Raw genomic sequence first — 72,089 nt, 5'->3', positions numbered from 1 at the left:
AAAAAGATGACTTTTCATTTGAAAAAGCTTATGAACAATATTACAAACCGCAAAGTTGTCAAAACTGGGGATGTGGGAAATGATCAAAAGGTTGAGTGGCTTAAAATACAGTGGATTAATTTTAAGCATTCAGAGCCTCTGCTCTTACATTACAAAATACTCTAACAACGAAGAGGTCCCCTTTTCCATTGTCAACATCAAAAAAAGGACAACAACGGAAGTAATGCAGTTAGATGTTCTCTACCCCAATGGAAGAAAAATAGATGAGCCGAAAAAGAAGGACTTGAGGTCTCTTTTAGAATATATACCACCAATCAAACACTCATTTTACACATCAATTTTAAGTTCTGGAGATATTCCGTCAACCGTTCCAGTCGATGAGGAAGAAGATGAACTTGTTTTGAATTTTGTATCTTTGTATTAATGTTTAATTTTTTACTATATCCTGTTTTAAAGTAGTGTACAATTTGTTTCATATCAAGTACAAGCTTATGGTATCATTAAGTGATGTAATAAAATGTTAATTGACAGTAAAGTTGTACAGTACTTTTATTAATATATTGGCCCAACCCACATAAATTTACTTAATGTATAAAATATGCCAATTTTCAAGTGGCCCAACCCACTTTTATTTTTAAAATTAATGAAAATAATTAAATAAAAAGGTTACCATGCATACAAGGGGGTTATGTTCTTATATAAACTGTAACAATTACAACTAGAAAGCTTGAGTTTTTTAATGTGTTTAAAAAATGTTAAAAAAAGTGACAAATCTTTAAACGCTAATAAACTCAATACAGCTGTTTTGGGGTTAGGCCACTTGTCCGCTTAGCGCCTCAAATATGCATTAGCGTTTTGTACCAAAAACCAGTTGAAAATAGTTTTAATCAGTGAATAGTACCTACGTGACTGCAAATAAAAATACGTATAAGTTTTGTTAAACTAAAAGAATAGACAAACATATCCTTAATAATAATGCATATATCAAATTTTTATCATGATTGTAGGTTATCTTAAGATTTTTGGGATTATTAACAACAAATCAGATCTGCGAAAATAACGAAGCAAAATGCATCATACACAAGTAGATTAAGGTCTGTTAACTACTTCAAAAGCTAGACTATGTAGTATCAAATGTTCAAGCAATTAAAGAGATGGAATGTAGTAATTGTGGGAAGGGTTGATTCAGTGCGAACGTTCAGCTCTATTTTACCTTCTGTGCAACGAATCGTCTGAAATCTGACACCGTCACAGATTTGACACCTGGAATCTGGAGTCCACGTCCACCTGAAAAATTGGTGACGAAGAAGGTCAAAACACTGCATCGTTTTGGCATCAGAAACACCCAGACTACAAAAGAGATCTGTGTGATGATTTACCCAGCAGCCAGCCAGTTAAAGAGGTAGGAGATGACTGATGAGGATGGAGAGCTCTTTTGTAATCTATAGGTGTCTCTGATTTCGAAACGATGCAAACAGTTCGTTTTGAACGTCTTCGTTGTCGACTTTTTTTATCTCTCCAGATGGACGTGGACTGTAGGATTACAGGAGTCATTCTGTAACAGCGTCTGGTTTCAGTCCCTCACAAATCAGAAGGTTAAATGGAGCTGAACTCAACATTTTCAACGAGTCAATGACTTATTTAGATCTAAAATTTTCACGTTGTTTGCTTAATTACCACTTCTCTCTCAGTTGTTGTACCTATTAGAACATTATTGAGAACAAGTGATATTATGTATAACAACGTTGTTAATTTGTCACGTACTTCAAATCTTTAGGCTATTACTAGAAGATTAAGTTATTAGTTTCCATCTGGATGTTAGTTTTCCAGAGTTAAAAGCGTGGCTGTAACTGACAATTATCAAAAATTGTGTTTTACATTCTGTTTAAACTGTCAATATTTCCATAATATGTGTTTATTATTGATTTACTTAATCTAGGCGTTAATGTTGTTATCACAGGGATATCTGATGGGGAGGAATATACAAATAGAAGTACCACGATCATTTTCTAGAAGAATGTTTAAAATTAATAAGCAAAATTGTGAGTTTGAATGGTGAGTGAGAATGGTTATTCTGCTCACTTCATATTTTCTTATGCTCAAGAAAAACTGCTTGTTAGAAATTAATTTTGCTGTTATAAAGTTGGGTTTGAAAACAAACATTTCATAAACATTTACAGTATTTAATTTTTATGTTTCTCAATCGGTGGTGCAACTCACCCATCTGAAAATCTGGCCACTTTCCTTTTTCCAGATGGTTAACCTCTGAATTAGAGTTTGGTGATCTCAGACTCAGCAATGCTAAATAAAGCCTCAAGTATGGCTGTAGCTTGTAGGGACTTGAGCCTTCACACTGGAAGAGTTGAACAGGGTGCACCAAAAATTATTTTTGTTGGAGTTATGTATCAGCGGAAAAAATTGTTTTCAATATAGATTTGAATTACTGTTCGTAAGTGTTAGAATTAACCTACTGAAATGTATGAATTATTCAAAACATTCTTTTCTTCAGTGTTCATTCTTAATATGTCTTTCTCCTTGACCACTTGTTTTAGATGATATGCACCAAAGAAAGTGTGTTGCAAAAATTGAGGCAACCTAATGATTCGGAATGATGAGGGTACCAGATAAATATTAAGTCTTTAGTGTCTTAAAATACAGCAGGGGTATACTCAGTAGAGTATAATAGGAGCTCTCTAACTTTGTGTGCTTTTGAATGCCTTACTAGACTTTAGTACTTTCATTGAGATGTTAGAGGTGATGTTTGTTGTTCCAACTATACACCTGTTTTAATTCTTTTCATCCTATCACAGGGTTTTGAATATCAGAGCAAAGAAGACTCTACCACTGAGTTATCTAGGGTTCCACAGGATTGTATTCTTCATACCTTATATTTTTCTCTTTTGTTTTAAGCAATAAAAATGTCTTAATGTTTACAAACTATGTCGCAGTTTTCTCCCTTTTTCTATAGAAGATGACCATTTTAAACTTAAAAATAATCTTGATAACTTGAAAATCAGGTATTTGGAAATGTAACACTAAGAAATGTCAATATTGATCCATCTATCAATACTTATTAACGATAGTCTTTAATTATAATGTTCTTTATGAGTGAGGGTAAAAGTGAGAGATGTTTTTGACAATCACTGAATTCACACTTATAGCAAACATCGAAAAAAAAAAAAACAAAATGCTGTTTTATTCCTCATAATACAAAACACAACAAAAACATACCTATTATGATAATGTTATACTGCATTAGGTTCTGGAATATGGCTCTTCAATTTAGATCACAAATCAAAAGTGCTTGTGTGAACTTGCCTGAGTGTGTTAAACACTGTTTTGTCGAGTAGTGACTGGTTGCTGATTGGTTTTCTGTATTACGAAGTTCCCTTTGGGAATTTGTGTTATGAGTTGGGTCCGTAACTTTCTGAAATGGGCAGGCATATGGCTGACACTATCTTCCTTCACAAACTTGTAAATAACACTTTTTTCCAGTTCTGAAAAACTGTTGCTAGAAACACTACCGAACATCATAAGAACAAACAGTGTAATGGCGCGTCTTCACAGAGCACAAAATTACATATCAGCCATAGCCCTAATTAGCTGTATTTTCCCCATATTTTTTAGGCAGAAGAGCGCAACATTTTTGTTTTCATTGCCATAATAAAAGTAAACACATTTATACTAACTAGTGATTCAGAAAAAAACAATCTGGACACTAGCTGACGTTGGACCGACGGACAGTTGCAGAGACGCCTTCAGAACCCTAAAGATACTGACTGTGATTGGATTGTGCACCTTGGAAGTAATAATGTATGCTGTTGGAGAGATCAAAATTAGGAATTATAACATCCACTCCTAAAATACCAGAAATGCAGGGCTGTACACCCTCCCAGCTAATCACCTGACGCTGTAGAGAAGAAACCATCTACATTAGATGCAAGATTTTCAACCAACTACCAAGATATCTGAAAATCAAGAGGGGCAGGGAACTGATGTCTGCACTGCACACATGGCTGTTGGACAGACCACTCTACTCCATCAAAGAACTGACATCATGAATACATCACAACAGCACCGACAAACACAATGTTCTATTAAATAGTAATTATTTTGATACTGTTTGAAATCTCATTGATTATAAATAAAGATAATTCTGATTTTTATTTTCAATCAGACAACATTTTTGATCAAATATTACATATTTCAAGCACATACAAACTCTTATTATCCCCACTTCAAATGCTAAGCAAGATATTTAAATTATGTGCAACCAATTGTTGTTTTTATAAACATTTCCTTCCTTAACATTTTGAATTGGTTCATTACATTTTATTTCATTTGATATGTTTTTATACTGATGTATATTCTAAACTTAAGTGCTTCTTTCCCTATCAGCTGGCCAGCACAGTAAATAAACCCCTGCAATATATTAAAAAAAAATATGTACTTTGGATTGAAAGGCGAAGACAACCCTTTGAAAAACTATTAAATCCATTCAAATTAAAATTGTTATAACCCTGTATGTTTTTCTTATATAAACTACACATAATCACAGTTATGGTGGTAAGGGTTTATTAAATGAGCTCCATTTTAGTTTTTGCTTAGTACAGCATCTGAATTGTCACAAATTTCACCCCAAGAATCAGGAGTCCATGTCCGTCTGGACAGTCAAAAATTAGCCAGTAACAGTGATGTTCAATATGAACTCTTTACATTGTTTTGACATCAGATATATCTACACTAAAAATAACTGTCTGGTTTACCCAACAGTCATCCAGTGTAGTATTCTAGTTGAATAGGTAGGTTACGAGAATGGAGAGCTCTTTTTTAATCTAGGTGTCTTAATGTCAAAATGATGCAAAATTCGTTTTGAATGTATTCATCACCAACTGTTATTGGAACTCTCCAGGTAGTCCTGGACTCTAAATTCCAAGAGGTATGTCTGTGACAGTGTCAGATGTTGCACTAAGTGGAAGTTGAAATGGAGTTAAACTCAACATTTGAGTTGTAATTTTAGTATTAACAACTTTCTGTAACTATAACAAATAAGATAAAGGATTAACGACTGTATTAAAATTTGATTATTAATTTGACTTAACCTCACTCAAATCTTAAGAATGAACAAATAATTTTCTTTTAAACAAAACATGTTAAAATTTGGTTACCAAGCATTTAAAAATCAGCCAAACACTGTTGCTGCCATATGGCAGCGGCCCCAACCGACAAACTGGATAAAATGTTTCACACATGTGTTAGTTATTTCTGAAAATAAAACTTTAAACCAACAAAATGGAACACCATTATGTTACTGACACAAGATTTCAAAAGACACGTGTTGCAAATACTGGGCCAAAAGTCCGTTTACTGTGAACAAGTGATGTTGGCATGTGGGGTGAACTTAGATGACACATTTAAGAGACGTGTTGTAGTTTGTCCACAACCTGGCTGTAATAATGAATTACATCTTAACAGAAAAAATATAGGATGTAAGGATGGCAAAATACAAGGCAAGCAACATGCCAAATAAATTACAACAACAGCCATTTCAAATAACATATATTCACCAGAAGAATAAACAGTACAACAGAACATTTTAGTTTTTAATATAATTTAAAGGCACAGTTTCGGACGGAAATTGTTCATTTGTGAATCATGAGCAATATTCTGAGAACCAATAGATTTATAGCTTAAATCTATAAACAATTCAAAAGTTAACTAGGCATCATACTGGGATTATATGTTAGTTACTCTTTCTCTCAAATAGCATTAATATTTTAATTTCAACACCTTTTAAGCTCAAGGCTTAATTTAATTCATAATTTAATTATTTAGTAAAATTAACATAGTATTTACATTAACTAATTTGAATCACAGTACTGTCATATAACTTAAAAATTGGAAATGTTACAGCATTTTTATACAATCACATAACAATATGAATATTCCACACTGAACAATTACAGGGTGCAGTAGCATCTGCTAATAAAAACAGGAGACAGTTATACTTTAAATAAATACATTGTACTTTTTTCCTACAATTGAAATTTTAGACTTTAATATGGAGATTTATTCCATAGTTTCCAGTACATCACAGGCTATTTATATATTGTATTTTTATACATTCAAATATACAGATTCAATTTTCTATGACGCACAGAACAAAACATATATATTTTTGTGTAATGAAAAATCACGAATAAACTTTAGACACACATTTTTATTAATTGATGTACAAAGAGTGTTTTTAAAAATAGAGGTGAATAATTTAGGATGCACACATTACAACAAAAAATTCCATATGAACCCCACCATATTTTATGCTACTTGGCATAAGAGGCATACTTTTCTACAGAACACAGGTCATGGAAATTAGAAAAATAGTAAATTTAAATAGCTGACATTTTGAAACCATTTAGAAATTGTCCTTTTCTCCCAGGTTAAGTGAATAAGACAAATAACCATAAAAAGTACAATGCTGTGTCAGAGTTTATGAGTTATGAATTATTAAGTAAAAATACATGACAGATGGGTAAATTCCAAATATGGGTTTTAAAGAATATATTTACACATTACAATTTTTTTTATGTGTACAACTATCTCCTGAATTCTTAAAGAATCCTTTTTTAATACAATGTATAAATTGATAATTCAAAAATATGAATGAACAAAATGGGCATTATTGAATTGAATATTGAAGAAATGGTTCAACATAGATAAATATTCCTCAGTTCACATCAATTTAGAATTTTGTTAAAAAGTTATGGGTAGATAAATATACAATACAGAATTGCATAACTACTGAAAACAAATCTACATTGAAGTATTAATTATGGAGAGTATTTAAATAAAAGATGTTTGTTTAATACAAATCAGGAAGACTAAAAACTGAATTTATTTAACCCCTTAACGGTTTTTGACGCAATATTATGTTCATATAGACTGTGTAAAAGTGTGCTATTGACGCACTGCTGTATTGTTCCTGTTTAATTCTGATGTTTACTGTCATTTTGAAAAAAAAAAGAATTCTTTTTACAACCAGGCATTTTGTAAATAGACTGGTGTTTTCTACTAAATGAGTGTTTGCACCTTGGTGAGTTCGCTGTAGTCACACTGTGCATACAGCCCTGCATGTTTTTGTTGCATATCACACATCCTGGAGTATTTTATGGTTTTATTTCTAGTGTTTATTGTACCATGGAAATGTCTGATACACAAATGGACAATTGACTTTGGCTTTGTTTGCATGATGATGACATGAAATATTTTATATATATATAAAATATAAACAAAAGAATTTGAAACAAGACGCAAAGACAACTTTAAAAAAATTATATATCTACACTCTACAAACCTGTCTCTATAAAAACAGTGAAAAAATGAGTGAAAAACATAATTTTAGGTAAAAAACCTGTTAAGGGGTTAAACAAAGCAATACCATAAATGAAGTTAATATGTTAAATTAACTAAATAAATCACATATATAAATAAATATTACAAGATGAAATGATACAACTTAACAAAACAGTATTATTTCACTAATTTTGATTAAAATTTGATATTTTTTACTTAAAACTAAATAAAGAGAGAGTTAATTTTATTGGAATTTTCAAACATACCAGTAATTATTTATAATAGTAGGGAATGCATTAATTGAATAGTGATAAAAGTTAGTTTAATCTTATAAAAACAAAATAATGCATTACAACTACATATAAGATTACAGCTTAGATACATTTTTACAGTGAAATAAAACTTGAAATGGTTTAACTACAATAAAACAATAATTTTGTGACAATAGACTCTCAGAATGCTGAAGCTGAATTCCAAAGACTTTTGTGAAAAACATAATTATATGGGTTAATTATTTACGTAAAATATTCATAAGTATAATGTTCTTACAGCTCAAATGTACTACAATGTTGACTAATATAAATTTTTATAGTTCTTGTAGAAAATGCTACACTTTACTTGCAACTGTACAACCATGTCTCACCACTACAGCTCGAAAGACTCAATTTTGGACATACTACATTGTAGCAATTTTATTTAGTGTGTATTTAACCCTTCATACGCTGAAAGCAAGTTGTATAAAATTGCTCTAATGCTCAATAAAAAAAAAATAATAATTTTTAATTTTTTTAAAGTTATATATTTTTTTTAGGTTTATTGGTCTTGCAACTGCTGAAAACACATGATAGTTTTTATATTGCTTTTATTTTATTTACATATGAGTACATCATATAAATGTAAATATACACGCAGTATATAAAGTCCAATAAACTTTTCTGAAAGTAGCAAAAGTTAGCCCAACAGTAATTCATATTATTTATACAAAATTAGTAGATAATGAAGGGAACAAATCCCTGACAAATATAAAATATATAAAGAACACAAAATGGTATAAAATTAAAAAAGGCACACTAATATTGGACTTGTGTGTGGTAAATCTCAAAACACTCATCTGGGTGGAGGGCAGGCTTGGCCTCACATAGATGTATAGTTTATCACATTATCAATATGGATAACCTCGCATAACAGACAGCTAAAGCAGTATAGCAGGTTACAAACAATAAACAACAGTACATAGCGGCCGCCGGCAGCTGACCGTCACGCGCGAGTATTTCCGCATAGAGCGTACAGCTTGCTCACTGGCGATGGCGCGGACTGACAAAGCAAACAAAAGCTTCCGTTGTGATTTGTCCCAGCTGTTTTAATGAGTGACGCTTCACATTGCGCCATATTAGATCACCAAATATTCACTCTCAAGCATTCTGGCGGCAATTTGTAGAACTAACGTAAATATATATTGCGTTGTCAGGGGATTCCGCAATCTATTCCGCTTAGAATGTTTCAAGTTAGATTTACTCTGTGGAATATTCCGCTTACAGTGTACGAAGGGTTAAGTCAAGCACCTGATTGTGCACTGGCTCTACAACAAACTGTTTCTGCTGAATTACTCAAACTGTAATAAACAGTATTGAATTTATTGGATGAGTTGGCATAAAACTATACGGTTTATGCTTATGCATTTCATTATATATTTTGTTCATTAGTGTATCAATGTTAATTCTATCATCTAACACAGTTATAGAAATTCTCTGTTCGAAAGTAACCAGGAGACAATCCTTCAACAGAACAAAATTTGAGACAAAAAAGATTCTTTCAAAAATATAAATATTAAATCTAATGTTTTTATAGGTCATATATTAAACACAAAGGAAAATTATAGAGAGAAACAGTTGACTGAACTGTAAAGAATACACACTAGTGAGTTTTTAAATAAAAATCAAATATATGTCAGCTTATTCTGACAATTTCAGTGCTGTTTCAACACACATGGTGAGGCTGTCATTCAATACAGGAAGAGCAAGAAACAAGTAAAATTCCTAAAAATAGGTAGCTTAAAACCTTTTTTGACTGAAATCTTCTTTTTTGTGACCAGTTACATATGCATGGTTTACAATAGATGGCAATACGGACACACACTGCAGTAATTAACACTAAGCTCACATGCTCAACGTGTTTTTAACTAAATGTACTGTTTTAGTAAGGAGGATCAATATGAACATTATTTACAATTTTTCTCCTGTTAATCACGATGACAAGTGTGTGTAAAATAAAATTGGACTACATTGAATAATTTTAACTTCCACCAAAACCATGCTTCTTAGAAATGCCAGACTACCATTCATAAGGAGAGTCTACTGTACTTATTTTTACAAGGGATTTCCAGAAAGTGACAGACGTTCTGGCCCATCGCAATGATTCTAGAACTTACATCTTAGTGTCAAATGTTCCAACATTAAGTATGCATCCAGCTGTGTTAGCATGTGGACTGTGTCCCTCGTATTTTGCTTTCTGTGACACATTACAATGTGCACTGCTATAGAAAATTCTGCCACTGCCAGGTGCATGTTGCCATTATGGTTTTATTGGCAAGAAATCATAGACCATTCGGAATTTACTATCAATTTGTGATGTAGAAAGGAATAATGAGTTAAAGCTGAGAAGTGTATTTTAAAACGGCCATACAAATATTCACAATGAGGACCACAGTCGTAGGCCTAACTTTAATCTGCTACTTTCCGGATAATCCTTGTACATCGAAAGGTGATCTAAAACAGTGATGGAAAAATGAATGGATCATACAATATACAGTACAAATAATTATTCATATATTTCTACAAAATGTCATGGTTACTTGAGATTGCCAAAATGAAAAACTAACTTAATTAGCTTATATGATAAATATTACAATTATTACATTTAATGATGTTTAATATATATTATCAGTACATGTTCTAAAAGGAAAACAATTATATCATGCATATTTTGTGATGAATTATTATAGTTGAGCTACTACCCAGGCCGTGCAACTTGCTTGTCGGCTAGATGGCACAAAACTTGAGACATTACAGAATTCTCACATTCACAACAATAAGAAGGCACTAATATTAACTAATTTGTGACAATACTAAGGAAGAAATTAATTAAGTGTTTTAAGGAGGAATAACAACTTTTGCATAACAAGCTTCAGAAACATTTGGAGACAAGAAGTAAATCAATATATGTATGTGTACATATATATATGTGCACCCGTGTATATATATACACGGGTGCAGATTTTGAAAATTGTACTAACATAAAAAAAATTCAAAACTCCGTTATTTATTAAAACTTGGCATATTTGTTTTTATTTATATAGGGAACAATAAAAATGTCATATAAAGGCTTAAAAACAAATTAAGGTCAACAAAATTAAAGTGTAAAAATTAATATAAAAAATTGTGTATTTAAAAACGTAACAAGTTCCCTCCAACATAAAACTACTCCAACATAAAACTACAAAAAATCTTCTTATTATGTTCTTTTTTTTTTAAATTATGTATTATTTGGTGGAATGAGTGCTTGGCACTGAGAGAGGTGACTTGTCATAAATGCTTGGCACTGATAGAGCCATCCCCTCAAAAGAGCTTGGCACTCAAAGGGAAGTAATTTTTTACTGACTGCTTTGACATATGTTAGAGAATAGCTTATTCTCTTGTTTTAACTGAATCCTAACAGGAAGGCATACAAAAATAAAATATGCTTATACAACACATACATAAGAAAGATAAACAATGTAATTTATTTATGGCTGTAACAAAATATTTTATTTATGTTATTGCTATTACAGTTTGTCGACATTTGGTAATCCTTTATAGCTGCACCCCCATTTTTACAATAATGAAATTACAATACAATGTTTGCATTAAGCTATGTTTTGGAATATTCAATTTATTACAATTCTATTTGATTTTCTTTTCTTCAATTAAGGCCGTTTTAAATTTGAATATTATAGAATAATATTATCAACTGTACAAGTGAAAATGGCAACATTGAAATTCTTAACTAACTTTAAAATGATGAATGTAACAAAATTTTAAAACTAATGAGCATTTTACATTAATGCAGTTTTTATCTTATTAATGACAACAAATGGAGTAAAAATGAAGTATTTTAAAATCCTTATCAATATTTAAAACAACCTTTTAATTACCAAAAGAGTATTTAAAAGTAGGTTGGATGTTTTCCAACATTTCATGATGGTGTGAATGTTCAAATTTATGAATTAATAATAATAAGTTAACATATGAACCATTAAGGTATCGTCTGTACTGGTACCCATCTTGATTATAGACCCATAACAACAATATTAAATCTCAAACATTTTTACATACTAAGTTTGTGCCAAAAATTACGGGAGATTAGCAGTTACCTGTGACTTTGCACACAATTTCGTAGGTTTTGCACCTGAATGACCACTTCTGGTTTGAGTGAATTATATTTTTGCAATGTTGAGTATGTCATCTTTCAACAATCAAGGAAATACGTTAAAAAGTGTATATTTTGTGGTCTTTGTAATTTACTACGATTTTAGTATTTTTTGTACATGGCTGATTTTGCCTTGTTTCACGATTAAGAATATATAAAAGATTAAAGAATATATACTTCTGTCAAAAGAGAACTAAGTTGGGTTTTATATCAGTCTTTGATTTATAGTAAAAGTTAGATAGTAACTTTGTCTTTTTAAAATACATTAACAATGATACTTTGTGTTTGTTTCTTTATAAACTGAAAAATATTTTAAATATTTTAGAACATTTAGAGCTAGGATTGGTATTGGTATAGTTCAATAGCACAATCCAGCGAACTTTCAATGGGAGTCTTCTGAGTCAAATTCTGACCTTCTGATTTTGTGATTTAGGTTATTTTCTATGCTATATGAGTATTTATCTAATTGCTGAAATCTAAAACGGGGTAAGAAATAACAGTTACTCAGTAGAGAATACTCACTGTGAATGTAAACAAATTGAAAATAAAACACAATGGTTACCCATAACAGTTTATTACATTTTAGATGCTCTTTCAATTAATATTTGATAATTTTAGAGACCAAGATGGGGTTATTCTCTACTACAAAGACCAGTGGGGTGTAGCCCGGAGGGATTTTCGAATCAAGTTATATTCATACCAGGAACCGTAAGAATGAATGTCCATGTTAAATTTCAGTACAATCAGTTGAATAGTTTACGAGTAGAAAAAAAACCAAAGGCACTTTTGACATTTGTAATATTATGGGAGATATATCAGTTTAATGATAATTTACATACATCAAAACCCTCTTTAGTTTTTTATACTGCTATCAGTTGTTAAACAAATATTAAACTTTATTACTTCATTTAAAAAATAAATATTCCACAAAAAAAGTCAAAAGTATATCAGTGGAAAATATTTAAAATGTGACATCCGATGATTCTTCAACCAGAATGCAGGTATAAATGTGTTTGAGATTCAATGTTGTTCCTATGGAGTAAAACTGAAAGTTGTTTCAATACAGCGAGTTTTGAAAATCATTTCATAACCCACTAATTGGTCTATAAGATTTATTGTACAGGCAATAGAAGCAAAATTGCAAGTTTTACAGTGCTTTAAAATACAATTATGTTAATTTGTATAAACAATGCAAAATTATTTAAAGCCAATAAAAGTTAAAGCTATTTTAAATTTTAATAACAAGAATAACAATAATGAAGACCAACATAATGCATAATGTGGACAAAGCTCACAACAATAACTGTGTTATAGTGTTGTCTGTGGGAATTATTAACTACCTTAGGAGGGGATACAATACCACATTAAAGGGGCTCTCCTCTCAAATTTCAGATGGAAGATTTTAGTGATTGTCATCCAACTGACTTCTAATACTGGCATAATCCTCACATTCCACAATAATGTTGAGTTTTAGTATGTAAAAAACAAAATGTGAAAATGTAAAAAACCACGTCAACAAAAAAATCAGAATCTTTAAGAGGAGCCTTCCTGTACCCAATGTTGTGTTAACTAGGGAGTATTGTGTAACATAAGTGCAACTATCTCAGAAACCAATCTTTATAAATTAATGCTATGAAGCAAACTTGTATACAACACTCATAAATAACTGTGCCAGATCTGAAGCATGCAGGTTTCTCAGATTGTTACATTTATGACACAATTTACATCTGGAATTCAGGAAACATTATTTTGGAAAATCAAGATTAATGTATGGCACAATTTCACTATACAATCTGATCACTGGCATACATATTTTATCATAAAATAACTATTTGAGAACTTAAATAAAAATAAAAGTGGAATGTTAAAAAAAATGTTTAACACGAAAAGGGTACATGCCCAACATACGCATTTATGAATAGTAACATTTTGTATAAAATCATTATTAACAATCACAGACGATATACATGTTGCAACAATACACATGTACATGAATAAAAAAAAAACTTTCACTAAAAGATTGTACCCACTAATCTAAAGGAACAAAGTTAGTTAATACACTCATTTCATGTGCAGTGAATCACATAAGCTATTTTTTATGTTGAGTACTCCCTCCATAATGTACGTTCAGCTTGAGGAAAACCAAATAATAAATGGTAATTAAACATAGACATTTTTATGTTAAATAACAATTAAAGGAAAATAAATCTCTCAAAATTGAGCTTAATGAAAAAATAAATTATTGAATAAACTCCCTTAAAAACAAAAAATAAAAGATTTTATTACATTGTTATCTCTCTTATAACAGATTCAAATCCACAGTTCTGAAAACCCACAAGGTTGACAGTAGGTATGAGAGATTAATTTACATAACAGTCCTATACAGCTAGCTATAAACACAACAAAACATATTTCTCTTCTTAGACGTTTTTACAGGAATAAACTTTAAATACAAATCTGCTGGTGAGCCATATTATTGATGACCTTTACTAAGACTAAGTACTTCTACACCAGATTTTCTGTCTCAGATCACAAATCACACAAAAAATGCTCTTAACTGAAAATGGTCAACTTTCGGTGATAATAACATAGAGGATATAAATTATCACAAGATTATTGGTAGACACAGTTTTACAAGTGTCTAGGTAGAATAAGGAAACCTTGTTTGTAATATAGAAGGTTGACCAAACAATGGCTTAGGACAAAATTTCAAATCTTAATCTGCTTCTTAATATTTTAAATTGATGTAAAGATCACACTATCTTAAAATATATAACTAAAATTGTAAATACTTTACTTTCTTGTGTAGTTGACATTAAAATATTTACTTTTGACTGAGTAATTGTAATAAAAGCTATTGAAGACCAAACCAAAGTTACTCTGAGAGGAGGGTGAGGTATGTCTCTACTTAGCAACCAAGAGCCAAGCGACACAGAGCACAAGTCAAGAGGCACAGAGGAGGGCAGTGAGATGGTGTCAAAGGTCAGTGACGGGACCGGACATGGTCACTTGTGGCGAGTGGAGAGACCCTGAGCCCAGGCTGCTAGTAAGAGATTCACTTGTATCGAGAGAGACTGCAGGGGCTGCACTTATAGGGATTTTCTCCTCCAGCACCAAGCCGTTTGGCAGCCTCTTCGTTATCGAGTTGAATAACCGCTCGTATCTGCAATGCACAAATAATTTGTAAATATTCTATAGCAATTCAAACAATATGTCAGAAACAGAATTAAACCGATATGGGAATATGTAATAAGCCTGTATGAGCTGTCTCCTAGCAGCATTTGACGTCTGGCAGTCATCTTGTTCCTCTACTTAAGCAGCTGAAATGAAAGATATATACTTGCCAAAACTCCAAGTTCTGAAATAACCAGATAATGTTCACAGTGAAAAAACAATATAACTGGCCTAAAATTGTACTTTTTAAATATCTTTGGCCAGATTATTTACCTATATAGAGGTCATATTTGAGTTACAGAATTCTATATCAGCTTCAAGTTTGCTCCTGTTAAACAAAACCAACCTGCCCTTGTTGGATCTGTTAAAAAATCACAATATTGCTACATGACACTTGACTCAACACAATGGCGTTTTGTTTTTTCCCTTAGGACAAGAAGCTGAGAATTGAACTTAGTCCTAAAAAGGACTTTGCGCTGCTTCTGGAGTGACAGGATATCTAGATGGATCAAGTTGGGGGTAGGAGCCGCCTCCTGTCGAGATTCATAAGGAAGGATTTTGGCCCTTAAAATCAGTCATGTCTCCCTGGAAGAAGAGGAGGCCAGCTCTGTACCAGCTTCTCTAGTCAAAGTGGGCAGGAGTGGCACACTCTTATTGTCTAGGCTAGCAACTGCCTTTAGCATTTAGACCTATAGACACCTTGCACCCCAATATCACGTCATTAGCGATTAGTGAAGTACTGCTCCTGGACATCTAAAGAGTTATCCACGTTTAAGAGACACATCGGTTTTTACTGTACCCAGTTTAGTTCAACTGGAAGGTATAAACAACCAGCTAGAGTGAAGGTATAAACCAGCCATCGATAAAATTTCTCATTGAAAATGTGGTTAATAGTGAAATTCCATTTCTTGATATTTTGATGACAAAAACAAAAGAAATTTAGAGGAAGACTCTTTCAGTGGACAAAACCTTAATTAGAATTCAGATCGTCCTGATTTAAAAATTGGATTAGTACAAAGTTTGTTTCAGAAGATCGATAATTTGATGACTGATGACAATGACATTTTAAAGGAAAAACATACTACAGAATTTTTTATTTAAAATAACTATCTTCCGTCAATTATTGAATGAGCTAAGACTAAAAACAAAAGTTGTAAACAAACTAACAAAAAGGCAATCCTAAATTATCTCACTACTGTAACTATTCCTTATGTAAAAGGGACATCAGAACAAATTCGTAAAATAAATTCTAAATTTAAAATCCATACTGTTTTTAACCCATTAAATCATCTAAGAAGTATCTTAACAAAATAAAAAATAAAAAACAAACAATAGGAAACCAAGAATGTAATATATAAACTTGACTGTAGATGCAAAAAGATTTTATTGGACAGACATCAAGACCTGTGGAAACGAGACTAAAGGAATATATAATTACAACAAAGAAAACATTGAAAAATCTAAATTAGTGCAACATGCTATAAAGGAAAATCACCATTTCAATTTTGAATCATCGAGTGTAGTTTTTAAAGAATCTTCCTGGAGTAAAAGAAACAAAATTGAATTGCATGTACGACGGTTTTGAACAATGAATGTATTTCCTAACCTTCTGCAAATTTCAGTGAAATTTTTCTACCATTAGAGTAAAAAAAGAAATCCGTTCAAAAATTATGAATTGCAAACCATATTTTTGCACATAATACTACTATAATTAATTTTTTCTTTACAATTAGTTTTAAATTTTATTCCAACTATTTAACATATGTTTTGTTTCTATTTGATATATATGTTTTTGGTTACAATAACTGGATGATGCCTTAACTGGCAAAAAGCCTTATAATATTAAATTGAATTGAGGAAGAAATAAAAATGTCTTCTATATTAGAAGTGATCCCTCTTGGGGAAACACGCTGGGTCTAGTGCAACAGGAGGCTCAATTCTTAGCAAGCTGATTATGTAGGGTAACTGAATGTTTTTCAACGCCATGAGATTAAACCATCAGGAGGCTCAGGATAGCATACATATATAATGCAGCATGAAAAATGCAGTACTGAGTGTTTGCTTACAATATGTTTGTTAAAAAGGTGGATCTGCCATCACATCCAACAGACTTTTTAATCCTACTTAAAATTAGCCAAACAGTGAAAAGATACAAATTAATCCTTTAATATAGAAACTAAGAAAAATAAGCAGAAGACAAAACTGCAAAAATGAAATGATACCTGAAAACCCATTAAGAAAGAGGCGTGTTTTATGAACCATTAGCTGTTAACCCATTGAGGAAGTATTCATTGAGGTCTTTGAGGAAGACCGGTAGCAGCAATTAAATTGGGCAAAACATTTTAAATATTTTTTAGTTACTTTTTATCTAACTTTAATTTACTTACCTAAACAACAGTTTTCATGCATACACCTATATAATAAGGTCAAATATAAAATAAAGGAAAATATTATGAGTAGTTTTTTATAATTTTGCTGGATATTTACTTAAACTTCTTGTTTCATAGGAAACACATATTTTTATTCACTGTATACAAAATTACTCTAAAAATAATAAAATATACTGTACAAGTGTATAATCCAAATAACCTTCATCATGACGTTCAAGTTATTCATCCTTGCACAAACCGTGAATCGGCAATTATTTTTTTGAGCATGGGAAATATTTATGTTTTCCGTGCTTCTATCACTATCACTGATATCAAAATTGCACTCGTAATCACTGTCTAATAACAAAATAACAGAGTTCCGCAGGTTTTTTACAACCATTACAATCACTCTCATATCTAAATAAAAACCAACAACACACCTAACCTCGCATGCAGTAAGCTGACAATCGAAAATTATGACAAAGCACTCAAACAAACAGGTGATTAATTCAGTGCTGCCAGCAACAAAACAAAATGAAATGCATTTTCCTCTTCATAATATAACCAGTGAAGATCATACCAACAATACCTAGCAGGTAATTTCAGAATGAGAACAGCCCATAACAATAAAGAATGGCTAAATATAGACGAAGAGCCCAGGTTGTCGCTCGGCATTCATCCTAGAGCGCTCAGTACAAAACCGGCTCATCTGTCTTCCCCATTGGAAACCTTAACCTAGAAGTACAGATGTTAAATATTACACTTAATGTTAGATTTCCACTATACTTCCTTGAATTAGATCCTTGATATTCTAGAATAATTGTGTGTTACCCAAATAAACTTTTAACTCTCCTGCCATGAGTACTTTATTCATAGTTCACCCTATTTTTCCAGCTCAGCTGTTAAATATCAATATTTAATTTTTATTTTATATTGCACAAAATGTCTGGGTAAATGTGAAGTATTAAATACGATTACAATGCTAAATTTTTACTATAGTAAATTTTAAATCTGTTAACACACTAGTGACTTGTAATGTTACAATATTTTATTATTTTAATAATCTTGAATTCTTAGAAGTAATATTGAACATTGAGATTAGACACTGTTGAGTTTACAAAATACATAAACAATATTTAAAATGAAACAGCTGATACCAATTCACAGTTTGGTATTTAAGTATTAAATATCACAGTACAGTAAGAAAGTTTGTCCAGAAGTTGTTGAGCTTGAAATCTCTACATGGTATAAAGGTGTTGCTTGGTTTATTATTGATTTCCGAACTGGAAAACTCAAAGTAATAGGGGCTACCACAGATCTGGGTACAGATATACTGTAGACACTATCTGACTCTGTCACTCCCCTCCATGATTGTGAAGACACCAGATCAAAAACAGCAATCTTTTAGCTAATGTTATGTAATATTTGTAGGATATTTTAAATGTTTTTACTGTCACATATAAAAAATGTAGTTTACCTTAGTAGCATTAAAAATTACCAAATATTAATGTATTGACTCAATATATATTTTCTGTAAAAAAGTATAAAATCCATACTCTTAATAAACTATAATCAAATCCAATCTTAGTTTATCTATGTGAGACCTACTTGTGCCGTGAGCACTGATGGATAACTAATCAACTGGCCTGAACCTGTGACCCAGTTTACAATAATATGACAGCTGAGGGGTTCTAACAGTAATAGGATTATTTGGCAAGGTTTCAACTATCTCACTTTTAATGTCTCCACGAGGAGAGCAAGTACTTCATAAAAAATAATTCACTTTTATGAATTTAACTTTACCTCACTTTTGAATATACTTAAAATCAAGTCTTATTAATATATTCAAGTCCTACCGTTTCAAAATATGTTCTAGAGAAAACATGTAGTAACCAATAAAACAAATTTATAACCGAAAAACCTTAATGCCTAATCCTCTGTTAGGCACATATCAGATTTGTAAGTAAAGAACATATCCTAGTTCTAGAACTTGGTAGAGCATAAAATATCAACCAATTTTTACACGGTCTGGTAATATTGTACATTCCAATTGCATGTTTACTATATACAATTTTTTCTTCCTTGTCAATGATGGCATAAAATCATCCGCTACTAGAAATAGGGTTATTTTGTACATTTTGTAAAATGATCCACTTGTTTGATTAACATCAATGGATGTATTCTGTTGTAATTATTTTATTTTTCAATGTTTTGAGAGCATAATTTCCTTGTTTTGTATATAAGAGTTGGCCTGAAATAAGTTCCTTTTGCTCATTAACAAAGATTACTCAACACCCAGAGTTTTTTTAATACACACATTTGAAAGAAAAACTTAAAGAATTACCATACTGATAACAAGCTTTTACATCTAGTGAACAAAATTCTTCCACCTGTGTATATTTAACAATCAGTTGACAATGAAATATGAACAGGTTAGTCGAAAATTACAATATATCACATTAAACTCGCTAGCTGCCAATGACGTACATTGCCTATCATCAGTTAGCGTAATTACAAATGACACTATGTTAAATTTTGAAGCAGGTTGATTCTCTTTAACCCTTTCCGGGCCAGACGGCAATATATTGTCAAATGATTAAAGTTTTATGTTTTTTTTTATTCCCTGGTGTATATTTTTAGATAATTAATATGAATATCATTTTTATTTTGGAGGTCTATGCATTTTTATTTCGTAATTGTCACGTGACATTATCAGCTGACTCGATCTATTGTTGTTAATTCTTTATGCTTTAGTGTAATCGTACTATTGTATGCTGGATTCTTCTTCATTATTTTATTTTGTGGTTGTAAATATTAGTAGTTTTAGTTGTTACGTGCTCAGCTATTGTGTGTAGTAGTTACAATGACTGACAATTTGCGATCTCACGGGAGTAAAATTGTAAGTAGCACATTTGTAAAAGAAAAAGTGTAAATCAATTTCAAATAAAATTGTGTAAATATTTCTTGGTAAATAGTGTTTTTTAACTGTATTGAAACTGTTTATGGATCCTACAATCATGTTTACTGGTACATCCATAACGTGAATATTTATTTTAAGTTTCTTGCATTGTAAGAGTCAGTTGCTTTAACACTTATAAAATGTTGCGAAGTACAATTATGCGTATTTATACAAAATATGTCATAACAAATTTATTTATGAGAGAAATAACAAAAAACTTTGTATGGTTGTTCCTTTCTAAATGTACAATATAATAAAATAACTTCCCACATTAAAATTATTTTTCCTTTTTTAGTTATTTGCAAAAAATAAAATTAAAAAAATTTTATGTAATCTATTAAAACATTATTTTTAAAATTTAAAATTACTTAAAACTACATCTATATATTTTTTTGTTGATAGTATATATCTATACGAGTGATTTGGTGCAACTTTTAGGTCATTCTCTAATTTTTATGAAAAATTATCAATTTTAATCTAAGAGACTGCAAAATTGCCAATTTTAGCCTGGCACTTTTGACTAGTCACAAGGGGATATGAGATGTGAAACAATTTTGCAACATCTCATATTTGGTCATGGCCCTGAAAGGGTTAAATTGATTACTGTTTATCTGTTGATTGTTTCTTTCTATTGCATTAGTTACCATCTGAAATGGCATTCTTCCGAGAGTTTTAGTAACTGAAAATTACGTAACAAGACCTAACCTACATTTGGGAGTGGAAGAGGCAAGCAAATGATTCACATAATTTTATTTTTAATGGTAGATCTCGTATAAATCCAACTGTTGCTAGGAAACTAAATACTAATTCTTCAGAATAAGATGGTTTTGTAAATTTCTGGGGAATGCATTTGGACATATGTTGCCAATAAAACCAATAAATATGCTAACTAGAGCTTTGACATAGACCCAGCTGCTGGTGATAACCATAAAGATTCAAATCAAATACAAAATGGTGTAAGAATAGTTTTACTTTGTAAATATAATGCCAATACTGTCACATGGAAACTATTAACTTTTATTAAACAATAACTATAATTTTAAAACAAAGTTTGATAAGGAAAGGAAGCCTTTGGTTCACTGCATGCACTGTTCCGCAATTCATGAAATAATGGGTCCCCCTGTCTTTGTGGGTGAAAATTAAAACATTTTTTGCTCTTATAATGTTGATAGCACAAAACAAAAACTAACTACTAACTGACATGCATATTCAAGTAAATACATTTATTGTTGTAAATAAATTGAAATGTGTGGCTTACCTTGAAATATAAGGGAATAAAATATAATTTTAACATGTTATATAGTGGTTTAATATTTTAAATTGACCCTAAGCACTCTCACAATGATTTCCATTGAAAATGGAAAATTAATTTGGTACTGAGGATAAAAAATATTTGAATTGTAAATTGTAACCAATGGGACAAATATTATAAAGAATGTCAAAGTAGTTAACAGAATAAAAATACTGATAATTTAAAATACTTTAAAGTGGGATGAGTCTTGAAACTATGTAGAGAAGAAGAAAGCTAATGACAGTATGTAGAGTTCACAACAGGGTACAAAAGGGCTTCTCGATTATAATTACACTTGGTATCAATGTCCAACACAAAAAACACACTTGGTATCAATGTCCAACACAAAAACACCCTCGGTCTGGGGCTGGCTGGTCGCGGGAATGTACTAGTTGAGTTTTTATCACCAGTAAGCAAAGATTTCTATTTGCACTGTCTAATTTATATAAATATTGGTATGATAAAAAAGTTCTAATTTACTAACTAACATTTAAACGGATACTTTGTGGGAAATATTTGATAGAAGACTTTTTATTAACACTGATTCACACAGAGACGATATACTAACATCTTAAAACAACTGATCTCTCAAAACGCTGAATGACAATGAAAATAATACAATTTGAAAATATTTAGAAGTCGAATTCGGGTGACTTCTAGAAGATTACAAAAAAACACCATAGTAAATCTGCATGTGTTCCAAAGATAGGGGGATGTGAGATTTTTAGAACACACAATATTTTTGGAATACCTTAATAAAACAATCTAAATCTGAATGTATTTTGTTTTAAATTTTCAAGACAAAATATGTTAGTCACAATATTTGACACAAACAACAAATACAAAGTAATTTATTAAGGGTATGCTGGAAACAAAGGATACATTAGCTACACATAAATGAGTAATACAAGAGGCAAACATAGAGCTAATCAGCTGGCAGCAGCAATATCCGGGTGTGATGTTATTGCAGCCTGAGGCACTGCAGCCAGACAATACTGCTCGCTGGTTACTGCTGTACCATATTTTATTGTCAGGCACAATCACGTCAATTTGTATTCAATATCATGCGCACCATGTGCTCCTCTCCTGAGGTTGTCTTGTAATCAAATTGCACTGGTACCTGTGGGTATATTGAATACTTTCATGCCATCCTTCGTAGACATGTAGTAGTTTTTAAGACTTCCGGTTCAGGCACATCATTTTTATTCATCAATAAATGTATATCTGAACTTAGTCTTAAATAATGTAATGACTGTTCCAGCTTAATGATTCAAATTAATTACTTTGTAAATAAAATGACAATATTGTCACATGGAAACTAACTTTCATTAAATATTAACTATACTTTTAATACAAAGTTTGATATGGAAAGGAAGTCTTTGGTTCACTGTATGCACTGTTCCGCAATCAATCAAACAGTGGATTAATACTGTAAAAAATGGCTGTCACCTTCTAGTTTCTTTATTCTTCTAACAAATACAACACTTAGTTCTTATAAAATAATACCAATATAAAATTGGTTTCACATTATTAATTTGTATCATTCTCGTACTGTCGATAATAAGTTTATTTCTGTTTGTGTTGTGTTAATATTTTCAAACCATAAACATTTTACAAAGGTAAAAGAGATAACCTTTCCATAATGGTTGCCATAATTATTTATCTACGGTTTTACAAAATTGATTGTTTATAATTACATTGTATTACAGTTACATGTATATAATTCAGTAAACTTTTTAATTAAATAACTTAAATCAAAATAGTTGCTAAGACCTCATTAAATTGTTGCATATTATTATTAAATTCTGATTTGTTATTTATTGTGACATGAAAAATCAAATGGTTAAGTATGAGAGTAATTTATGGACAACCTGTACATCACATCTATTTGGCCTACGAAGGGTTGAAGACAAAGTTTCCAACTTCAGTCAAAATTCTCAGTCAATTGGATCAAATCAGGTACTGCAATTAATATGTCCCATATGCTAGTTAGAACATACTATCATAATTCCACTGTAACAATTATTATTACTGAAGCTATGAACTATTAGATCTTTATAATTAAACTTAACTGATTATATGAGGGAGTACCTGAAAATTCCTGGAATAGCTCCGCTTTGGGCAGGGCTTGTGCAGTACAAACCTCTGCCACTAAGTGTTGAGCAGCACAACTCATCGGCATTACAATGCCGCTTGGATTGTAGATCTGGTTTGTTCTGTTCTTCTGTAGTGACAGTTTTTTTGTTGTTGTTGCTGTTTTGTGCTCATTTTATGCTGACAAATTTGAGGAACAGCGTGCAAATGAAAATTTTGATTCCTGCTTAGTAAAAATGCTGTGAAACTTTTCAACAAAGCCAGAATTGGCTTCAAGTTGTTCCTTCAAATTACAACCTTTTTCAATTCCGACACTTTTAGCAATATATTTCAACTCGACTTTCTTTTTAGATTGTCAACCAGAAAGCAAGGCAGAAACTTATTAGAGACCCATCTCATTCTACGCCAGATCAACGATCCAAACGGCATGGAAATGGCGATGAGTTGTGCAACTGACAGCTAGCAGCAGAAGTTTGTAAGGCAAAAGCCCCTCTCACAGCACAGCTTTTTCTGGAACTTTTGGGCACCCCCTTGTAGAGTATTTCTGCTGAAAAAATACAATAAATATACAAACTTGTACAGAACTTACGAAGAGGCATTGGCTTCAGCAACTTTTCTGGCATCCACAGCCGTCTTGAGCTCTTGTTCCAACTGCTGCTTCTTCTTCTGTGACTGGAGCAACAGCTCCTGAGACGTCTCCTGGTTGCTACTATTCATCAACAAACTTATGTAGTTGTTTTGTATACAACTATAAAATAACACTATGTTTAGAGATCTGCTATCTGATCTCTTTCTTCTTCAGATAAATAACTTAACCTAACACATAATTAAAATCTAGGTTAAAATAAACAAATCATACCAGAGCGTTGTGACACATTTAAGTCAAGAATCAAAACCCCCATGTTGTATGTCAACTTCACTAACTCTAAAACATGTACTTAATAAAAACTACACAACACTAATTATTAAAACTGAACTACAGAATACAGGTCACAATAGGTCTGCAACAGCCAACCAGCTACCTATGACTGACCAGAGGCCAATAGTAAATGGCAATTATCACGACAGAAACAACATGGTGGCAAAAAAGGAGAGAACAGGAATTGGCCTTTTTATTATTGGTTCATACTAGATGAACCTCTTAATACCATACTGTGATTCCACATTGGTTTATTACAAATATCTAATCTGTTTTGTTACTTCTGGTTATCTTTTTCTTTTCCATTTTTTAGAATTGGCACCTAAAGCTGCACAATCTCGACTGATGGTTGACTTATTGGTTGGTTGCCAATCAGTTACTGATAACACCACCAACTGATTGATTGATTTGTGTTACTGATTTGGTTGTTACTGATTTTTTGTATCACTGAACAATGGCAATGTCCGGAAAGATCCTGGTTCCTTCACAATCCTTCCATAGTCAAAATTAAACTTCAAACAAAATAAAAAGTAAGTGTATACAATATTTTTAATTTGACAAAGTTTTTTCTGATCATTATTTATATAAACACATACAATCATGATTTTTCTCTATATATATGTGCTTAAAGATGTGTGCATGTTATATTATCTTTTTAGTGAACTTCCATCCAATGATTCAGCAAATTTGCCACATGCACTTCTTGAAGGACATCTCACTTAGCACAGCATTAAGTTTACAAGTACAGTTCAGTTACATCCATTCAACTTATGAATATATATTTTTTCTGACAAGGATGAGAAAAATCATTGAGTAACATGCAGACTCAAGTATTTAAAATAATTTAGCAAAATTACAAACCACTTGTTAGAGCTAGTTTATACCAAAGGAAGTTGGAGGTTACCTATTGTGAGTGAGTATCAACTTCATCTGCTCCTCCAGCCTCGCCAGTCTCTTGGACAACTCATCCTTCTCTTCGGCCAACTGTTCCTGTAACATTATGGAAATGTAATCCTCATTTATTACATTGAAATTTCCAGATGTCTAAGTTAGGAAGGTGTACCAATCTTCTTCCATCTTACTACAATTGATGTCCAAATTTGGGGATCTTTGAACGTTAATAAGACCCACTTTTTAGTGTAACAAAAATTGTTGGAGGGCAGCTCCCCTGAGTGGGGGAACTCCAACTCAAAGTTTTAAATGATAATCCCTTATATATGACACAGTGTTGGAAAGGGAATAATAATAAATCGCTATCTATCATTATTCTCAGAATGGCGGAGAATGGGGTTTTTATGTAGAAACAGATTTGCACAAACCTGGGCATATAGGGTTTTTTGGGGTAAGAAGCGTGTACCTGATATTATTTTTACAAATTACCCACTCATTTTCAAAATGGCAGGATCAAACAAGGGGATAAAGAGGTTATCCTTCTCCTTTATAAACTTAACCATTTACAGTTTATCCCACGGTAGTGTAATTTTTTAAGCAATATATTGTGGCCAAGGCAATCTAATGCCTTGCAAAAATCAATGAATAAACTGGTGACTGTATTTCCACTTACAATTTGGTCAATAATATGTTCAACTAGTTGGATGATAGCTGTTACTGTAGATCTTTTGTTTAGACATCTGTGGTGGTTGTTTTGTCAAGAGGTTGGAGGTTGTTAAGATGTGTTATAAGTCTCTGCAGTATAATATTTAGGATTATTAAAAAAAAGTCGATGTTACTGATATGGGGCTATAATTACTTGTTTCTGTAGTTTATTTTGTACACTTGGAATATATTTTGTGATTTTACATTTTTCATGTATTGAGCAATTAATAATATGTGTTGAGCAAGGGAATAAAAATTTATTCTTTGCACTTTTTTACAAGTTTTGAGGAAATTTCATGTAGCCCACATGAAGCTGTCTCATATTTTTAACTATTCTTGATACTTCATGTTCTACAGTGGTGTGAGAAGTAGCTGGCTGTTTTCCATGTGATTTTGCTGTGATTGTGTTGCAGGTACTTGTGTATTCTACCTTAAAAATTTCTCAACTACATTTAAGAAGTAGTTAAATGGTTATCAATTTTTCTTAGGACTTCAAGAGATTTTTATATTTATATTGAGAGTAAGCTGGCCATTTTCTTTTGTTTTGACTTTTCTTTTCCTATTTATAATATCTTCTCGTTGAACTTTTGCTTTATTATCTGTTTCCTCAATATGTTGATGTACTAGTTGTTTTTTTTCAGAATTTTCAATTTTAAGTCATCCTCTTCCTTTTCTTATAGCAGTTTCCATTTTATCACATTTAAGTCCTGACCAAAGTTCTTTTCTATATCCTTTTTAGGGTCTCTGTTTACCCTCCCAAATGAGATTTGTTTGCCTTTTCTTTTTTTACGAATGTAGGGGCAGGATGAGTTCAAAGAAGCCTGATAAACTGCATTAAATCATTTGTAGGCATCATTAATATTTTGTGTATTTAATACAGGTTTTCAGTTGTGTTATTTTAGGAAAGATTTAAGATTATTTAAGTTACTTTTCCTATAATTTAATTAAATATAAAGATATGTCCTTGAGTAGTAATTGGTCACCAACACTCAGCCAAATCACATGGAGGGACAATTCACTATCACCAAAAACGATGTTGTCTATATAAAAAGTCTATACATTAAAACCTTATTGAGGGAATAAAACAATGTTTAACCCTCCGGCTGGCGCGCATTTGAGCCTTGACTGGCACCCTGTTTTTAAGCTTCGTGCAGAGTTTTTAATTTTTTATCCTGTACAATTAATTATTGGAAAAAACACAAAAGTGTTATACATTAAATTACTCTGCAGAATATGTTGTACAATATAAACATAATTATAATTTGACTTGCCTAAATAATGGTGGATGTTTGATGGTCAGAACTCAACTTTTTTTTTTCAAAAAACACTTTTTTATATTAAGCCATTAAAAAAAACTCAAAATTAATTTTATTTAAAAATCTAAAATATGCATAATGTTCAATTACTTATGCACAAAAAGAAATACATAGTTATAAACACTTTTATTTACAAATGAAATTACAATTGAAAAAAACAAGACTATATACAAGCACTAACAGTTGCTGAGTCGCGTCACGCGGAAGTAGTCGGGAGCTTTTAGCGGCCAGTAAAAGAACAAATATTCATATATATATAAAAGTGAATACATTATTAGAAGGCTTGGGATCTTGTGATTAAAGTGATATAACTTTTATGCGATTCGAGCGGTAATTATCGGAACTATGACGTAATTAGTAGACGATGTTTAATGAGTCGTATATTACGACTCTGCCAGTTCACGGCGGGAAAAAATGAGTCGTAATTTACGACGTTGCCAGCCGGAGGGTTAAACTTCAACAGTTTAGTTATGAACTTGACTTGCAAAATATTATTTAATCACAAATAGTATAAAACATAAAAGATGATCTTATTAGATATTACAGTAAATTGTAATTATAAAGTATTGTAATTACAAAATATAAAAATTACAACAGAAAGCACTAGTACTAGTGTGTATTGTAAACATTTTACAATATTACCAGCTGGTTTTAAAATAATTTTAAAGCATCATTGACAAGAAAAAGAAAAAAGTAAACCACACATTAATTTGGAATAAAATTTGTTTAATGCTACAGCATGAGTGATATTGTAAGACTGAGTGTCTGTTCACAATTTTAAATTTTAAACAAAGACAAAATGAACAGTTTTCCCTAGTTGACAATTTGACACACTGTACTTGGAAACTAATAAAAAAATAACTTGCTAAACATAGCTAACCATATTATTACTTCCGATGAAACTATAGTCTTTTCTTGCCACTCTCCCTTTGAATAATACGTATTTGATATTTTGACATTAAAAAGAGCGAAGAAACTTTAGGTATACACATCTGAAAAGTATCTATAACTAGTCTAGACTGTGTATCCAATAATGCCTAATATATAACATTTTTAAACTATAATTTTGAATATATTTGTTAGAGAGAAACAAAATGTATTAAATGTTATTCAAATATTCTGTCTATAAAAAGTTTAATTTATTTTATAAATCATCATTATGCTTTGGTTAAAAAACCATTATGGATCATACACAGCACAATCAAAACAATAAAATACAGAAAAAAACTGGAAAACAAAATAAAACATTAATTTGCAACCTGTTAATCCTGGCAAAACAGCTTATGGTTAAAAAGAGAATAATTTGGAACCAGCCTATAATTGATTGCATAATAATAAATGTGTGTTATAATATTTCACCTTGTTATTGAAACATCAAGTAACTTTTTTACCTTCACAGAAGTGTTAGTGACAAAACAATAGTAATTATTATTTGTCTTATTTGATACAAATTGGTGTGGAATTGAATATTTAAAAAAAAAACAAATTACAGTTTCAATAACTTACACTACCCAAGTTTTTGTATTAACAAATCACAATGTACTCAAACATTTTTGATAAATACACCATCAAAATTACGCTTAACAAGTCTAGTAGCAAAACACAATAGTTCAAAAGCCACACAGTATATTGCATAGAACATGATGTTATTACTGAATGGGAGCTGTTTGTCTGCTAATTACAAGACAGGTAAGGGGGTAACTAACGGATATATTGTTGAAACATTTCAAACTCAATAAATTGTAAGTCTTACAACAAAGAAAAAAAGGTAAAATTTCATTAAATAAGCTTTTACAGTTTTATAAAATAATAAAATTTCCAACATGTTAAAAACTCAAATAATAGCACAAACGCTTTTGTAAACAGTTTAACTCATGTAACAATTAAAAGAATGGATGTAAATTTAAGGTTCAACAGCAACTGCAACCAAATGATTAACAAAAGGGATCTATTCTTTGAATATGTGACGGAGGGTGTACATTTTTAACATTGGGCTGTATATATTTTATTTAAAATTGTGAATAACTTCAAACATTTTCAACTCAACCCCCATATTTTTATATGACATACTAAGAAAATAATTTACAGCTCTACAATAAACTATACCACTTTTGTATAACAGGATTCCCTTATACGGTACATCACGTTATACTATCTATTGCATTAAAAAAGTCAACATAACAGATTAATTTACTGTAGAATTTTTGTTATATTTACAAATAGAATTAAGATTTACAAGTTGATGGAATATTTCAGACCTACACATATGTCTCTTTTTGAGAAACTGGAAAACTAGATAAGTAGTTATAAATTAGTATTAATATATATTTAAAAAATAAAAAGTTAATACATGCACACATACAGAAATAGTTCAAAATAATTGTTATCTAAATAAAAACTATACTCAATAAAATGTAAACACATTCAAGATATATTTTCTGTGTGATACAGTTTATCAACAAGGTCTCCACATACGTCAACAACATGACACATCTCCCTACATCAGTTTAGAAGTTGGGATGAAATGGTTAGTAAAAGTTTAATGTTAAAAAAAAAAAAAAAAAAAAAAAAAAAAAACATTGGTTCAAAAATAATATTTGATTTATATATATACATATCCGCTTCTTTCCACATCTTGTTATTAAAAACAATTAAACATATAAATATTCAGTATCAATAATATACATTTTCACAAAATACTAATATTGTTGAATCAAAAAAGCTTTTGGGTAAAAATTACTAAAGGGAAAACTGAATGAAATAGTTGAATATTAATTTTGAAGTCAGAAATCAGACTGATGAGAAAGTCATTAATGTAAGTGCACGATTACTAAATAAAGATATACTTTGCATTTTGTTCTGGACTTCTTAACTGTAAAAATAAGATAAGACAAGAAGATTCAATAAACATTAAGAGGGCCAGAGGCCTAATCCATTACATCAGTATTAAGACGATGGTGGCCAGTGATGGAGGGGAGGCTAATGGAGGGACTGAGTTAGATGGATGACGAGCCCAGTAACACGACACTCGCCATAACCCTGATGTGATGAACCCATCCACTTACATAGACCAATATTGACGGACCAAACCAAACAGTCTCCCTCCCCCTCCCGCCGCGGTCCATGGCCAGCCGGCAACCACTTTTTACTCCAAAAGTCACCCCACATTAAAATTCTAACCGAGTTAAGTGGTGAGCACACATACAAAGTGGGGGCATTAGCGTCACAGTCCCGGCTGCTGTAGATGCATTACAACCGAGTCACATGTCATGGCTGTTGTGTGGTTTTACTAAATATTTAAATAATATAATGAGTGTTCATTTTTTCACTTGACACTTTGTTTTATACATGGCAACATACATGTTTAGCAAACAGATAATTATTTTAAATAAAAATTGCTATAAAAAATGTGTTACATATATATTTTAAATTATTTTTTCAATACATTTTAAACTTTTATTAAAGTCTGGGAAACTGGACATTGGCAATGCAATGATTAACCCATCTGAAAGAGTACTATTTAAAATAAACCATGCCAGACTTTGCATATGTATATCATTTATTCATGAGTGCCTTTTTACTTGATTTCAGGATTCCTGACTAAAATTCTTCTGGAGTCAGAGTAACTGAACATTTCGTAAATAGCACAAAGATATTTATGCACCAAAGTTAATAGGAGTATAAAATTTAAGGTGCAATGAATTTTAAAATACTCTACTTTTTTATGAACAGATTAATTTGCTTTATAATAGATTTGGATAGGTTAAGTCTAAATATTAAAAAAGAAATTCCTATAGAGTTGAAAAGTATTTGTGTGAGATATCAAATTTAAGGTTTTTTGACTGAATCTGAAATGTTCTTAATACAAAGGTGTACAAGGTTTTACCAAATACACAGAACACTCCAATATATTTAAAAAAAATTATTTACTATGACACCTTTTCAGTACATAAATGATGGATAAAACAAAATAAATTTTTATTTAAATTTGAAAGTACTCAACTTACTTTAAAAAAAGCCAACCATAGTCTTCAAATTCACAAACATTCCTGATAATCCAAATTATTTTATATATAATATTATTTTGTCATGGAATCAAAATTTTCATTATTTACTTCACTAAACACAATCCTGTAGTCTTGTCTGTGCAATAAGTAGACCAAAACACTCTACAATACAACAAACAATATTGTATCTTCCTTTATAATGGCTTTGTATACAGTACAATGATTGTATATAATACCAGCTTATACATGAAATTGGAAAATTGGCATTGTTTCAATTAACAATTGTGTAATACAATTGGAACAACATATTGCAGGTTCCAGCAATCTGTTGATTCCTCTTAACTCCTAGTCTTCCACACCACTGGGTACTATGTCTTGTCATTTTCTTCCTTTATAAATATATCTCACTCCTTTTCTCTTTACATAGTACACTCCCTGACCTTAATATACCATTTCTTCCAGGTATACTCATCCTTTTTAGTAGTTAAAACTATACAGGGTGTCCTTAAAGGGAACCCATTCCTTGTTTTTAGAGACATTAAAAAAAAACTTCAAACAGTAACAGTTTTGATATGACAGTCAACTTTGTTTTTCCTCTCGAACACCCTGCATTTTATATTCATTATTTTCTAACGTATTTATATTCTTGGCAATGTTTATATTTCCATTAATAAAGGAGATACAAGAGCTCAATATGTTGAGAATCCTCATTGAACATTGAGAAATCATCTTTTAAACAGGCATAAAATTGTATATTGAACTTTAAATTGGAAACTTTACTCTGTTTTAAGATAATTTTTATAAAAATGTAATAAAAAATTATATTTAGTAGCTGGAAAGGTTTTAAGTAAATAAAAGCTTTAATTGAGCAGAGCCCCATTTTGTATTCAAACAATTTGAATGAACAAAAGGGGTCTTTACACAAATAAATCTCCAATCCCCTTTCCCATTAACACATTTAATAAGATCTTAATAACAAAAGAAAATTGTCAAATTTCAGATTTACAGTTTAAAATATTCAAATAGACAACTAAAAAAAGTTGTTCTTTCAGGTTAAACCCCACTCTGAGCTCTCACATCTCCATATTAAGAGAAGTATTAAAAAGTGCTAAGTATAAAATGTATTAAATGACTTATTCTATAAAAAATAATACAACATATAGGGAGAAAACCAAGAAAAAACAAAGTTACCACCACATTCCGTAATGGTTGGCAGATTTAGTCACCACGATCACAATTAATGGCTCATTTAAAAATACACCCTGTACATCATAGTAACCCACAAATAAGAGAAGTGTATTCAAAATGCTAAGTACAACATCTTGGGAACTAATTTGCCCATAAAAATAAAAAAGGTCTAACAAAATAAACAGTTTATATTTTTATGGTTTTACCAACTTTACTTCATCAATTAAAAATGTTTTAATTTGTTTTTAAATTTTATTAGAAATTAGTATAATGAATAGTCAACTAAAACCATTAAAAAAATTATATTGCCATACACTTGTTTCAGTATTCAACCATCATTAGTTTATTATTGGCAATGTTTTGACAATAGGCATAACATCAACATCAACATACACCAAAAGAATTGTGTAATTGTTTCATTGTTCTTCACTATTGAAATGTTTCCAAAATAATAAAAATGTACAGAGAGCTTCTAAAATAAAAAAAGATTTTTTGAACAAATCACTAACATCAAAATGAAGAAGGTTCATTGTAATCAATACAGATTTATTTTCCATGCATGGGTTTTACTTCATTAATTTCATATTGTGATGTTAAAAAATCGTGATGTTACAATTTTATGAGATATTTGCAAGACGAGAAAGAACAATATTTAGCCCATTAATGTTAAAAGATTTACTAAACTATTTGTAAGATTTATTTACTAACAAATACAATCCATTATTTTTCCATTTAATTTTTATGATACTTTATGGATTACTTCCAAAATACATATTTATATCATTTTATCAGCAAACTTAAAACCTTTAAACAGCAAAATTTAAATAATGTAAACTTTTATATGTTCTTTTTTGTTGAATTATAGCAGAATGGTTCATTCATTAAATTTGTAGTTTGTTTCAGATATTTAGGAATTATCAATTAATTTCAAGTATAGGACATCGAACAATAAAAACATAGCCTACCACCAAATTTCATTTAACCAGGACATATTTATTTTGCTGTATATTATAATTTCTTTCTTTATATTTCATATTATAAGATACATTTAGCTGTAGTTTACTCAAATTTGTAACAAATCTAATGTTCACTATCAAAGTACTTGCTGAAAAAGTCTACATTATTTTCTATTGTTCAAAAGGATATTGTTATTGTTTTTGTCATGTCATAGTTTTTGAAAACATTTATTCCTCAAGCACTTAACTATTAACTATTAACACATGTTTGACACTCTCCCATTCAACAATATCTTATTTTTTAACACTAACACATAGCTCATCTAGTCAACACAATTTCATGACTTAAAATGTAACTATACCCACTTAATTTAAGGAAGATTAATTAAAAATTTTGTTAATTTGATTAATAAAGTTAATTTGTTATGTACTCTAGACTGGAAATCTTAATTTCCAATATTATTTATTAAATTCTATGTTTCCTCTGATGGGCTTTAGAAAAGAAACCACAACTTATACAACATCTGAAGAATGGTAATAAAAATTTTTTTAAAAGGGTTCATACTCAGTTTGCCAATAAGTGTTTTGAAACTGAACAAATATGGATCAGAATAAAACATTGTTTCTTGCGACATAAGCTGCCATTTAAGTATTTTAGGATGGAGGTGTGGTGGGAGAGGGGCGAGGGATTTTTGGTTACAAACATAAATTGTTTTACGTTTTTCTAGAGCCTGAAATTAATATCCAATAAAAAATTAGTCTATTTTAAATTGGGTACCAGATGTGGGCAGTTTAAAAATGTCTTTAGGACTACCAAATGTTACAACAAAACCATGAATATGTGTTCATTAGTAAGTTGGTCTGAAGCACAATACTTCTTGGAATATAAATGTCAATTGAAAAATTACATATACTTTTAACCAGGCAAATCAATCCAATTCAGAATTTCACATAAAATACTTCCTCAAACATTTCAAAACTTATTACGATTTGAAATTTTCTTGCAAAAGATGTATTAATTAAACAATTCTAATAATGGACACTTCTTGGAGAACATGTAAAGAAACATACCTAAATGACACTGGACGAAAAAAAAAAAAAAAACAATTGACTTACATTGAACAGATGTAAAACCAACTGGAGCTGCTGATAACATGGAGGTACCCTGCTGCTTCACCAGACACTGGGGCCGTAATGAACACACCCAGTGGGGAGAAGGCACACAAGTAAATGTCTGCATGGTGTAAATATTTTTCCAGCCAAGTATCACTGGTGTTGTCACAGCAAATACACTCCCCCCCTTCAATCTACCTCCCAGTCTCACTAGACTGCTGTTCAGAAAATGACCCCGATAAGTTACAGTACCTTTTGTGTAACTTCAAACAAACTAATCAAATAACTCCGGTCAACAACTTTAATAACTGACTACGAGAAAAGTGCTCAGCAGTACATTCTGTAAGGTTTTCAATCTACTTGACAGGATGTGTAAAATTGAATTTTACATTCATAATTGTAGGTAACTTGTGTTTAATAGTAACTTCTATTAAGAAATTCAATTCTAAACCACATGTAGTTTAAATGACAACATGATGTATTTCTTGTCAAGGTCTTGAAACACGATATGTTGCATATCACAGCCACACCACATTGGAAGATCAAATGTTATCAATATATTTGCAAGATTAGTTTACACAGTTGTCCACTAGAAATCAATTGATAACCGGTTCAGAATTAATACTGAGTATTTCATTGAACAATATTTGACAATATTTCAAACATATTTGAAATCTCTAGAGATAGATGAATAAAGACTGACTATAAATATAAATATTTACTGCGATGTATTTGAAACTCACCTTCTTCTCTACACATTCTTTGGTGCATTCCCTTTTCAGTTCAACCTAAACATAATGAAAATTTTTGATATAAATAGAAATCTCTGATTATAAAAGAAAAGTAGTAAATGAGGTTTTTAAAAAGAGTGAATTCACATTTGCATGCATTTCTACATTTTCAATAAATTTAATAATAATAATTTTAATAAAGTTGAGATGGAAATTATGCAATCAAGTTACAATTGCAGTAAAATTCTAAGTTAATAAAACAACACATTGGTATTTATAAAGTATATGATGGGACATCTTTTAATTAATCAATGAAACATTACTATCCAACTATTTATTACAACTTAACATTACTTGTAAAAAGAAATTCAATCATAATATGAAAAAGAAGTTTTTATAAGACAATTAACACACTTTTCTTAACAATTTGGTGGAATTATTCTTAATTAATGATTCTAGATTATTATTCATAATAGTAATCTAATTATACACAATACTGGATGGAGTCAACTTAGAGACTTTTAATTTGTATAATTCTTAATTTTTTACCAAGAAAGAACTTCACAATGAGATGTATGTTAAATATCGGATAACTGTTAAAAATCCTTGACTTCAGATCTCTATTTTTTGGGAGGACTAAAACTTTTTTCCTAAAATAACTTAGTATACGTTGAATAATTAATATAATAGTATAATCTCATGTGGGGAGATTCACAATCTAGCAAACATGAGACATGTAACAAGTGTAGAAAAGACAAAATGAAAGTTCCACATATACTGTACAGTAATAATTAGTGAATCAGATAACAAGAGTGCTTAGATCATAAATCTCAAGGAATCTACAAGTCAAAGAGATAAAGAAGTAAAGTAATTGACCTTGTGTTGCAGTTTCCAAGCAAATATATAGTAATTTCTATACTGGCAAGCCCATTTTGGCTGATTGCTACAAAATGTACATACTTTATGCACATGTACATTTATTATAATACTGTTTTTACTAAAGACTACAAGATCGAAACTTCAATTCTTCCATTTTCAAAATAATATTAGTTTCACTTAAAAATATATATCCAAACAGTTTTTATTTGTCAAAATAAATACAACTAGATATGAGTTTCTAGTCATAACAGAGAAACACGCCTGCAGTTGAAAGGTGACCAATGTTTTATACTTTTAAAAATATATAGACTTGTAACAAACACAACCACATGTTTAGAAAGAACTGCTCTTTTCAGTGATGTAAGTTTCATTTACTGAACAGTTAGTTTTCCATTGGTATGGTACTTGGAAATATATGGAGTTTTTGACACTTGTTGCAACTTTGTGGCTGGTGCTTATTATGCAACTATTTAAGAAGTTGCACAAGTCAAGTGATGAGGTTTATCGGAAATTTCAATACCTATTTGGGTTAGTTTAGTTTATTGGGAACACATATATATTTTAGGGCCAATACCTTATTTTATAGTTAAATACATCATATTGCTGGCCAATATGTAAATCTGAGTAATCTGTCTGTGTATGTAAATTTATGAATTATGAAGCTGTAAAAATAGAACTAAGCTGAGATTAGAACATTTAGTTATTAACCTTATGTATCAAAATAGGAAACTAAGAACATAGTAATGTATGCAAATTACCAACAGACGAATGAAACAGCCAAAGTGGGTCTAACTAAAAGGCAGAAAGTATTCAAAGACTAAATAATGCAACAGAATATCACAAAAATGAATCCCTTGGTCATGAAAAAATAAGAGATTTATATTAGCAATAAGTTTCTTAAACTGTATGTTAGAACTAAAAAAGAAAAACACTGAAAAGTCTGTGTTTTTCAAGTTTAAAAATTCTAAGAAATAAGACGATGTGAGTTGTCTGAAATCTCAAGAAATGTAGAAAAAAGTGGAAGGGTGAAAAGATTTAAGTTACTCTGGATATTAAATATGCCTATTCATTACCTATTAATGCCTAAATTAGCCTACACTAAATTCAAAATCCAAACAATAGAACAAAACGAGATACTTACTAGTGAAGAAGTTCGGCTTGCACTCTGCTGGAAATTTTCTGTAAACACTCTCATTCTTGCCAACATAGTGTCTTCCCTTATTTTTGTAGCTTCATGTACTTCTCGTACTAGGTCTAGAAGATACATAACAGTAAATGATCCCACTCCAATGTTTTAATAATGAAATAAGGACTATTAAAATTCAATAATTATCATTAAATACACTAAAACAATTCTTTTATTGGACTTTAATATATTATCTTCAAGATATCGATTTGCAACCAGGTATGGGCAATTGCAGGAATTATTTTAAACAGTTTGAATAGTTCACATTCCTTCTCTAAAGTAGAGCATATCACCATTATGCAATGTTGTATTTAATTTTGTTTAGTGTAGAACAACAATAGATATCTATAGCACATAATAGTGTGCATGATAAAATGTTATTTGGTTCTAATTTTACATAAGATTAGATTATATAAATTTTGTAGCTCCTTAGCTAGAAATGCACTACGATATTAAAGGAGCACATAGATTGTTCTATAGTGAAATCATAAGTTAAAACTGAACTTCTGAAATAATCCAGACTGAATATGCTTTAAAAGTTATTGAAATTAATCTCTGATAAATAATCTGCAATATTTGTAAAAACAACTCACACAAAGTTATGTTTTAAAAAACAACAAGATTGTGTATTAAAACACATTTAAACACTAACCTGAAATGAATCCAGGTTCACAAGTAGACTGCATTTGTGTCAGAGAGGAGACTTCCAATTTCAGTTCTTGAAGTTCAGTTTGTGTCTCTTTCAATTCCTTTGAGAGTCGCTTATTTTCCAATACTAAGGCCTCAATCTGGTTAGCGATTTGACTATCCTCGAACCATGAGGGTGAGGATCCTTCATTAGACAACGAGTCCTCTTCAGATCCTGTATTGTTTGCCAGTCCCGGATCACTGAATCTGCGCTGCTGGTCAGACTCAATATCTTGTAAATTACCAGGTGGTAGACTAGTATATTCATCAACAGTCTGGAATGTATCTTTGGAATGATCACCTTTTTCATGGTTGTTTCTCAAACGTGACCTGCGTGGTGAATACACAGAGTCTTGGTAAGGCATTCTGTGTGTGTATTGGGGTGGGTGGTACATAGGATATCCCACAGAGAGGGGGATGGGGTCATACGGATAGCCCAAAGAAACTGGATAGCCGCATACTGCCGGGTCAGACACTGCTGCAAACAACCGTTGTCCGTGCAATGGCATGTAATTTGGTAATCCATCCCCTACTCTTCCATGATCTTGGTCTTCATTTTTGTAACATTCTCTTGTTTGCTTTTGTCTTCGAATACTTTCGCCTTTATAATTACACCCACCTTGACTGTTTCCATTCATTTCTTTTGGGAATTTCTTTAAATTACTACGCCTTAAGTTTCCAATTTTCCTTCTGTAAAAAAAGAAATTGATATCAGCCTATTTACTTCACAACCAGCTCTAGAAGAGTATTTTAATTGATAAATATATCTCTACAAATATGAGTTAGATACTAATACACATATAAGTAACAGTGTTTTCATTACTCTACTTAGGTTTGTATGAAATTTCCTTATCATGTAAGTAAGGAGACAATGCTCAATTAATCAATTGATTATCGTTCAACAGGAATTGGCAATGTCAGAATACAAAAAAATTTGCCAAGTCAACATATATAAGATTTAAATAAATCATGTAAAATAATAACAGATAACTTCACTCTACAATTTAAAATTAATAAATTAAATTATATAAAACTTTTAACAGTATTTGTATAACATTGATTTTAATAATAAATAATTTATTAAACTAAAAACATAATGGTAAGACAATTCTTATTCTGTACATTCTAAAAGTCAAGGATAGGAATCTAAAAACTGTGTTTACGGTACAAAATGTAGTTGTAATAGGGAATGTAAAGGTGAGACAAAAAGATCATTAACTGTTAGAATATTAAAAAAAAAAAAAAAAACAAAGAAAAGACGAGAAAGGGGTTTACAGAAAAGTAAAAAAATTGCACATAATTGTGGATCTGAAGATCATCTTATGAATTGGGATGGATCTTAATAAGTCGGGAACCTTGTTTCTTTAGAAGGAAAATAATCGAGGTTTCATTAACTAAATTACCGAACCAACCGATCAGTCAACAATCACTCGAAATTAGGCTATTTTGATTGCCAATTCTGTAAAATAAACCGATAAGAAAATCTAAAGTATAAAACAGAGTAGAGATTTATAATAAACTAATGTGTAGTCACAGTATGGTTTTGAGAAGTCTATATAGAATGAGGCAATCATAAAAAAAGGCCGTCGCCCGTTTCCTGTTTTGTTGCTATCTTGTTTTCTGTACCACCATTTACTATTGGCCTCAATGGTTGGTCATTAAGTGAAGACCTATTGTGACCTGTATTCTTTCACATTGGTTTTAATAATATTAGTGTTTTGTTTTTATTGCATGTATGTTTTAGAGATAGTCTGTATGGAGTTGATACACAAAATTGTTGTTGTGATTCCTGACTTATCCATGTCACAACGCTCTGGTATGATTTGTTTGATTAAACCAAGATTGTAGTTATGTGTTAGATTAGTTATCTACCTGAGGTGAGATCAGATTGCAGATCTCGAAATGTAGTGTTACTGATTTTTTTTATTGCTGAACAATGGCAAATGTTTGGAAAATCCTGTTTCCTTCATATTACACCTAAAAAAAAATGAAAAAATCTAATGCCACAGTTTTCCTTGTCTAATTAATTTACGTTACTACACTGTGAAAGTCAAATAAAAATATTACCTTTATACCACAACAATATAGGATGTGTTTCTAGAACCATTATAGCGTGATATGGCATTTGATCAATCACTAACTACAGATATTGGAGATACAAGTGTTAAAACCTTTATGAACCATTTCTCAAGTAGGGCACATTTATTTTCTTGTGGAAATCTTCACTTTCTTCTTGCCTAAAAAGCAAAGTTTGGATTTTTCAAGATATTTCACTACCAAAGCGGGGAATAATAACTCTCTAACCAGAGCTCGATGGAGTTGTCACCTTACCATTTCAAAACTTTTTAAAACTGGTTACGATATTGGTCATAGCACTCGTGTTGGTTCAGGTTATCATGACCATTTCTGTCTCAAGCATATACTCGTATCATTGAATGTTTCTATCCATACCATGTTTCATAGACATATAGAAGATTTCATATCCAATGTCATAAAATTTTTGAATTTTTACCAAGCAAGTGTGTCTTGAAGCTGCAATCTTGATGGATTCCACTTAATTAAACACATAATTCAAACTCAGGGATACAACATTTCTGTGCTAATAGTAACTTTGACAAATACAATATACAATTTCACCAATTTGACATTCATATACAGGAAAAATGGCATTTCAATGGAAAGAAGTAGTTAAACACATCCAAACAATTTTGTTCTTTTTCACAAATAGGAAGAGGTCACGAGGATGCTTTAATTAGGTACAGAGAGAGCATGGAATATCAAATATTGCATATTACTTGAACTCTCAGTTCCCAAATATGGAAAGTCTAAGTGATCTGTTAGCTTATGTAAACACTGGACTTTAGCTGATCACATAACAACTAACAACCAATAACATAATGTCAATTCCCAACAAAATTGGATTTGTACTTCAGGGCTATGTTTTCCCATACAATAAAAAGTAACTCTTTTTTTAATCATTTCCTGAGAATCAATTCAGTTTTATCCCTTTCCTTTTGTTTTGTTATCCTTACCTTGATGTATTAAGAGATCTGTTGTAAGAGTACAACTTTTTGATTAGACAGAGGTCACCCATTTTGATCATGCTGTGGCTATTAAGATTAGGTATGTACTAAATTGATCAAGATCCAGGTATTAGCCCATGTGGTGCATACGCAACCTGTCTATTTGGCTTGTTAGTACTCGTTCCCACCATATGTTTTAACTCGTGATTTTGGTCTCTAAAGCATTTGTAACCATACCCTCAAAAATTATTATATTTTACTGATCAATACTGTCTCAAGAGGTTTTTTTTTTTCATTGCCATCAGCACAGAATATGCTGTTCCAGCCTGTGCTGATGACTGGATTTACTGTCAGCCCGTTCAACTGCTAGTTAACATTATTGAGATATTTTAACTCTGGAATTGTTGAACAACCCACTTGGTGTTGGTCAGGTAACTGCCAAAGTGCGATCGATACCAAAAGTATTGCTTTATATTTTAATCGTTAAGCATTATTATCAGTCACAAACATTTCAGTTATAAATAAATCAAAAGCCTATGAGTTGGTTTTAATGTTTGATGGTGTATGATTTTCTTAAATCCTGTTTCAAATTGCATGTCTGTGCAGTTTTACCAGATGCAATTTTTAAGTTAACTTCTGTGCCGTGGAGATCGTTGTTTGTAAACAAATAATTTTGCTCTTTGTTCGGAAGTGTTTTATACAAATTGTGCAAGTTTGAACATACAATACTGAATATAATACTACAAGAATGGGTGATTCTTGGAGATAAAGTGATATTCGTGACATTTTAATGAAATCTAACTGACTGACTTTGTTGAGTCTAAAGTAGAAACTGTTATATGTACCTTTCTTTTTTGTTGTTTGTTCAATTTGAAGTAAAAAAACTGACTTCTACACTGTTCTATATTACCTAAAAGGTACAAAAAAAACACAATTATTTGATGAAACAAAATCTTAGAATGCATACTTTATTGCTTTGCTTAGCAGCTGTAAATAGGTAAAAATTTGCCACATTGCACTTTATCTGTAAATGTACAAAATATTTTTTCTGAACTTCATAACATTATAGTCTATATCTTTGTGTTGACAACTAAATTTCCTACAATTTGGCCATTTTAGATTTTTGATGATGTAGTACTTTTATGTAATATATTTTTTTACATGTCAAATAACAAATACAAATATACTGTAAAAAATATATTTTTTTACCATACTTGAAACTTATATACAGTAGTTGATTTAATTCTCTACATATTCACAACGAATGAAAGACATCCCTAGAGATAATACTGATCAGTAAAATATAAAATTCTAAAAGGCTGACCATTAAAGCTTGAGAGCTCAAATAATATTACTAACTTACCTAAGCATATTATTGTATCTAGCAGTGTAATGGCTGGTACTGTAGAAGTACACAATAAATTTAATGTCTCATTATGAAGTAAAAGAAAACAAAATATCCCTTCTGTCCATTCTGACTCAATGATAATAATATACTTTAGAATTAATTTCCAACACAAACGTTTAAACTAAATAAGCAGCATCGCTCGCTATCGGCAGAAAAAAAGAAAGATAAACGTCGTCCATTTCTTTAAATGACTACACAACTAAATCTAATCAATCAGGAAAAGCAACACCGAGATGCCCAAAAAAGTTGCACAATGGCAAAACAGGATTAAGATAACAAATAAAAACCAATGAATTAACCTCATCATGGTGGTAAAAACTGTGGCCAAAATTATGTGCTGACCCTTAAAACGACATAACCGGTCTTGAAGATCACCAGAGTATTTAAATTTGTAAATGTTGGTAACACTGCTTGACCTTGACGCGTGCGTAACTTTTTACCTTCCCCCACTCCTTTTTTGGTCGATCAACACTTTTCCTGCTCAGTTTCAGTCCAGTTGTGACACTAGTTAGTTGTGTGTGATCCAAGTCTGACAGTCTCTCATACCAGTATTTCTCTTATGAGCTGCCTTTTTTAGTGGTCATGGATACCAATATTTCTGTAATATGCTCAAAGTAAATTTTGACTTGACTTGTATAAGTTGTGTGCAAATAGCGACTTTGGTGTCTAGTTAATGCATTGTCTATGGGTCAAAAACCTTCATTGATGTAAATGTTGAGTTTAACTATATTTCACTTTCATCTTACCACTGGTACTAAACCTGGACCTAATCTCAACATTTGCTGAAAAGCAAATGTGACCATTGATGAAATGCTTGTGCTGTCGTTTCAAACAATATATCCCCAAAAACCAGCCAAATATGGCATTAAGATTTTGTTATATGGCTCATTCAGATAGTTTTTCTGTGTGATGGGTTTATTTACACAGCCTTTCGTGTACTAATTGTGGATTTTACAATATATTTAATTTTTCTTGAAGAAAAAACCGGATACCACGTATATATTTTATAAAACTAGAAAAAATAAAGAATAAAGTGACTATCTCTGATTCTAGTATTGATTGTATTATTACACTTTACCAGGTGCAGTCCCTTCACTTAAAAAAATGTGTATAGTGTAGTAATTATTTTTATGGGTTTAAATAAAATATGTTTATACCATAATTATTTCCACATTTTCATGAAAAAAATAATGTTTTACACATGTAGGTTTATACTAAAAATGTATTTTTTACAAAATTGTTAAAGTATGGGTACAAAACACTAAAAAATGGCCTGCCATTTGAGGAAAAAATGACTGCCAGTTCTAGGGTTAAGGGCCAAATGATTTTTTTGTAAATGCAGTTGGTGTAACTATTCTTCCAGCTCAAATTCTTACACCTACCCTTTCTTACTTCGTTATGCTCCCCTAGACAGTAACCCCAATTCCTCCCAGTCCTTTAGACCAATGGAGTAATTGAGGTATAAACTAAAATTCAAACACGCCAATAATTTTTGTACAATATATGGTTGACGACGACCTAAAAGTTCTTTATAGAAATGAAAGTATACTATTTTAATTGGTTTTATATTAGAAAGTATTAAAACAACCCTTTTCCATAATTGTTTATTTCGGCCGAGGCCTTTCAAAACCTAAGGTTTCATCTTCAGGCGACTCCACAAATATAAAAAGGACATTTTATTTGTGGAGTAACCTGAGAGGAAATCTTTGGTTCAAAAGACTTTGTCTGAAATAAACAATATTGGAAAAGTGTTGTTTTAATAAGTACATGTATGAAATTGTTCCAATTGCTCAAGGGTCTTGAAGGTTTTTAGATTATTCTACGTAACGTGGTTAAAGTAAATAGTATCCACAAGAAAAATTATATGTAGGCCTAACATTTTTATAGACACACTAGATATGATTGTTTATGAAATTTATGTAATACCTACAAAATCAGTGCACCTTTTAGAACTTCTAATAATATACACTTCCCAGGATTAATTTTTCGGCCATTCTGGAACTTATAATGGTTGCTGTAAAGTAACCGGCCACCACCAATCGAATCAGAGAACAAGATTATCAATTAAAAATACCTAAACTATGAAATACAAAAATATACTCATTGTAGTATTTAACATTAATTATTGCCAATTCTTTTTCATTTATTGAATAATATTAATGTTTAAAATTAATTCAAATAAAATGAAATTATTTGTATGAATTTGAATAATGGCAACAAGTACAATGGCGATGAACATACATTATTTGTCACAAGCTGTCAGACACATTTATCTTTCAAAATAGTAAAAATAAATAGAATAATAGTAAATATAAATGTTATACTGCTTTGATTATTACATTTAATGGAACTACTTGGGACAATTCACAATATATATGTTTTTCCAAAGGGAAAATTCTTAGCCCTTAACAGGAAACGTCAATCAGAAATTCTTAAGTGTGCACTGATCTTTGTAGGTTGTACAGGGTCTCTTTGTTAATTTCCTATAAAATCTCATATGTAATATATGTTTAGAGCATTATACATAATTTCCACTCCACAGAGTTTAACAACAAAATCACACATATTTTCAACTAGAAACAGGATAGAAGACAATCAAAGAGAACTAAAAATTAAAATAGGCTTTCAATTTATGTATAAAGGTCTTTGATGGGTAATAATGTTTTTAGCGCTATAATACGAATCAACCTTTTCGAGATCGATCAAACTTTGGAAGTTACATGATCAACAACGGGTCGGTTGATACTTCCACTTCCAGGGTTAAAAATTAAATTTCATAAACAACAAATAACAATTAAAATTCAGAGACTTAATTTTTATAAATGTTAAGACTCTAGTACTTGACCAGGCTAACAGTAATGCCTTCGACCATCAGCACAGGACTGTTCACCAATTTCTGATGCTAATGGACAACATCTCATATATATCACCAAAACATTTTATACAATGGGGAGAGCAATAGCTGTCCTGACCTCTACTGCAAAAGCGCACAAACAATTTAAATTCAAATTACAAAGTAAAACAAAATGTCTTCTGTCCATTCTGACACAATAATAAATGGTGTAGGCTATAGTATAATAAGCGGCCACCATGACTGTTGAATTAACTATCAATTAGAAATATCTAAACTATCGAATATAAAAAAATCATTAGACCTTACATATTCATAATTAATAAAATTGTCAACGGTTCTTATTTTATAAAATAACAATTTCAAACAATAACAATAAAAATTAAACAAATCAAACAAAATAAAATGAGTTGCTCCTTTAAATTCAAAGTGACCAGTTTGTAGTGCGAAGATGAAAACTAGAATGGGGAGACTTTAATAAGCGACCTACACTCATTATTCTATTGCTATTATCGAAAAATTCGATATATTATCTAACTTCTATATGTAAAAATCATACACAATATGAGTTATAATAAATTACTGTAACAAGAATAATCTCGTACATTACAATTTTAAAAACATAAATTTAACAATAACATTACAAAACAACAAAACCAACTATCGCCTAGACTTAGTTATCAAAGAAACCTTACAACATTTTTAACTTGCCCAGCTTGATATCAAAGAGTAACTGCTTTTGTGAAATGGAGGAAAGAATTTTCCCTATGGGTTACCAGGAGCCAAATCCATATGTTGAAGCCAATTAAACAGTCACTTGTGAGAAATATCTCGCATATTTTTCTCATATTCATCGCTATTTTCAAAGTTTCAAAATATTAGCTACTTCTTACTGTTTATTATTTACATTAAAACTAGTACAGTATAACTAATAAGATGAAATCATATGATAAGTTGAAGAAATTGTAATATTGAATTATTCCTTCGGATAAAAACAATTGAACCATTCAATAAACACAACTGAATGAGTGTAGGCCACTTCTAGTCTACCCACTAGAATGAAAGGTGGAAATCAATTAGCGATTCGTTGTAAGAATATTCTAAACAAACACAACATTACAAAAAACGCACTTGAGAAAATTTTTTAACACTTTAAATTTGGTTTAATGAATATATAAACAAACATGTACTATTGTAGTTGGAACCAAACCAACCTTCTAACCAACTTTCTAATAAATGAACGCAGTTTTGACGTCATCAGTACATGCAGAAGTACCATGTCAGATTGGCTATCGCTTCGTAGAGACTGAAGTATTATTATTTTCTGTAATAATAAATACCTATATTTCTTTTACATATACAAATATAGCTTCACTACCAGTATATACAATCTAAAAATGCCCATAACATAATTCTGTTCGACATTATTGTTCCAAACAATAATAAGCTAATACCAAGGTGTATGGTAATTATGAGTAAATGATTAATTTTCAAGATATAAAAACAGCCAAACTATACTGTAATTTAAAATAACTAAAATATAATTTGGTTTCGTTACTTTTAGATAATCATAAATATCGATAATTCGTCGTAGTGGCCACTTATTAACCTGCAGCCTTAGAGTACTTTAAAATGTAACTTACTGACAACACTTTTTCTATTTCTGTAAATGGCTACACAACTAAGTCTAAACAATAAGGAAAAATAATGTTGAGTTGCTTAAAGAAGTTTCACAATTGCTAACAGGACAGTAAATTAATAAAAACAGTAACAAGTACCAAAAAACTTACATTATATTCAAATGCATTTGGTAGATCTAATTTTCCTGCTAGAATTTTCAAATGAATGTTGACAACCCTGTTATCTTCTCCTGTTAAACTTACTCCTCTTTAGTGTGTTATCCCTCCAGGTTCCCAAGATTTATCGACTAAGCTAATAGTGACATTAAGTTAAAATTAAAACACTTTAATAATTACTGCACAATAGATGCCTATGGTTTGCGACCACCTAAAAATTCTTTCTGGAAATGAAAGTATAGCCTACTATTTTAAGAAATTGTTAAGCGTTTTTAGATAGTTTTAGGTAACATGGATAAAGTAAACGTTATCCTATTTAATAAATACATATTATAGCCTTTAGCGTTTTATTCATCATTAACTAATTACTTTGAAATAAAAACAGCTGAACTAGCCAATACTGCAATTTAAAACACCTATAATTTAATTCAGTTTGCAATTGTGGTTTAATTTCAGTAATTTAATTAATCATAAATATTAATGATTGTGGTGGTGGCCGCTTATTATGCTATACTGCAGCCCTTATAACAGGTGCAAGAAGATCTGAAAAGGTGGCCTCGTTTAACCAGAAAGTACCCAATTGGAATTCAAGTTCATTCTGTACTATCTGAGAAATCCCACTTTAAATCATTTATAGCTTATAACGACAACAGAATAGCCTAGTCCAAGAAAATCCTTTATAAATCATGGGAATGTTAAGATACCATTTTCTGAGAAGTTGGTTTTGATAACTCTCCCATACCGGTAATTTAGGAGAATGAGAAATTTAAGAAAATATGGTTGAGGTAAACAGTAAGGTTGGAAAGGGTAGACTTTAATAAGCGGCCTACACTCCTTATTCAGTTGTTTTTATTGAATAGTTCGATGTTTTTATCTGAAAGAATAATTCAATATTATAATTTATTTAACTTAGCATAGTATGATTTCAAGTTATTAGTTGTAGTAATTGTAATGTAAACAATAAACAATAGGAAGTAACTAATATTTTGAGAATTTGAAAATGGCGATGAATATGAGGAATATACGTGAGATACTTCTCACAAGTGATGATATTTGTTTAACCCTTTGGATGCCAATTTCAAGATTCGTTTTGAGTAATGCCATGCATGTGAGCTGTGAGTGTTTCCTGAGTGCCAATGGTAAATGGCCTATACCAGCCAAGTGTGCCAAGCACAAAACAGCTATTTTGTTATGTTAGACTAAAAATTGTATAACTCCTATCCTAATACTGATAAATGGACAATTTTTGTTTTGTTTTGTAGGTTATGAAATATACTGTTATGTAATAACAAAGTTTTATGATAATATCCAAAAATATAAATAAGTAAACTAAAAAAAAAATAAAAATAATTTTTTTTTTTTTTTAATTAGAAAACTTATATTATTTTACTATTTATGTAAACGTATGTTACATTTTACATTAGTATGTATAATTATGAACCAATATAGAAAATTTCAGAAAGAAATATTGAGAAATAAAAGTTTTATAAGATTTTTAATAAAACTTTACATTTGGACTAAAATGCTAAAATATTGACAATGTAATGTAAGGGCATGTTATTGTAAGGACTTTTCTAAACAAAACTATATTTATTAAACTAGCATTGAGATGGCTGAAAAACATTGGTTAGGACCCTAATGCATGTTTACAAAAAATAAAATCATGACAAATAGCCTATTTTTTTATACTATTTGCTTTTACTCACCCTCAGTTATTGAAAGGCAGAAAAAGTCCAATCTTCAATCACTCACTATTTTTTAGTGCCTATAGTCTATAGCATAAGCCTATTGAAAAATGTTACTAAGTCTATAAAAAACTATGCAAAGAAATGTCTCTATATAAAATATATACATTGTTACATAAACGTTCAATCTATTTACACTCGTGGCGGGGGAGACAGTCAAGGTGGCAACCCCGGATGCACTTGACACATACTGTCCTGGACCTTATACTATAACAAATTATATAACAATTTGTTAAGTAACTCTTCCCCTTTCGTTTGATGTATCTGTTATGAAGATTCGCTTACTATATGATTTAAAAAAATAATATAATCGCAAAGCCGAAAATATCGGCCCGCGGCACACTTCGGTTAAACGTAATGGGCCGAAAACATCGGCTCTCGGCACACTTCGGTTAAACGTAAAGGGCCGAAAATATCGGCTCTCGGCACGCTTTGGTTAAATATAGTGAGCCGATAATATCGGCCCTTGGCACCCAAAGGGTTAAGTAGCTTCAACATGTGAGTTTGGCTCCTGGTAACACATGGAGAGAATTCTTTCCTCCATTTCACAAAAGCGGGTTATTCATTGATATCAATCAAGGTAAGTTATAATTATTGTAAGGTTTTTACGATATCTAAGTCTAGGCCACACTTGGTTTTGTAATATTAGTGTTAAACCTGTTTTTAAAATTGTAATGTACGAGATTCTTCTTGTTACGGTAATTTATTATTGTGTACGATTTTTACATATCAAAGTTGGATAATATATGGAATGGTTAGATAAAAATAACCGAATAACGAGTGTAGGCCACTAATTAAAGTAGTCTTCCCGTTGGAAATACATGATTGAAAGGTATATGTAGTATTAAATTGAAAGTCAATACAAATTGCTTTTACTCTCAAAATTCTTATCAATTATAAAAATGTTAATGGATCAAATGAAACTCACAACAAAAGTAATTAAGCATATTAAACTATTTCCTATAAATTTGTTAAAAGCCAAAGCCTAACTTAGATTGAGAGAGCCACAACTATCTGGCCCAACAGTTTCATTTGGAAAGATTCATATTTCAAATACATTCTTAATTATTAATTTAAAGCTTAATATAAATGTGTTATTTTTGTAAGGTTGGATACAAAACTAGATGAATAGATTTGTTGTGCTTACTTACCTGTTAGATTGATCCATCTTTTCACGTCACTATCAACTTCCAACGGATTTTACAGCAATCTACCAAAACCGGGATTAATGAAATGTTAAATAAATTTACAACTGGAAGTAATAATTATTGAAAGTAAAGCTTAATTCATGTTAATAGAAAAACTCCGTACTACTTCCAGCCTCCTCAACTATCATTTCCCAGTTTACATCACAAAATTGTACAAAATGAAAATAAGACACTTTTGTTTGTGTTGGTTGTTTTTTTTTAATGAATCACATCACACAGCCATTATGATTGAGGAATAATTAAGAACGATGTAACGTTGTACTGAAAATAAATCCTTATACTATAACAATATAACAACTTTGTATGGAATATTAACATTTATTCACCGAAGTAAACAAGCTATAAATTTGAGTGATAAATTTAGAGTAATTTAAATTTTTATCACGTAATACTAAAATTTTAAATTTACAAACATCGACATTATAAAAAGATTAACAATATTTGATGGAGCAATTTTTAACAAGACGCATACCTATTTAAACATATTTTAGGATGGATTTATTTTACAGAAAATAATGGGAAGTCTGCAGAATGTGTAAAACCGCTGTGATTGTCTAGATGATGCCCTCTAAATTATCTTAAATCTGTTAATGTGCCCGTGAAGACTTTTAACTCTAAGTCTTTTAGGAGTTGTGAGAAACTTGTGGAGATCTTAGGTATATTGTGATCTCAGGTATGGCAACTATAGGCCAAAGGAGAAATTTATAACTTATCGAAATTTTTCCAATTTCGATGGGTCTCTTTATGTTTCTTTATTGTCACGTATTGATTGGGATGATATTGAGACAAAGACCTCGGTCGAGGAAGTTAGTCAATTGTTAACTACCTACATTGTCCAACTGCTTGACTCCTGCGTACCGTTAACAAGAAAGCGAGTCACCAAGAAGAAAGCCCCATGGCGGAGTGACGAGATAAGAGAGCTCACAAAAGAAAAAAATTATTTCAAACACAGACTGCATGATAGTGATGTTTCGGCTGCTAGAACGTTGTACTGTAAGGCACGAAATAAATTGAACTGCGCCATCAGAAGAGCAAAACGAAATTACTTTCACGACAAGCTGAATAGTAAGGACTCTAAATCATTCTGGGGTGTTTTACGGTCCGGTGGATTGCTGGAAAATGACCGTAATAGTGACGATATAAGATTCTCAGCTGATGACCTCAACAGGTTCTTTGCAGGCATGGGTGGTGGAAGCAGGATTAGCCTCGAGAAACTGAATTTCTACAGAAACAATGTTTGTGAGGATCTAGCGCATGGTTTCAATTTTTGTGCCAGTTACTGAGGGCGAGATCAAATGCATAATGAATAACATTACGTCAGTGGCTGTGGGGACTGATGGAATATCTATCAGGCTAGTGAAAGCCATGAGCCCATATTGCTTGGGAGCTATTACGCATTTGGTTAACCTGTCCCTTGCTTCTGGGTGTTTTCCATCATGCTGGAAGCAAAGTCTTGTCACGCCCATACCCAAAATAAAGAATCCAAGTGTGATTTCCCAATTTAGGCCGATATCGATCCTTCCGGCCATGTCAAAAATCCTTGAGAAGGTAGTGGTGAATCAGTTGACAGCTTTCATTGAGGCTGAAAATATTCTTCCTGTACATCAGTCTGGTTTTAGGAAGTCTTTCAGCACTACCTCCGCCTTGATAAACATTATGGATGAGCTGCATGTAGCGAAAGATAAGGGTTTTGGAAGTATTTTGGCGACGCTTGATTTCTCTGAAGCGTTCGACTCAGTGAATTATGAACTGTTTCTTGCCAAATTAAATTTCTATAGGTTTAATGAAATCGCTATAAAATGGTTTGGCTCATATTTGAGCGGACGGAGTCAGGTGACAAAGGTAAAAGAAAACTGCTCTTCCTCGCTGTCGAAGGATACAGGGGTTCCTCAAGGGTCATGTTTAGGGCCTGTTATGTTCATTTTATATACTGCTGATCTTGAACTTGCATTGTCCTCGTGTTCACTCTACTCCTATGCGGATGACTCTCAGATGCTTCTAACATATCCCCCTTCAGGTGTCCATGAAGCGGTGCAGTGTTTCAATGCTGATCTGCGTAGGGTTAAAGAGTGGTCGGAGGGACATGGCCTAAAGTTGAATGCAGATAAGTGTTCTGTGGTGCATTTTTGCTCACCATCCATTAAAGAGACCATGAACAGGAGTATTCTCTCTGTTTTTGTTGAGGGTATTTGTTTGGAAGATCGTGTTTTTGTTAAAGTCCTGGGAGTTATAATTGACAATCAGCTAAACTTTCTTAAACATGTTGATTTGATTTCTCAACGTGCAATGTGTAAATTGAGAGTTTTGAATAGATACAGAGCGTTAATTCCAATGCTTTCAAAGCTGCATATTGTAAATTCTCTGGTATTTCCATCAATATATTACGCCCTTCCAGTGTTTGGTAGCTGCTTAACTCAAGAGGCAAATGTCATCCTTGCACGGATACAGAACAGTGCGCTGAGGTTTGTTTATAATCTAAAAAAATTTGACCACATCTCACCTTATCGCAAAAGAGCAAATTTACACTCTGTTCAAGATATTTGTAGGCTCCAAACTGTGACATTGGTGCATAAGGTTTTGGTAACTGGTGAACCCTCTTACCTGAGACGGAAACTAGTGGCGCGAGCGACTCTAAGAGAACGGCACACTCGACAGGACGACAAGCTGCAACTGCCGCGTGTGCGGTTGGAGGCTACAAAAAGGTCCTTCTCGTACTTTGGATCCCAGGAGTACAATGCCTTACCACCAGTTATAAAGACTTTGTCTGTTAAAACTTTCAAAAAGGAAGTTAAAACTGTATAGGTACCTTAATGATGTATTGTTGTTTAAGTATGAATTTTCTATGTAAATTACCAGCACGCAATATTTGGGTGTCACAGTTTTAAAATACGAATTGTACTGTTATGATTAGTTTGACGTGAGTCGATTTGTAAAACAGATTGTAAACTGAAATCCGCTCAAGAGTAAAGGCCTTATTTATTTTATTTATCTTCTTTTGCTGATGATGCCTTGGCCATGAAGGATAGGATGACCAATGAGCCTCAAACTATTTTGGAACTCTTTGCCGACTACTTGTCATCTGTTTATAGAATTCGTCTACCAACGCTTCAGACTCTTTCAACAGTAGAAATACAGTCTTGGCTAAGTTTAGTATAAAATGGAAGAAAATTTAAAATCTAAATCTAAGATAACAAGCGTTTTTCACCGAGTAAGAGTTTTGGCGTTTAAGCCAAACACCAGAGTTTTTTTTAAATATAAACTGTGTTTGGAGAAATGCTTTCCATACTCATGCGTTCGGCAATGAAGCTACAACTTTATGAAACATAATTTATAAATATTGGCCCTATCATAAATTCAAATAATATGCAAGTTGGTAAAAAAGACTGACTCAACGGTCCGCCGTGGTAAGAACAGAGTCGCCCTAAGGTGATGAATCGGTGATGCTTGTCGTGTGGCCTGGCAATCGGGAGGGCCCGGGGCTGAAATCCATTAATATATTATAATGTATAGTTGTAATCCAAGACACTGCTGCATACAAATTATTGTCAAAAGATCCAACAAAACAATTTAACATTGAAATTTCTGAATTTTTGAAAATGAAAGGCCCAACAACTCAAAACTTGTCCGATCAAGAAAAACAGCTGCTAACACCAATCGCTTAGAACTCCAGCCTTCTACACGCTAGCAAAAACATAAACCGAAACCCCTCCGTCTGGACGATTCATTGTTTCCAGCTACAATTCACCCACAGTAAGAATTTCAAATTTCGTTGATGCTTATCTGAAACATTTGGCCGAATCTTTAGATTCACATATACAGGACACCAACCACTTCATTGACAAACTTTCTGAAATACCTCAGCCGTTGGATGGTGAACGAATTTTGGCGACAGTTGACGTGGAATCTCTGTACACAAATATTCCTCATGACGATAAAATAAGAACTGTTGAAAATAAAAAAAAAAAATTAAAACCTAAGAATGCAAAACGTTTTACTTCTTTTTTATCTGCCCCAGTGACTTTTATTCTTACCATGAATAATGTTAGATTAAAAAACAAAAATTAGGCTACTTACGAGTGAAAGGAACTGCAGTTGGAACCAGGATGGCACGTTATATGCAAATTTATTTTTTGGGACTTCTGAAACAAAAGATTTTCAAATTTCAAAATTTTAAACCATTAGTTTGGTTCCGATTTATTGACGATATATTTATCATTTGACAGCATGGTATGGATAATTTAAAACATTTTATCCATCAATTAAATTCCTTTTCAGTTTTAAAATCTATTTTCAATATTTCTAAAAATCCTGTTACGTTTCTAGATGTAGATGTAGATGTTTTTGTAGACCAGGGACACCTAAAAACGAAAATCTATGTCAAAGATACAAATTTGATGAAATATTTACACTATTCAAGCTGCTAACCTGGTTACGTTAAAAATGTATATTCCTAAAAGTCTAACTGCTAGAACAATTTATATTATATTACGTTATTATTTTATCAACTTAACAACTAATCAAAACTTGTTTAAACGTCAAAATGTTTGTTTACATTTGGAAAGTTTATTATCAGGTGTTTCTTATTTTGTTTGTTTATTTTATTCAGTGTATGTTTATACAATGTACTTGATAAAGTTGTAATTACAACGAGATATTGTACAGTAAATAACTGTAGTTTTCTTTTGCTCATTCTGTGGTATGCGTAAGTTACTATTCTAAGGAACCAATGAAATGGTCCAAAGAAAGGGCTTTTACTTCTTCGACTTGACAAACAGGTGACAAAATACCAAACCATAATACAAATTTTAAATAGCTATCAAGGATTGTTTTAGTCCAACTGCATTATATTCACTACAATCCCAGGTACTCACACTGGGTCAGTGTTAATACAATTATCAAATCCTAGAGGTTGTGACTATTTTAATTAAACTTTCTCAACCAACTTTTTATTTTTTTTTCTCTATATCCCAGAGGTTTGGAATGTACTTTTAAATGAAACTCTAACGGAGTTCAAGAGTAGAATCAGTAGCTCCCATTGAACAAAACAACCCAAAATGTAAGCAAGACAAGTCAATATGTTTTTTTCGGTACTTTGGGATCATACCGACCACACCCAGACATGAATCGTTATTTCACATTTCGTTTCTACTGATTACTAGATTAGCGTAGTAGAACAATATTTCGTCAATATAAAACAGGAATTGTCTTATCGCAAACCCCTCCCCATCCTCAGACAGAGGTCAAAGTCGAGCGTCTAGTAGATAACGTGATTGCAGTCTCGCCGCCCGTTCAGCTGGTGCATCGCTTTGTTGTACTTCCGTGTTTTACCTCTACATTTCTCCAAACACAAAAATTCAACAAAAACAATCATTTACCAAACTAAACTCTTTATTAAAAAAACACTAAAAACTTGTTTTTTATTCTTGATCACATTCCGCCACCCAAAATGCGAGTGCCTCCGGCCATCAGCGCGGGCATTGACAGCACCTTCGGTGCTGCCCCGCGCTGATGTCGACGAAAGAAAAACATCCCTCGAGATAGTACCTATCAGTAAAATATCAAATTCTAGAGGGGCTAATCAGAAATATAAATTGAATTGTAATGGAAAGGCAAATTATGTACCGTGCAAATCACGTGATGCCGCGCGGCCTGCCGTAATCAGGATTCTCGAGAAAGATAAGATAACAGCGATCACAATACCTGGAAATGCTTGTAAGTTTGTAATTTTGTAATTGAAGAGTTGTTTTTTCGTTCTATCATGTTTGTTTCTATAAATTTCTATTTTTGTGTTCTTCATACTAGTGTGGTCGGTATAATCCCAAAGTACCGTTTTTTCGTTATCTGTAATTTGTTGAAACTGCACCAGTTTAAAATACCAGTGCCTAATGGTTTAGAAGGAACAATATTTTTAGTCTTTGTACTCACAACTCAATCTACAATTCCATAGCCTTCGGTGTTTACTGTCCAACCATCCTCATTTATTATATGTTTTTAATTTTACATTTATCACTCATTATGTTTAAAACCAACTGTAAACTGTGTAAACTAGGTCACGAGTCTACAAACAAGCTGATTTATTAAAACAAATATTTTATCCGCATGTCTAAAAATACAGAAAAGGTGTGTAATAGCTCCTTGATCCACTTAGATATCAGCTGTTTAAGCTGCTTAATTACCAGGTATCCCCCACCACTACAGCTGGATCCGCCTGTGTAGCATAGTTTTTTTTCACCTAACAAATAGTTCAAATGCCTCATGTCTAAATTTTACTGATTTATTAATACACTGTAAAGTTATCAACATTTTCACTTAGTTTTTACCATTACAAGTAGGTGGCAGGAGATAGCATTTTGTCACCTAACCAACTTGCAACTTTGAGTAGTATAGGTTCATCTATCACTCAGACCCTTAAATTATATTTCATATACAAACTCTTTTCGCGCGCGCGCGCGCGCGCGTGTGTATGTGTGTATTTAATATATATAATTAAATACTGTTTTCTATTTATAACCCATGTTTAAAATGTCATTGACTTATGTGAATGGAAAAAGTTTCCACTGAAACTGTAGACGAAATTTATGATTTGAACATTTGGGTTTGCATTGTTTTAAGGCTGTTTAGTACTTTTGTTGAGTGTTATATTTGGAAAAAGAGTGCAGGGAACTGCGAAAGGTAGACTGGTACTCTAACATAATATAATAAAGAGGTGAGAAGACTAAGAGAAACTCACGGATAGAGACTGTGCACAACTTCAAAAAGTCCTACCTCGAAGCCCCATAAATGTGGTAAGTACCATATTAAGTGGAGATGCGACTTACACGAAAGATCCTGAGGAGACCCTTCAATATTTACTGCAGAAACACTTCCCGGAATCTTTTCAGACCTTTAAAACAGTTGCCAGTGAAATTAAGCGTGGACCTAGAGAGAGCTTGTCTTAGGAGGACTGAAACCGTGGAAAGTAAGAGTCACCTAATCAGAAATCAAATTGGCCCTAAAGTCTTTTCAACTGTTCAAATCACCAGTTACCGATAGCATTATCCCTCCTGTCAAGCAGGAAAGATGTTGCAAAAGCTTATAGACCTATAAGCTTAACATCATTCTTCCTAAGACAACGGAGAAGGTTTAGGATGGGCATCTAAGAGACACATTTCTCGTCAATCGCCCCTTAAATTCAAACCAACATGCCTATCAGAAAGGTTAATCTTGTATAACAGGCCTACACTGTTTTTTCGCAAGATTGAGGAAGCTATTGCACAAAAAGAAATAGCCTCAGCAGTATTCCTGGATATAGAAGGAGATTTTAATAACACGAGTACCCATTCAATAGTGTCTAAGCTTACATCCAGGAGTACTGAGAAAACTGTTGTTAGATGGGTACGCAGCATGCACGGTAGCAGAACCTGGATGATAAACTCATTAGAACAGTAATCTGAAATATATAATTAGCCGATCTGATGAAGATAGTGAGACGTGCAGTAGGATGCACATGGGAGCTGCAACCCAGCGTGTCACATTGGTTATACACCAAAGGTCGTAAAATTGATGATGTTGTATGGTTCATTAGTATAATAGCCTAAAGTTCAAAAGATGACTGCCGTTAAAAGCCTGTCAAGAGTGCAACGATTAGCTTTCTTGGGGACATTTGGTACCATGAAAGGCACACTAAACACTGCTATGGAAGTAGTGGTAAACCTACCACTACATAATATCTACCTTACCTTTACCTTTTAACATAATTGTTGTAGGAAAGACTAGGATGGCTGCCTACAGACTGCAGAGCAATGGGAAGTGGCATTAACGCCACGCTAGTAAACACTGCAAGATTTCTGACATTCAAAAACAGGATATTTCAGAGATGATGTCTGACACAATTTCAAAGGTTACGGACTGGAAAACCCATTTAGGTCAACATTGTTGGAACATATGAATGGTCAAATAGAGAGTCTGCTTACATGAAGAAGGTTCTCACCTGGTACACGGACTCGTCGAAGACTCTGAAGGTTACTGGGGCAGGCGTTTGGTGACCCAGGCCTAGAGCTAGCTCTAGCTTTAGCCTAGGCAAACTGGTAACTGGGTTTCAGGCTAAAGTCACTGTCTACGCGGAATGTGAGAGAATTAATGTGGAAAGAGGTTATAAAGGAAAAACCATCTACATTAACTCGAATAGCATGGCGTCTCTGCAGGCCTTGCCCATGCATCTCAAAAACAGTGTGGTAATGCCATGGGTGTCTGGGTTCAAAGGAATCACTATTAGTGGCGGGCAGATAGTTGCGCTAACTTAGGAGCCTATTGTCCTATTATTGGTTCTGAACCAACGTGTGGAGTTCCTACATCTTAGTACTAAGATTGGTTGCCAAGTGGGTGTTTTATAACACCAAAACAATTGGGAAAGAACTGATGGAAACGTCTAAGCAAAGCGGTTGCTCAATGGAACATCAAGCAACATTACAGCAGATTCCTTTAGAATGAGTGGAACAGAGATCCGTAAGATGACTAGTTTTATTACAGGACACTGGATATTCCGAAGCCACCTGAACAGAATAGGCATTCATGCTCAGGAAACCCTGTTTAGGAAATGTAGCGAGGCTGACGAAACAGCTAAACACGTCATATTCGATATCCGGTGTTACAGAGCAAACGCTCCAAGATACCTTGGTTTATTTAGGCTTATAGAAGAGGGAATGGATCAGTTAGCATGGTAAAGAAGATCTCATGGTTTTGTAAAGGCCTGGGGTTTGACGCAGCATAAATTTGCCAGAGGCTGCACAATAGCCGTATCGCTGAGAGGCAATTACAAGACCTAGGCAATCTGGCCCTCTGTTATAAAAAGTTAACATACTTTTAATAAACGTTGTATAATATTTGTTACAAGTATAAAATTTCAGTTTTGAACGTACTACATGCACGGCGTTTCAGACCACCCGTGTAGTATCTACAGCAGCCTATTAAACTGAGCTGCACAATTTGTTCCAACAGATATCGGACTTATCTTGTTTGGACTATTACTTGTGGGAACGACTAAAAGATAATGTTTAAAGTACTCGGCCTACAACAAGAAAGGACATGATCACATGAATTATCAATTCTCCATCTTTTAAATGCTGGAGAAGTGTTAAATGCAGTAGTCACATTTTCAAACAGAATCGCTCGGTGTATGGACAACAATGGTCACTTTGAATATATTCAGGTAAGGTATTAATTCTCCAGCGTGTCATTGCTTTTGTAACAACAATTAGCTTTAATTTGCTATGGTATGTTATTTGGGGTAACCAAAGTCTCAATAACTAACATAAAAAAAATAAATTTAAGCGCTTTTACCAAGCGGCGCAAGATAGAAATAAACTGCAGGCAATTTTCTTTCGGGTTAAAAATAAATTTTCCGAATTCTTTGTGGTCATAAATGGGAGTAACTGTTGAAACTAATTATGCAGCTTGGATTGTTAGTCTGCTATAGATACTGCACGCATGGTCTGCAGTATCACCTGCATATAATGCTATATTTAGCAGATTCTGCTACATTTAGCAAAACGTGTGTTATCCATTTAGAGTCGGTAAAGATGAAAAACCCGTGCTACATCTTGTTTTTGCTAAATGTAGAAATGTTATACACAGTATTTTCGTCTGGCATCTGGTCCATGTAGCATTTTCTGTTGAGCCAAGCCAGACAAGGTCGATCAACGAGCGTGGTTTGTGTACTGTCTTTGTTTGTCTTGTTGTGGATAATTTAGATTGTTGTGGCGGTGCGTGGGACAGGTACAGAAGTATTAATTTAATTGACCCTTTCCGTGAACAGCTGTATGGATCCAACTACCCTGATTATAAAATCCACAATAAAAAGACATGGCGCTTGGTCAAGCATTGAGTTGGAGATAAAGTTAGATTAGGTTGACGTAGAGAAGAACATGAGGTGCTTCATAGAAAAATTTCAGACATCTTTTAAGGAATGTAGCGGCTCAGGAACCTCAGAAGTACCAGGGCATGTGAAGTGGTTTGATTTCAACAGTTATTTTTGAATAACAGAACTCAACCTCGTGAGTTTCGGTCGGGAGAAGGAACTGCTGGTGGGTCCACACAAGACGAAATCGAGATGTTTCAGCAATTCAGTCTCACTCACTCACTATACCTTACTCTTGCAGCAAGAGTCGGCCGAACTCAAAACCTTCATTCCCGTCTCTTGATTGACCAGTATCACAGTTATCGCAGCCGCGAGCCCTAACTTTCTTCTGCACGACTTTTTCGGTACTGGAAGCAGAATTACTATACACCACGTAACATTCGCAAAAGTCACTGATATAAAATGTTATATATTTGCTATATTTAACATATAGCATATTCTACGTGTAACATATATCAGGATTGAAAAGTACTGAATCAAAATTTAATATAACATTTGCCACAAATCTATACATAGCTAATGTTATGTGACATGTTTTGCTACTAAGTGTAAACTCGCCTTAGCTCAATGAAAAATGTGAATATATCATGGTAAGATAACTCTAGAAAAAATATTTGTAGAATTTAAATTTTGCATGAAACTTTCAATTTATCATGTGCTAAGATATCTAGAAAAAGTTTCATTCATTGAGGCAGTAGGGCTGATTCTCTTTTATCTGCCGTGGGCTGAAGAATGTCATTTCTATCTGGCTGTCCGCACGAAATCTCAAAAGCAAACAGACCTATTGACTATAAAGTTTCCAAATGTTCCATGTTTCTGAGTATCGAATAGAGTTAACAGTAGGAATCCATTTATTAAGTTCTCCTTTTCACTTTCATTAGAACTGTCACGAGTTCACACAGCTTGTAATTAGGTACTAATTTCCACGTACCTTTTTCTCATGTCGTATTCACGAGAATCCGCTTTTTCTAATTCTACTTCTCCTGTAGTGCATAGTATCATTTCGTCCTGTAGAGATGAATATTTCTGCCAGTTTTCTTCCAACAGCTTTAACATACCGTTTCATATTATGGTGTGCACTTATATTTTATTAATTCAAAGTTACTAGTAAGTTGACATTTTATTGTGCCTCTCTGTTTCTTATAATTAGTTATATCAATTGAGTGCCACCACTCTCCACCATTATTAAGTATTAAACTTAAAATTAATGCAAGGGAATTATATTTTGAATATAGTATATTTTCATCAAATACTTAAAACAAAAAAAATACAAAAACATGTAATCAGTGGCTGAGCGGTAGCGACGCCTATCACTCGCGGTGCTATACTTTTTTTATTTCTGTCTGTGCGATGCCTCTAAAACAAATTGATCAATAGACTCGCTATTTTGCAGGTCACTCCATGAAATTTGACAGAGCGTTAATGAATATGTTTCACATCGGTCTTATGGGTAAACACGATGGTAATGAGAAAATAGCAGCGTGAATCAATTTGTGTGCAAACTCAATACACCCATAAGAGATTAAAACGTGATATATTAACACATGTAGTCTAACTATCTCAACCCATAAAAATCATTTTATAGCGACTTGGTGCGTACTCGTGTTTTTTTAAACGCTAATATGAAACCCAATGTAATGAATAAAAATCATGGGGCTAGTTATCTTGACAAAGATTCCTTCTTCAGACTTGAAAATTTGCTTAAAACTTCATTTATATACATTTATATTCTTGTATAGACAAGAATGAATTCTATAATGGTGCATGTCCAATCAAGAGAATTGGCTGAGCATAGTTACAAATTTTACACTGCACAGCCTAAGCGAAGCCCTATTACGACACGTGGTTTGGCGTACTTCTATCTTGTTTTTTAATAGAATTTTAATAGAAATACAATTCCTCTTTCTTTATTTTTAAGAATAATATACAAAACACTAAATGTTGTTTGCGTGATAAATAATAAAGACAAATCCATTGGTGTATCTCTTATTTTTTTAAACACGCCTTTTATTGGAGGTTTAACTTCGAGAACGGTATAACTAAACATCTATAGAAACATAGTTGTTGTTTTTATTTTAAGAATGCATGTTCGGATGCCATTTGTTGTTCTTATGTATCAACACTTTTTAATATCAAACAGATTAAACAGACAGTTTTTTTGCTGAAATATGAAGGTATGTCAATATTTTTGAACAATGGTTACAATCTAAATTATAAAATTATTGATTAAATGTTTTAGTTTATTTTTAAATGCGGAAATGGTTTTATACTTCAGTATTATATTATGTTAATTTTTAGTTTTTGTTAAATTTTTAGTTTAGTAATTTTTAGTTCAGTTTAAGTTAATTTTTAGTTTTAAAGAACCCCTCTAGTATAGTAGAATATGCTAACTGTAAATTATGATATTTAATCAGGCACTTTAAGAATAAGCCAAGATTCAGATACGAAAATTAGTTTTTTCCTAAGGCGGAATGCTTCCTTAATCAAATTTGTTTCGACATGTAAATGTATTATATTACCTAATATTTAATTAACATTACTAAAACAAACTGTACCTGAAATTCTTTGCTATTCAATTATGTTTCAACTTGACTGATCAATGTGTTAGTCGAATTGATTTCGAGTGCCAAATATTTTTTCACATCAAGGTAAACCGTAATGCGGACCGTCGCCGATAATAGAATAATTTAAACGACGTGATGGCAAAGTTAGTTACCATAATTGATTGTAAAAATGCTGTGTAAACACTACCTGTTGTAATTACACATTTATTTGGAAAGTTAATTAGATAAAACAGAATCAACGTCCAATACCGGGGCAACTCCATTAGCTCCCAATTACCTGCTAATTAATTAGGTTAGGTCTCAATTAAGAGTTGGAACTCGGTCTAATTTAATTCTTAGGTTTTTATTTCTCATGAAATCGAATTGTTATTCTATTATGTAAATCCAGTTTAAAACAGCCCGGGCGCAGTCTTGAAACAATGCATCCCACTGACATCAACGAACTGATCTTTGATCCCTCAAAATGATTGGTTATTTTTGATGATAAGAAAATTATCCTGAATTTGTTAGACACAACGATTTCACTAAAATTGATGCAGTCAATGCAAGGCTAGCTGTATATGGCCTTATAAATATGTATCAATATTGTGGTACACACAATTAATATATTCTATAGTTATACAGAAAACCTCTGACTAGCAAACTGTAATGACCATTTACACTAACAAGTGTTAGGCCTACACGAATGTAAAATTGTGTAGTGAAATCATGTGTGTGTGTAATTCCCGCTAACCCTATAGCTTATATATTTACTTCTTAAATGTACAATTATTAAAACACAGTTTTGGTTAAAAACAGTTTTTAACGCGGCGCGGTGTCCAATCTCGAAACCACTCATTTAAGAGGCACTAGTGTAGGCGTGATTAGAGACTAATTGTGTTTTATTTCAAAATCACAGCCCCTAAAGATAACTTTGCCGAAGACAGAGAAAGTCGGATGACACTTTTATCCAATTCGGAGTTATATGCAATTTGGCCAAAATTAAATAAAAATGTTATGTTTTACAGTATGTACATGAATTGTGGTTTCAAGAATCGACATATTTTAACGATTAATGATTTTTGTCATGAAATATTATTAATATATGTTATAAAGCTTTATTGCTTACGGAATTATTTTTAAAGAAGAAACGTGTCACTCCCCATGCTGTAAAATATCATATTTTTATATCCAACAGTTGTTTTGTCCTGGTTATAAAGACCTCTTAAGTACTACTTTAAAAGCATACAATGGAGAAGAATCATAATATTTTTCTATTTTTCCTGAAAAGTATAAAGCTACGGGTATTCAAAATGAATAATACTATCCCAGTTGAAAACGGATCGTAGCATTATAATGTGTTGGAACCTAAACGAAACAAAAGAGCCAATCATCAGTCGCTTTGTGTGGCATCGCATGACAAGTGTTGTAATTGAAAGTCCAAATTTATTTGAGAATAAGAAAACTCATCTAAAATAGATTCAATTGATAATATTGCCCTGTCACCTGTGTGGTAGCACGAGAGTAAGAGGGGAGGGTTAGGAATTAAACAGCCATGAGGGGAGGAGGGTGAGTGTTCCAGCAAGATTAGGCCAAGCCGGTCCAGACATGCCTGGACACGACACGGCTCGCCGATATCGTTCATCCATTGCCATTCTCCCGCGGTCACGGGTAAAGTGAGCATTTCCACTGAATCACGGAGCATATGAGAATGATTTGTTCGTACTGTACATAACTAGTTTGATTTAACGCAAAGCGAATACAAAATACAAATAGTTTTTTCAACCTCATCAAAGATTAATTTTACTGGTACAACATTGGTCTAATGTAGCATGAGAACATATATCGACTTACAGATAGGAAGTTTTCATTACTGTGTTAATTTACGGAACATTATTGATTAAATTTGAATAACTGGAGGACACCACTGACTGCACTGTGTGGAAACCACGATTACAGCGTTATAAAATGTGTTAGACTGGTTTACAATGTTTATTTTGAAGTACAGTAAACGCGTGTACCTTGAAATGGTTATTTAACTGTGCAATTTATAAATAAAGAACAAGAACCTTCAAACATTGATTACACGTTTTTCAAGCCAATACAACCCTACAGTATAATTTTTAAATATCCATTATTGATTAAAGAAGTGTAAAAATCATGACAAAACTAGTTTTGGGACACACGAAAAGTCGGACGTAACAAAATAACTTTGAATGTTACCCCATAAAAGCAATGTTAAACTTTTATTCCCTTGTGTTTAGTCGTTGTGATATTTTTGGGGGTGTCTTATATTAAATGTATCATGAATACGCAAACAACAGCTTTTTTAGTTTTTCTTGTAAAGTAATTTGAAGTTATTAAAAATAGAGTACAATGAATTTTAAACTTGTTCTAAATAACCAATAAAAATATCGAAAAATCTATTATGGGTTTGGAAGCGTGTTGATGGTGTTTAAAATGAGAAGTCTGAATAATTCTACAATAAAAAATGTTTTGGAAGTTAAACCTGGGTATTACGGGGATAATCAAGATAGTCGCCGGTAAAGACCAAACCTAGTCTTCAATAAGTATCACAATTTAACTATTAGTCGCTGGAAAACAGGTTTAAGGGATTTCACATTTGATTACACGTGTTTCGGAGAAAAAAGTAAATCACTTCGATTTGACGGTTACTTAGATGGGCATCACATTAAACAGGTACATAAATGCAATTCCAACCCACCGTATTTGTGTATCCATTAGTGTTGACTTCCAATCAATGCCGGTTCGCGGAAGAGTTGGCGTCCAGAACTCGTATTTATTTACAAAACAAAACTCCGCTTAAATCCGTCACCTATGTTGATTTACTTTGCTTCATAACCGGGTCCAATACGTCTGAAAAAAATCAACAAATTAAATCGCGCACTTTGCGCTCGCGGAATACAGCAAACAGTCGGACGAAAATATGTACGAGCAAATTTCATTTGCCGAATGTAGTGGACGAGGTCAAAGAGACTAGAGGAACGCGATGCAGCCAATTCATTTTTGCGAAGCTTTAATCCAAACAATGACGGGGGCTGCAAATAATTGATTGGTGTATAGACACACACGGTCGGGCGGGCAGGTCGGCAAATTGCAAGCGCTTTATTTGGGCCGGAGCTCGGCCGGAACGGCAAACAGCAAACATGCAAGAGTAATCACAAACAGCTGTTAGCTACGTAGCGGGCTGCGGCCACCCGGTCCGGCTCCGTGCAAACCGAATTAGCTGCAAATCCTGCGACCTAATCTGCATCGAAACTAGGCACTCGCGCGAAATTGCTGTCTAATGGCAAAAACCGCCGGTAAACAGGCGTAATGATGGGGTTGATTAATTAGAGCTACTGTGTTTGGCGTTGGAGACCTAGACAAGGTCGACTTTATCAAAGAATCATTGTTTAGTCATTAGTTACGTGATTAAAGGATCTAATTTGACTACATCCACAATTTTACTGGTTTTTTTATCATCCTTCTCATAAAACTAATGAAACACGTACCGATTAATCAATATTATTGTTCCGGTAAAATGTCCTTTACAAGTTCGAAGGCCAAATAAAATTCTTTTAATATTAGGTTTCTATTAGGTTAAGTAAATATATTGGTGGACGTACAAAATAAACAAACATAAAAAATAGAGCATTATTTTTGTAAAGTGGAGGGAGGACTCAGTAATAAATAAAAGTTGGCCATGTTTTGCTTGCTTACTTTATACTTACGTAAATACCTCAAACTGTCAAACTAGAAGATTTATAATTCTTTTATGTTCAGTACTTTTCGTTTGCTAGAAAGTACGCGATATCACGAAAAAGGCTTCGCTGAAGTTGCACGCATAATTTAGTCTATAGGTACATGTGTTACTGTGTCACATATTATAATTTCGTGTGGTTATATAAAATTTATTTACACATTGAATTATTGTGCTAATTTCCATCATAGTTACCCAAAACAGAAATATTCAAATATTTGCTAATACCCAGTCAAATAGCATGGTGTATGACATGCTCCATTGAGGAACTCGGTGTATAGAAATGAACTTGGAGTCACTTGGCAATAAAGGTAAGAGACACGTCGTAGTAAAAAAACCACAAGCTGCATTTAAACGTGGTTCGAGAGGGAAAAATTCGCGCATCTCGTTGATAAACTAAACTTCAGTTAACAACAATAATATCTTTATTATCCATAGTACTTTTACAGTTTCAGACATGGTCAATATTTAACATAAGAGTAATATAAAATATATGTATAAGAGTAATATATCATGTAAAATTAGGTTTAGTCAAAAATTCTTCGAAAGTATAAAACACATTTTTAATAAAAACTTTTATGAGATGACTTTTAAATGAATTGACAGCTCTTAATCCTGTCCGGAAGATTATTAAAATATTTTAGACTGAGGATAGTAATGGACTTCCTTAACATGTTGTGTCATACCAAAGTCATACTTTGGTATGATGAGAAGATCCTTATGTCTGATTGGATACTGATGTTGAACTGGAAATCTGTGAAAGTTTTCGAAGGTTTACACGCATACAAAGTAGATAAATAGTGATGGTAATGTTAAAAGGCGTTCTCTGTGAAAAACCTCCCTACAAGTGTCCCTGCATCTCAATCCACATATTAACCCTGCAGCTTTCTTCTGCGGTTGAAAAAACTCTCTGCATGTTTCCAATTGACGCCGTTTCCCAGAACAGCAAATCTTACGACACCAAAGATACAAAATAACCCTGGTAGACAGACTTTAGAACATTTAATTCCAAAAAGGATGAATAATACCTCAAAGAAAAAATACTTCCAAATTTAGAACAAAGACTGTTGTACTTACAACAAACTCTAGAGACTCAGATCCAAGTGGGCCGGAAAGGGACGCTGATGACGCGACGGCGATCCAATTCTGCCTATGGAGATGTGTTGGATTACTCTTAGCAATCAGAGACAAGACGAGCAATCCAATTATGCCTATGGAGATATGTTGGATTACCCTGAGCAATCAGAGACAAGACGAGCAATCCAATTCTGCCTATGGAGATATGTTGGATTACCATGAGCAATCAGAGACAAGACGAGCAATCCAATTCTGCCTCTGGAGATATGTTGGATTACCATGAGCAATCAGAGACAAGACGAGCAATCCAATTCTGCCTCTGGAGATGTGTTGGATTACCATGAGCAATCAGAGACAAGACGAGCAATCCAATTCTGCCTCTGGAAATATGTTGGATTACCATGAGCAATCAGAAACAAGACGAGCAATCCAATTCTGCCTCTGGAGGTATTTTGGATTACCATGAGCAATCAGAGACAAGACGAGCGATCCAATTCTGCCTCTGGAGACGTGTTGGATTACTCTGAGCAATCAGAGACAAGACGAGCGATCCAATTCTCCCTGGTAGTACCTTACTATTCGAATTTTTAAATTTCATGTGATTTTCTCGTTGCCATGTTGTTGGTTTACCACATGACCAATTTAAATGTGTTTGCTAACACTCAGCCAGATCTCATGGCGTGAGATGTACCATTATCAAACTTGATACTGTATATATATATATAGAAATTAAGTTTCATGCATCATTTCAAGTTTGTAGATGCCCATAACTACAGACAAACATTCAATAGCTTACCCAATTTTTGGACAAACAAGTATAACATCCATTCATGATTTATGCATAACATACGTTTTTCCATAACATACACATGTGACTATTATTTACAGTACATCCTCAGAGTGGTTCACTTTAAACTTAAAAATACTCTTTAACAAGGTTTAACTTCGGGAGAAACTACATGGACTTTCCCTTCTTAGTTTTGCCTCTGCAGTAGAATAAGTTGCACCAATGTACATATTTACAAAAGTCAGCCGTCAATCACTTCAGTTGCACAATGTACAACAGCTAGATATTCTGCCTCTGCTGTAGACAAAGTTGCACCAATAGTTCACATTTACAAAAGTCGGCCGTCAATCACTTCAGTTGCACAATGTACAACAGCTAGATATTCTGCCTCTGCTGTAGACAAAGTTGCACCAATAGTTCACATTTACAAAAGTCGGCCGTCAATCACTTCAGTTGCACAATGTACAACAGCTAGATATTCTGCCTCTGCTGTAGACAAAGTTGCACAGGAACAGTTGTATCAGGAAAACATACATCAAAACAATTTTTCTAGCATTGAGCTGGTACTATAAGGACATACAAAGCTTTATTCAATTTTAGTACTTCGCAATTTGTACTTTTACTGCTTCAGGTAGCCTTTTGTGATGTAAATATCTTCATCAAAATAATCATTTAAAAAGCACTTGGTACATCCAAATGTGTAAGGTTTTAGTGATGTCATCCTAACAGTTGTCATTCTAACTACAGGATTATACGAATTGGATGTTGTTTTTTCTTGTGAACCTTTAGCTGCTAATCTACTTTTCAACGTTGTCCTGTTTGTTTCTGAAAATTAACTTAATATCGATTGCTAGTTTCCCTTCGGTAAAACAACTTCTGACCAAGAAAAAATTTTTCGCGAGCTTTAAAATCAATTTGGATGAGTTTTCCCTTTAGTTTAAGAGTCCACAGCTAAGGGATTATAACTAAGCGGATCATACTCAGCATTAAGCAAACAATATGCACTATAAATGTTGTGGTCTTCACATATTGTTGGATAACTAACAGTTCTTTTACTTGTCCTCACATTTGAAGTAGGTGTCGAATTTTTGTCTGAATTGCTGTTTTCTAGATTTTCATATTCTACTTCTTCATCCTTGTTGGTGTAGGAACTTTTGTTAGTTAGTGTAGGGTATTCTAATTCAATTTTAATTCAGGTAACATGTGAATCAGCGGCGATCTATTATTTTCACTGAAAGATACATTACGAGATATAATAATTTTATAATTCAATGGATTCCAAACTCTATAAGGTGCTCCAGTATAGGCAATCATGCATATTTCTGATGATCTTGGTTTAAACGTTTTATTTTGGTTGATTGTAAACCCAGAATTTTGAACCAAACATTCTTAATTTTTCTAGAAAGGATTTTCAGTTACCTAGAAAAACATTAGCAGGAACTTTTACTTTGATTGCTTTTGATGGCGATATACATACATACATATATATATATATATATATATATATATATATATATATATATAATAAAAGAACAAGACTTCACATAAATTCTTTAATATTTCGACTGTATTGTCGTTATCAAAAAAGATACAAAAAGTGTATATAATCTCAGAATTAAAAGTAAACATATAAATGTTTTGAATCAGCTGGAATGTTCTGTTCTGATTTATAGTGTAATTTTATAAACTCCTTGGTCTATTATACGAAAAAGGGCTTTATATTAAAATTAAAATTTAGATTAATAATATAAAAATGCGTTCTAACAGCTTAAAATTAAATTAAATATTAACAATTTTGTAGTGTTGTAGTTGTACAATCATAAAAAATAAATAAAATTAATTAATTAAAATATAGACAATACATTGTTTTAGATTTGCTATACATTAATTTAGACTATTTTAACAGATCATTTCTTATTTAATCCAAAAGGTAATTTTGACTTAGTGACTAATTGATATGCTTGTTCTAAATTTTCTAATTGAATTTTGGAAGAATTTTCTGGTACTTTACAAATCCCTTTTAATGTGTAACAATTATTAAATATTTCGTTATGAGCCAATGCATGTTGTGAAGATAATTTGTCGTCTTTTCTGTCGGATGAAGACCGATGGTTATTCATCCTAATATGTAAGGGATTTGTCGTTAAACCAATATTAGTCCTTGGAACAAAATTTGCAAGACAACTGATAGATTACATTCTTCGATTTACAGTTAATGTTATTTGAAATTTGATATGTTTTATTAGTTGTGCTACTTGTAAAAGTTTTAAAAGGATTTATAATTTTGCATGTAGCACAACGCTTGTCTTCGCAAGAATGACAACCTAAAAGCTTTTTATCAGCATCTGAATTTGGAATTTGGTTAGGCAATAATTTAGGTCTTACCGGAAGGTTCTTCAGATTAGGGGCTTTACTAAAAATAATTCTCGGGGGTTTTGAAAACAAACTATTTGTTAAGGGGGATGATTCTAAAATGTTGTAGGGCGTTTTTAATATATTGTTAGTTTTATGTAGCCTCGGGAAATATTGCGTAATAAATTTAGGATCATCTGTATAATTTTTCTTGTTCATGCTGCTGCTGTTGTTATTTATTTTCGATTTATGAATTTGATTTCTAATAATCTTGGTAGGGTAGTTCCTAGCAGTAAAAGCTTATATAATGTTTCTATATAATTATGGTAATCCGAGTTGTTTGAACATAAATGTTTTGCTCGGATTGATAGGCTTTTTGGTATGGACTTTTTAATGTGAACAGGATGGCAACTGTTATAGTGTAGGTAATACATGGTATTTGTTTCCTTTATATCATTTTTGTCTTTAGATAGCCGTGTTGTATAAAAATGTCTAAGTCCAAAAAGGTTACAGTTTTAGAAGAAAAATTCCAAGTAAATTTTAAAAATGAAAATAAATTGAGTTGTTCTAAAAAAGTTTCCTATAAAGTTTTACCATGTTCCCAGATCACAAAAATATCATCTATAAATCTCAGCCAAACGAGAGGTTTGTGTGGCTGAGATTTCAGAAAATCCTCTTCGAGCTTACCCATAAATAGGTTTGCATAGGAAGGTGCCATCCTAGTTCCCATTGCTGTACCATTAACTTGTAGGTAATTTTGATCTCTAAATTTAAAATTATTCATACTATATATATATATATATATATATATATATATATATATATATATACAAAATCAGTCTATTGAGAGTGTCCTCTTGGAGTAATATGCAGGCTGAAACAAAACTTGGTTAGCATTTGTATACGCATTATATTACGCGAATATTTGGTCTGGCACTGCGAGGTGTGAGGTCTTGCACTCCGCATCCCCAAGGAGACCTTGTCATAAATAAATATGAAGGCTGTGACGTGTTAAATAATAGCACAATGTATATGTATATGTATATGTATTTCACTAAAAACCTCGTCACATCCTGCAGACTGGAACAAAACTCTACAGACTGGGTGTTAAAATAATCCGATTTTAATGAAACTTGGTAAGCATAGTCTGACATTGATGATACCACAAGGCCAATTCGCTCTTCCTACTTGAATTGGATACAAAGCTTTCAATATAAAAGATAGTGTATATATCATATTCATACATGCTGGGCCCTCAACAGGTTGGTTCCAATTTTATAACCATACACCTAGTCGTGGAAAACTTGCTACCTGCCCGGTAGCGGACACAAAAGATGTGTTGCGAATATTTGGTCTGGC

General features: G+C 32.2%; 1 protein-coding gene across 2 annotated transcripts; it reads right to left on the bottom strand.

The window, feature by feature from the left end:
• Positions 1-14,073: 14,073 nt before the first annotated feature.
• LOC124352800 (restin homolog) lies at positions 14,074-50,503 on the bottom strand. Of its 2 annotated transcripts, none has more exons than XM_046802477.1 (7): positions 50,257-50,503; positions 38,248-38,972; positions 37,551-37,663; positions 35,543-35,587; positions 25,528-25,613; positions 24,294-24,413; positions 14,074-14,980 (listed from the first exon to the last, which is right to left on the bottom strand). In XM_046802477.1, the coding sequence occupies exons 1-7, from the start codon at positions 50,271-50,273 to the stop codon at positions 14,794-14,796; spliced, it is 1,293 nt and encodes a 430-aa protein (XP_046658433.1). In that variant the 5' UTR covers positions 50,274-50,503; the 3' UTR covers positions 14,074-14,793. The 2 variants fall into 2 exon arrangements, with proteins under 2 accessions (XP_046658433.1, XP_046658434.1); XM_046802478.1 differs by having other exon boundaries at positions 24,294-24,410.
• Between the last annotated feature and the right edge of the window lie 21,586 nt (positions 50,504-72,089).

The sequence above is a fragment of the Homalodisca vitripennis genome, chromosome 1 (assembly GCF_021130785.1).
Source record: "Homalodisca vitripennis isolate AUS2020 chromosome 1, UT_GWSS_2.1, whole genome shotgun sequence".
Taxonomy (NCBI): Eukaryota; Metazoa; Arthropoda; class Insecta; order Hemiptera; family Cicadellidae; genus Homalodisca; species Homalodisca vitripennis.
Note: the sequence above shows the minus strand (reverse complement) of the source record. Positions and strands in the feature narration are given on the sequence as shown.

What these genes read in the sequence shown, in the direction of transcription:
- LOC124352800 (XM_046802477.1), bottom strand. An exon ending in TGAACCTGGATTCATTTCAG is followed by an intron (nt 37,664 to 38,247) that starts GTTAGTGTTTAA and finishes TGTATCTTCTAG; the next exon opens with ACCTAGTACGAGAAGTACAT. An exon ending in CAAGCCGAACTTCTTCACTA is followed by an intron (nt 35,588 to 37,550) that starts GTAAGTATCTCG and finishes CATTATGTTTAG; the next exon opens with GTTGAACTGAAAAGGGAATG.